A 72,089-nucleotide genomic window follows, 5' to 3' on the forward strand; every position below is an offset into this window, starting at 1 on the left:
GCCACAGGAGCAAATGTTTCATCGAAGTCAATCCCTTCAACTTGAGTGTATCCTTGAGCAACGAGACGAGCTTTGTTTCTGACAACTTGACCATGCTCATCTTTCTTGTTGCGATATATCCATTTAGTGCCTATTATATTGTGCTTACGAGGATCAGGACGCTTAACCAGTTCCCATACATTATTCAGCTCAAACTGTTGAAGCTCTTCTTGCATAGCTTGAATCCATTCAGGTTCCATGAAGGCTTCATCAACTTCCTTGGGTTCAGATATTGAGATGAATGCGAAGTGCCCACAGAAATTTGCTAGCTGTGTTGCCCTTGAACGAGTGAGTGGACCTGGTCATTGATGCTATCAATTATTCTCTCAATTTGTACTTCATTTGCAACACGAGGATGTACAGGACGAAGATTTTGCTCTTGCTGATCATTATCATCGTTAGAAGGATTGTCTTCAGGCTGAGCATTGTCTTCAGGTTGATCAGGTGCGGAGATGATAAGTTCCTGTTCAGGCTGAGCTTCAGATGGTATGATTTCTCCAGTTCCCATAAGTTTGATTGATTCACTGGATGGAACTTCATCTAGCACATTTGGCAGGTGCTCTCTTTGCGAGCCGTTAGTCTCATCGAACCGCACATCCACAGTTTCAACCACTTTATAGTGAAAGAGGTTGAAGACTCTGTAGGAGTGCGAATCCTTTCCATATCCAAGCATAAAACCTTCATGTGCTTTCGATGCAAATTTTGAAGTGTGATGTGGATCCTTGATCCAGCACCTGGCACCAAATACTCTGAAGTAACTGACATTTGGCTTCTTGCCAGTAAGGAGCTCATAGGATGTCTTGTTGAGAAGCTTGTGAAGATAAACATGGTTGATGATATGGCATGCAGTATCAATGGCTTCAGGCCAGAATTTTCTTGGAGTCTTGTATTCATCAAGCATCGTCCGGGCCATCTCAATAAGTGTCCTGTTCTTGCGTTCCACGACGCTATTCTGCTGCGGCGTGTACAGAGCTAAGAATTCATGTGTGATGCTCAAAGTATCAAGATACGTATCTAGGCCAGTGTTCTTGAATTCAGTGCCATTGTCACTTCTAATGTGCTTTATCTTGACGCCATAGTTGTTCATGGCTCGATTGGCGAAGCGTTTGAAGACATCCTGCACTTCAGTCTTGTAGAGGATTATATGCACCCAAGTATATCTTGAATAATCATCAACAATGACAAAGCCATAGAGACACGCAGTAGTAGTAAGAGTTGAGTAATGAGTGGGACCGAAAAGGTCCATGTGGAGCAGTTCGAAGGGTTGAATCATTGTCATGATTGTCTTCAAGGGATGCTTGGCCCTCATCATCTTTCCTGCTTCACAAGCACCGCATAAGTGGTCCTTCTTGAACTTTACGCCCTCGATGCCTATGACATGCTTCTTTCTTGCAAGAGTGTGCAAGTTCCTCATGCCAGCATGCCCTAGCCTCCGATGCCAGAGCCAGCATTCTGAAGCTTTTGCTAGAAGACATACGGCAAGTTGTGGTCCTGCTGAGAAATCTACCACGTACAAATCATCTTTCCGATACCCTTCAAAAACTAGAGACTTGTCAGATTCCATTAGAACAAGGCAATGGTATTTTCCAAACATCACAATCATGTTCAAATCTCAAAGCATTGAGACAGACATTAAGTTGAAACCAAGGGATTCAACAAGCATGACTTTATCCATGTGTTGATCCCTTGAGATTGCAACTCTATCTAGACCCAATACCTTGCTTTTACCAGTGTCAGCAAATGTGATGTGACTTTTGTCAGATGGATGTAAGGTTGAGTCCATGAGAAGACTTCTCTTGCCAGTCATGTGATTAGTACACCCACTGTCAATAATCTATTCTGAAGCAGCTGGTGTCGTACCCTACAGTGCAGTTAGGGGGATAGGCTTCACGAATAGAATTGTGAAGCATAAACATTTGACGAGCAAGTGGATTATGAAAGCTTAGATTGAGGTCAGGACTGATAGGGCAAGTAGCAAGCGACTCGGGAACAAAATACATAATAAGACCATTTGGGCATTTGATCTTGCGCCCTACAAGATGTTTAAGGTCCCCAGCAATAACTTCACACGATTTTGGTTTTCGGCTGGAGACCTTTCCCTGCAAAAGAGAGTTAAGCTTTCTTAGCCACCCACATCTTCAAGGGTGGCTTCGAAGCAATGAGTCTAAGTGCAGCATCTGAGAACTTTGGCTTTGGAGCCCTAGCAAAAAGTCTTGTAGGTGGACAATAGTACTCATAAGAATAAGCAGAATAGTTCTTGGTCTTATGAACATGGCGGTTTGATAAAACGCGCTCATATTCATTGGCCTGAGTATGGCTTCCCTGCAAAACATTTGCATTAGTGCGACTCAGGTGAGTCCTTTGTCTATATGAAGCCTTTGGACCATATGAAGCATGTGGTCTGGGGTTTGTCTTCTTCACTTGTGGTGTCATGACAACATTCACAGGAAGATTCTCCAACAACCTTTTCGGCACCCAAACTTTCTTCATAGGTGGCCCGTTCCTGCAGTTAGTACCAATATACCTGGCAAACACTTCACCATTCTGGTTCTTAAACAGTTTATAGTTTGCATCAAAGGATTCATCAACAATAATGGGATTTGCACAATTGAAGCCTGACAGGGTGGATGGATCCACTGAGGGTTCCTTTACAGCAACCCATGTGGTTTTGGGGTACTGCTCAGGTTTCCAGTAAGAGCCATCGGCATTCATTTTCCTTTCGAACCCAAGACCCTCTTTCCTAGGGTTTTGGTTCAGGATCTGCCTTTTAAGAACATCGCATAGTGTCTGATGCCCTTTGAGACTTTTGTACATCCCTGTTTCAAGCAATGTCTTCAACCTAGCATTCTCATCAGCAATAGCAGTGGTATCCTCAGCAGAGGGGTTAGTTACCACATCAACAGTTGAAGATATTGCAATAGTAGCAGTAGTAGAACACCCAGCAACAGAAGTAGTGTTGTCACGCTCAATGCATTTAAGACATGGTGGTTCAAATCCTTCCTGTGCGGAACTGATCTGTTCGGCGTGAAGTGACTCGTTTTCCTTTTGAAGATCTTCATGAGCCGCTCTCAATTTCTCAAGATCTTGCTTCCTTTGAAGATAATCATAGGAGAACTTTTCATGAGTTGTTGAGAGCGCTTCATGACGACTTTCAAGTTCCTCATACTTAACGTGAAGATTTTTTATGTCTTCAATTAAGGACAGAGATCCAGTCATTTCAGCATCTAACAGGTCATCACTTTTGTCTAACAGTTTTTGAATATGTTCCATAGCTTTCTGTTGTTCAGTTGCAATTTTAGCAAGTGTTTTGTAGCTGGGTTTGGAACCACAATCAGAGTCATCTTCACTAGATATTTGATAGTGAGTAGTGTGTGTGTTTACCTTGGCACCGCGTGCCATGAAGCAGTAGGTAGGAGCGGAGTAGTCCTTGTCATTTGCATCGGTGTTGCTGATGAAGTCATTGTCTTCAGTGTTGAAGATGGACTTGGCAACGTATGTTGTAGCCAGACTCGCAACGCCAGAATCGGACTCCTCCTCAGACTCCACCTCCGCCTCCTCAAAAGCGGACTCCTCCTCTGAATCCATTTCCTTGCCAACAAACGCACGTGCCTTGCCAGATGAGCTCTTCTTGTGTGATGAAGACTTTGAGGAAGACTTGGAAGAAGACTTTGAGTATTTCTTCTTCTTCTTGTCGTCAGAGTCATACTCCTTGCTCTTCTTCTTGTTGTTGTTCTCATTGTCCCACTACGGACACTCAGAGATGTAGTGGCCAGGTTTCTTGCACTTGTGGCATGTTCTCTTCTTATAGTCATGAGCAGAAGCTTCATCATTCCTTGAGCTTGATCGTGAAGACTTTCTGAAGCCTTTCTTCTTGGTGAATTTTTGGAACTTCTTCACAAGCGTAGCAAGCTCCTTTCCAATGTCTTCAGGATCATCAGAACTGCTATCAAATTCTTCTTCAGATGAGGAGACAGCTTTTGCCTTCAAGGCACGAGTTCGCCCATAGTTGGGACCGTAGATGTCTCTTTTCTCAGAAAGCTGAAACTCGTGTGTGTTGAGCCTCTCAAGTATGTCAGGCGGATCGAGTGTCTTGAAGTCAGGACGTTCTTGAATCATCAGGGCTAGGGTGTCAAACGAGCTGTCAAGTGATCTCAGGAGTGTCTTGACGACTTCATGCTTGGTGATCTCAATGGCGCCGAGGGCTTGAAGCTCATTTGTGATGTTAGTGAGTCGATCAAACGTGAGCTGGACATTCTCATTGTCATTTCTCTTGAAGCGGTTGAAGAGGTTGCGAAGGACACTGATTCTCTGATCTCTCTGGGTTGAGACGCCTTCGTTGACCTTGGAGAGCCAGTCCCAGACTAGATTTGATGTTTCCAAAGCACTCACATGGCCATACTGTCCTTTGGTCAGATGACCACAGATGATGTTCTTGGCAGTGGAGTCTAGTTGGACGAACTTCTTGACATCAACAGCGGTGACACCTTCACCAGCCTTGGGAACGCCATTCTTGACGACATACCATAGGTCGACAACAATGGCTTCAAGATGCATGCGCATCTTATTCTTCCAGTAGGGATATCCAGTTCCATCGAAGACTGGGCACGCAGCGGAGACTTTGATTATCCCTGCATTCGACATAGCTAAAACTCCAGGTGGTTAAACCGAATCACACAGAACAAGGGAGTACCTTGCTCTCATACCAATTGAATCACTCCAGGTGGTTAATAAGTCTTCAGATCACACAGACAGGAAGACTTCAGTGATGCCTAACACTCTTTGGCTCTGGGTGGTTAGGGCTTTATCCTCGCAAGGAATTCTCTCTCAAAGGCTTCGAGGCGGGTTGCTCTCGAACGACAAAAGCCGTACACTAACTCTGAGCAGCCAACCGTTTATGGTTGTAGGGGTGGGCTATTTATAGCCACTAGGCAACCCGACCTGATTTGTCCGAAATGACCCTGGGTCACTAAGGAACTGACACGTGTTCCAACGATCAGATTTCAAACACACGTGGCAACTTTACTTGGGCTACAAGCAAAGCTGACTCATCCAGCTCTGGATAAGATTTGCTCTCGTTGTCTTCGCTCGAAGACATAGGATTTTGGTTGAGCATCACTTCAGTCACTCTGACTTTGTTCACTTGGACCCCACTTAATAGTACGGTGGTTCCTATGACTCAACAAAGAAGAAAAGGAGACAACGAAACAACTAAGTCTTTGCGCCCATAGTCTTCACGCAATGTCTTCTCTTGTCATAGTCTTCAATGTGAATATCTTCACATACCACCATTGTCTTCAATGTCTTCATACATTTTTAGGGGTCATCTCCGGTAGATAAACCGAATCAATGAGGGACTACTACCTGTGTTATCCTGTAATTCTCACAAACACATTAGTCCCTCAACCAGGTTTGTCGTCAATACTCCAAAACCAACTAGGGGTGGCACTAGATGCACTTACAACAGGTGGGAAGCAGGGAATGGACTCCATGTTAACATGAGGAATTTGACGGTGTTCAAATACCTTATCCTTGTCAAACAGGAGTGATGAATAGAAGTTCATCTGGCTTGCAGTCCAGAACCGCTCGCCTTGAAGTCTTACTGAGTCATATGGATTGAAATCCGTGAAGAAATGGTGCTCAGCAAAGAAATCATCAGCCTTGAACTTTGGCCTTTTAGCATGAGGATTTTGCTGCTTAGGCTGGAGATTTGCAGTTGATGGTTTCACATCCTCTTGCTTTAAAATCTCTGGAGCTGCTGACTGAGGAATTGAAGGTTTAGGTTCTTCAGCAGTGTGTTGGTTTTCAATTTCTTAAGTTGTTGCAGCTAGAACTTCTTCATGAGTGGAAAGAAGAGAAGTTTGACATCCTTCAGATCCCATTTGAATTTCTTCAGTTTGCACAGGGGACTGAGGAATTGGATGCAGTGTGGTTAATGGTGAATTGGGGTGAAGTCTTTTCCAATAGTCATCATTTAGCACTGGAGTTGTTGAACCAATATCCACATCTTCTTCTTCCATTTATTCAACGCCTACCACTTCTGCTGTGAACTAAGGCATGGGCGATGATACAAGTGGGGTTGAAGGGATATCTTCCACTTCAATTTCTTCATCCAACTACTCTGAAGAAGCGGCAGAAGGATTTTCCTCATCAATGTCATCTGGAATGACATAGTCTTCGCCAAATGGGACAGTTTCCTTTGATGGCACTACCGAAATTGGAACATCATCAAGTGTATTGTTGAAAGAGCTCATCAAAGTCCTCACTTTCTTGGGAGCTGAGGACTCTGCATAGGTTGATGCTTTCCTCTTCTTCACAGCTGCCTTCTCCATAGCCTTGGTTTTCTTCACTTTTGATGCAGAAGGAAGGTTGATATTCTTCATCTTTGATGATTTTGCAGGAGGAGCAGATGAAGTTGGTTCAGTTTCATCAGGCACGACTGATGCAGTCACCCTGGTATGCTCAGTTTCTTCAGGCGTAGAAAAGGTTCAGCTAGCTTGGGTTGTTCTTCAAGTGCAACATTGGAGGTTGCCCTGGCAGTTTCTTTAGGAGCTGGAATTTCTTCAGTAGCCCTGGTGCTTTCAGTTTCTTCAGCAACATGATTTTCATCAGTTGCGCTTGCATTTTCTTCAGTGGGCTGAGCAGATGCTTCAGCCTAAGGAATTTCGTGTTGCAATGGAGGTGCAACACTGAGCTTGAGGAAGTTGGAGAGTTTGATGAATCTGACTTTGGCACCGAGCTAATCTGCATGATATGTGTCAAATTCATCACTGAGGCCTTTGATCTCCTTTTGCATGTTTACAAGTTCTTCAGGAGACATGTTCAGAACATTTTTCTTTAGAAATCGCTCCTTCTTGTACTGGACCTTCTTGACTTGCCTGGCCTTCTCATATTTCCATTTTTCTTTACCTATGAAGGCGGTCAACATGTGACTTTGACTAGGAGTCAGATTCAGGTCAGGCAGTGGAGTGTTTGGATCTTTGTGCCATAGATCAATGAAGTCGAAGATCTTCTTCGGATCCAGCATGAGAGACATAGAACTAGCTTTGGCTCCAGCGGCCCTTTATTGTCTGCCTCTCATGATTTCAGCAAGTTCTTCATCATCAGCTTCATCATCATCAGACGGAACTTTGAAAGCAACTTGTTTCTTATGAGTACTTGGCCTTGAGCCATGTCCATCAGTGGCCTTTTTCTTCAACAGAGTTGGACCAGTTGAGGACAGTGGTGGTGCCGAGGAACTTGCAGATGCTCCTGAAGCAATGGGAAAACCTGATGTCCTTTGGCACGTGGCAAGATGCACGGGTGTTGAGGATTTGAAGACGGAACTTGCCTGTATCTCTCTCTAAGCATGTGGAAATGTTTTCGATTTTGGTTTTTGCTTGAGGACAAGCGAGGTCCAAGCTTGCGGGAGTTGATACGTCCATTTTGCATCAAGTTTTCCTACTGTTAAATATTTTTATGCATAATAATGCTTTATGGAGTAATTTTAATGCCTTTTCTCTCATAATATGCAAGGTTACACAAAGAGGGAGAATGCCAGCAGCTGGAATTCTGGACCTGAAAAAGCTACGTCAGAGTCACCTATTCTGCACATCTCCAAATGAGCTAAAAATTTACGGAGAATTGTTTTGGAATATATGAAGAATACTGGAGCAAATAACTACCAGAGGGGGCCCACCAGGTGGGCACAACCCACCTGGGCGCCCCAGGTAGCCCAGGTGTGCCCTGGTGAGTTCTGCCCTCCTCAGCCCACCTCTAGTGCCCATCTTCTGGTATGTAAGTCATTTTGATCTAGAAAAAATAAAGGGGGAACTTTTAGGACGGAGTGCCGCCGTCTCGAGGGGAACTTGGGCAGGAGCACTTTTGCCCTTTGGCGGAGCAATTTCATCGGGGAGGGGGAAATCATCGTGATCGTCATCACCAACAACCCTCTCATCTTTGGGAGGCCAATCTTCATCAACATCTTCAACAGCACCATCTCCTCTCAAACCCTAGTTCATCTCTTGTGTTCAATCTTTGTACCGAAATCTCAGATTGGTACCTGTGGATGACTAGTAGTGTTGATTACATCTTGTAGTTGATTACTATATGGTTTATTTGGTGGAAGATTATATGTTCAGATCCATTATGCTATTTAATACCCCTCTAATCTTGAGCATGATTATCATTTGTGAGTAGTTACTTTTGTTCTTGAGGTCACGGGAGAAATCTTGTTGCAAGTAATCATGTGAACTTGATATGTGTTCGATATTTTGATGATATGTATGTTGTGGTTCCCTTAGTGGTGTCATGTGAACGTCGACTACATGACTCTTCACCATATTTGGGCCTAAGGGAATGCATTGTGGAGTGGTTATTAGATGATGGGTTGCTAGAGTGACAGAGGCTTAAACCCTAGTTTATGCGCTATTTCGTAAGGGGCTGGTTTGGATCCAAAAGTTTAATGCTATGGTTAGATTTTATCTTAATACTTTTCTCGTAGTTGCGGATGCTTGCGAGAGGGTTAATCATAAGTAGGAGGTTTGTTCAAGTAAGAACATCACCTAAGCACAGGTCCACACACATATCAAATTATCAAAGTAGCAAACACGAATCAAACCAACATGATGAAAGTGACTAGATGAAATTCCCATGTACCCTCAAGAACGATTTGCCTATTATAAGAAACCGTTTTGGCCTGTCCTTTGCCACAAAAGTATTGGGCTACCTTGCTTCACTTTATTTACCGTTACTGTTACTTGCTCGTTACAAATTATCTTGCTATCAAACTATTTGTTACCGACAATTTCAGTGCTTGAAGAAATTACCTTGCTGAAAACCCCTTGTCATTTCCTTCTGCTCCTCGTTGGGTTCAACACTCTTACTTATAGAAAGGACTAAGATTGATCCTCTATACTTGTGGGTCATCATCCATACAGAGCCTAACGTACAAATGATGGGGCGTCACAAGTAGATAGGAAGTGCAGACTGTCAGGTGCCAGCCAACCCGATAGTACAACACATATTTCAGACATAAGATATGGCACATGTATATAAACAACTAAACCATCATCCAAATTTTTGAAAGGAAGATGTAGGAGGTTGCTTGTAATAGTAATGATTCAGTTATTGTAGAGGAATCAGATGGTGTGTCCTTCCAAATGTTGATGTCACAGAAATGGTAACACAATTTACCAAAATCAAGTCTTGTGCTTGTGAAGAGAACGCTATATATTATTTGCCTATGACATATCTTGATAGTAGTGTATCCTTGATAACCCACAAGTATAGGGGATCACAACAGTTTTCGAGGGTAGAGTATTCAACCCAAATTTATAGATTCGACACAAGGGGAGCCAAAGAATATTTGAAGGTATTAGCAGCTGAGTTGTTAATTCAACCACACCTCGAGATTAATTATCTGCAGTAATATGATCAGTAGCAAAGTAGTTTGATAGTTTTGATAGTAGTAACAGTAACAATGGTAGCAGTAACTTGTAGCAAGTGTAACAGTGATGATAGCAATAGTAATGCAGCAATATCAATAAGGACAAATTCGTAAGCATTGGATCGGTGACTTGTTGGATGATATTCATCATGAGACAGTTATAACCTAGGGCAATATAGAACTAGCTCCAGTTCATCGATATAATGTAGGCATGTATTCCGTAAATAGTCATACGTGCTTTATTAAAAGAACTTGCATGGCATCTTTTGTCCTACCCTCCCGTGGCAGCGGGGTCCATATTGGAAACTAAGGGATATTAAGGCCTCCTTTTAATAGAGAACCGAAACAAAGCATTAACACATAGTGAATACATGAACTCCTCAAACTACGGTCATCACCGGGAGTGGGCCCGGTTGTTGTCACTCCGGGGTTGCCGGATCATAACCATAGTAGGTGACTATAACTTGCAAGATCGGATCTAAAACATGGATATAATGATGAATTCATAAACGGTGCAGATCTGAAATCATCGCACCCGGGCCCAAAGTGACAAGCATTAACATGGCAAAGTCATAGCAACATCAATCTAAGAACATAGTGGATACTAGGGATCAAGCCCTAATAAAACTAACTCGATTACATGATGAATCTCATCCAACTCCTCACCAACCAGCGATCCTACGAAGGAATTACTCACTCCCGGTGGGGAGAATCATGGAATTGGGGATGGAGATAGGTTGGTGATGACGAAGATCGAAGATCCCCCTCTCTGGAGCCTCAAACGGACTCCAGATCTGCCCTCCCGAGGAAGAACAGGGCTTGGCGGTGGCTTCATCTCGTGGATCGTGATAATTCTTTCTCCCTGATTTTTTCTGGAAATATGTGATTTTATAGTATCAGGGGGTCGTCAGCGGGGCCACCAGGTGGGTACAACCCACCTTGGCGCGCCAGGAGAGGGGGTGCGCCCTGGTGGGTTGTGCCCCTAGGGGCCCCTCTCCGGTTGATCTTGGCTCCAGAAATTCTCTTTATTGATATAAAAAATCCTCAAAAAGTTTGGTTCCATTCCAAGAACTTTTATTTCTACACAAAAACAACACCATGGTAGTCTGCTGAAAACAGCGTCAGTCCGGGGTTAGTTTCATTCAAATCATGCAAATTAGAGTCCAAAACAAGAGGAAAAGCGTGAGAAAAAGTAGATACATTGGAGACGTATCAACTCCCCCAATCTTAAAGCTTTGCTTGTCCTCAAGAAATTCAGTTGATAAACTGAAAGTGAGAAAGAAAAACTTTTATGAACTCTTTTGCTCTTGTTTGCATAAATAAGCTTAAACAACACCCAGGTTTTCAGCCAGCATTATAACTAACCATGTCGACAATAACTCTTAAAGATTATAATGATTCGTATCAATGACGTAATCAGCTAGTGAGCAATAATAAGATATCTCAAACAGCAACACGTTGTCAAAACAATCATGATATAATATGACAATAATGGTATCTCGCTAGCCCTTTCTGAGACCGCAAAACATAAATGCACAGCACCTCCGAAGTTCAAGCAGCGACTAAACATTGTAATTCATGGTAGAAAAGATCCAGTCATGATGCACCCAACATTAGCTATACACAATGCATAAATAATGACCGTTGTGCTCTACTCAGTTTCTGGCGCTTGTTTATAGAAGGTGATGACACAACATAAAAGTAAATAGAAAGTCCCTTCGTAGAGGGAAGTAGTGATTTGCAGAGGTGCTAGAGCTCAGTTTTTAAAACAAAGATGATAAATGATATTTTGAGACATGCACCCTTCTTATTCACTTCACGACCATCATTTATCAACATCTTCCATGCTAAGCACGCTAGTGGCGGTCCCCAAGTGGAAAGTAAAGGTTTTGACTCCATTGGGAGTTTTTGTTTGATTATGTAAGAGAAGAACTCTTTTTGTATTTTGCAGTTTGGGACCGGGCATCCCTATTACCGCCCATCCCTATTACCGCCCATTTCCTCGTGCGATGGCGAGTGAATAAACACTCGACCTGACGATAACATGCTTAGCACGGAAGATATCGACCATCTCCTGTCGTTCCATGGACGATCCAGGCACACAAAACGGATAATTTTTTTAGAAGTTTTTAGAGGTGGCACATGCAAAGTTACTTAGGACGGCAGGGTAATACCGTATATAGGTAGGTATGGTGGGCTCATCTGGAATAACTTTGGCTTCAAGGTTTTTGATGTACAAGCCGAATCCCCACTTAGTACAGGTGAAGGCTAGCAATTTTAAGATTGGGAAGCGGCCAGCTAGAGAGCAACAACGATCATAACAAGGCATTATGCATAAGTAACATTGGACACTAGCATGAGTAGGATATGAACACCATGAACGTAAACATTATAGAGGATATGTTGGTTTTGATTCAACTACATGCATGAACATGTACCAAGTCAAGCCACTCAAACATTCAGAGGAGGATACCATATCATCATACTACATCACAATCATTTTAACGCTATGTTGATATCCAAGATAAATCATTATCCACTCCGAGCTACTTATGCATGGCATGAGAAACTATAATCTCTAATTATCATTGCAAACATGTTTAATCATAACGGGCTGAATCATGGGCGCTAGGTTAAACATATTTACACAAACAGGACAAGTCGAGTTCATACCGGTTTCTCTTTGCCACGGGCAGCTCATCGAATATCGTCATTATTGTCTTTCACTTGCACGACCGAATGATATGAAAATAATAATAGTGCAAGAGTGCCATGGACTAAGATGGAATCTACAAAACATTTTATTCAACAGGAAAAGACAAGGTAAAATGGGCTCTTATTAGTTCAACAATTATTCATATGAGAGCCACTCAACATTTCCATCGTGGTCTTCTCCTCGGTAAGACTCGAATAAAAGAAAAGAAATTCAGAGAAACACATTGAAATATTTTTGAAGTTTTTGGTTTTCTTTCTTTTTGGGTTTTCTTTTTAGTACTACTACTAAGCATGCATAGAAAGTAAATTAACACTAATTGTTTTGGTTTTTCTAAAGTTTTTTAAACACACAAGAAGAAAGCAAGAAAATAAATCTAAGCATGGATGATACAATGAAAAAGTGTGAACACCGACAAATAGAATGATGAGTGAACATGAATATAATGTCGGTGAGAAACACGTACTCCCCCAAGCTTAGGCTTTTGGCCTAACTTGGTAGTGAATCAGTAATCTGGAGGGTAGTAGTCGGCGTGGTAGCTCACGGAGGCTCTCGGTGCGGAGGCCTCAGCACGCCGTGCCGCCAACACTACTGCGTTGTGAGCTCGGGCCTCGCTCTCAAGAACAAAATATCTTTCCTTGTTGTGATAATCAAAGAGAGAAGGCGCAGGCAAATATGTGTCCACAACATGTGATTGGTTAAACAACAAATTATAAGTGAAGTTATCAGCCCTTCCCTTGAGAATCTTATGCTCCTTTAAGGCATCAAAATCTAAATATCGAGTGGGTAGGATAGGGTCAAAGGGAAAAGGTGAAACATCCAGTCCTCGTGCTAAACGTGTGGCATATCCACCATAGAACCAACCACTTTTGGCGTTATACTAAAGTCTATGTGCAACAATCACTCCAAGGTTATAATTCCTTTCACTAGTGAGAGTGGTGTGAATGAGGCTCAAGTCTGGCGAACAAAGTATGCTACAGTCTTGCTTGCCAACTATGCATTTCCTGTTAAATAATGCAAGGCACTGAATTGCGAGAAAGTGAACACTTTTTATTCTTCCTTGTCTCACTCCTCTATTTTCACAGTAACAAAGGCTACTCAAGAAGGTCTCTGCTACCTCTTGAGCACTGCGTTGGTTTTCTCTTGAAGAGGAAAGGGTGATGCAGCAAAGTAGCGTAAGTATTTCCCTCAGTTTTTGAGAACCAAGGTATCAATCCAGTAGGAGGCTACGCGCGAGTCCCTCGCACCTACACAAAACAAATAAATCCTCGCAACCAACGTGATAAGGGGTTGTCAATCCCTACACGGTCACTTACGAGAGTGAGATCTGATAGACATGATAAGATAATATTTTTGGTATTTTTATGATAAAGATGCAAAGTAAAATAAAAGGCAATGTAAAAAAGCAAAGGAAATAACTAAGTGTTGGAAGATTAATATGATGAAGATAGACTCGGGGGCCATAGGTTTCACTAGTGGCTTCTCTCAAGAGCATAAGTATTTTACGGTGGGTGAACAAATTACTGTTGAGCAATTGACAGAATTGAGCATAGTTATGAGAATATCTAGGTATGATCATGTATATAGGCATCACGTCCGAGACAAGTAGACCGACTCCTGCCTGCATCTACTACTATTACTCCACACATCGGCCGCTATCCAGCATGCATCTAGAGTATTAAGTTCATAAGAACAGAGTAATGCTTTAAGCAAGATGACATGATGTAGAGGGATAAATTCATGCAATATGATAAAAAAACATCTTGTTATCCTCGATGGCAACAATACAATACGTGCCTTGCTGCCCCTACTGTCACTGGGAAAGGACACCGCAAGATTGAACCCAAAGCTAAGCACTTCTCCCATTGCAAGAAAGATCAATCTAGTAGGCCAAACCAAACTGATAATTCGAAGAGACTTGCAAAGATAACCAATCATACATAAAAGAATTCAGAGAAGATTCAAATATTGTTCATAGATAAACTTGATCATAATCCCACAATTCATCGGTCTCGACAAACACACCGCAAAATAAGATTACATCGAATAGATCTCCACGAGAGAGGGGGAGAACATTGTATCGGGATCCAAAAAGAAAGAAGAAGCCATCTAGCTAATAACTATGGACCCGTAGGTCTGAAGTAAACTACTCACACTTCATCGGAGAGGCTATGGTGTTGATGTAGAAGCCCTCCGTGATCGATGCCCCCTCCGGCGGAGCTCCGGAACAGGCCCCAAGATGGGATCTCGTGGATACAGAAAGTTACGGCGGTGGAATTAGGGTTTTGGCTCCGTATTTGATCGTTTGGGGGTACGTAGGTATATATAGGAGGAAGGAGTATGTTAGTGGAGCAACAGGGGCCCACGAGGGTGGAGGGCGCGCCTGGGGGGTAGGCGCGCCCCCCTACCTCGTGGCTTCCCTCTTGGTTGCTTGACGTAGGGTCCAAGTCTCCTGGATCTTGTTCGTTCCAAAAATCACGTTCCCGAAGGTTTCATTCTGTTTGGACTCCGTTTGATATTCCTTTTCTTCGAAACCCTAAAATAGGCAAAAAAACAGCAATTCTGGGCTGGGCCTCCGGTTAGTAGGTTAGTCCCAAAAATAATATAAAAGTGTATAATAAAGCCCAATAATGTCCAAAACAGAATATAATATAGCATGGAACAATCAAAAATTATAGCTACGTTGGAGACGTATCAGTCTCATACTCAGCCTTTGCTGGCTCATCAAGCGAACCCCAAAATGGAAGTTTGCAATGGTAAGCAAAATTTTCTAGTGGAATAGTGAAAAGTTCATCATAAAGCATAAACGACACCCTAGACTCGCGTGGAAAATATTTAAATCCTTTGATAAATGATTCAATGAGAAGATGGCACTGTTCACACTTATCTAAGAGGTAGGGACCGAGAGCGGCATTGTTAACATATTGCTAAAATTCCTCTTTGATGCCCACCTGCATCATATACTCATCGCAAGGACATAAGCATATTTTGGTGGCTGCATCTCGCGTGGAACTTTCACTTGGTTCAATGTAAGACCGGCGGGCAAAACTATCACTAGAGGATGCCCTCGAGAATCGTCTCCTCGAAGAACTCCTACCAAATAGGTTCATCATGTCCGCGTACAATTTTCTAAAAATAAAAATTTTGGAGTGACAAAAATTTGTCAAAGAAACTTTAAGATTGATAGCAACTACTCATAGGGATACATAGAGGCCATAACAAGCATTCAAACAACTTAGAAAACTAAGAATTCAACAGGCAAGCACATCTACAGCAGCACCAAGAGTAGCTAATTATTCAAAGTATAAACCACTAAAACAAAAACGAATTGGACAAATGGTGGAGTCACATACCAAGCAACAATCCCCCGGAATAGTTCCGGAAACGGAGCTTCGAGCAAAGAGATCGAAAATGGCAGCAAGATGAGTAAGAACATGGGAGAAAGAGCAAGAGTGATTTTTTTTCTAGAGGTAGGTGACAATGTGGGCTAAAGAGATAAGTGAGGGGGCCCACGTGGGGACCACAACTCCCTAGGGCGCGCCAGGGGGTGCTGGCGCGCCCAGGTGGGTTGTGCCCACCTGGTGCACCTCCCTATGGTTATTTTTGAACCAAAAATTCTTAAATATTCAGGAAAAAATCATATAAAATTTTCACGGCATTCTGAGAACTTTTATTTTTGGGTCATTTTTTTATTGCACGGGAAATTCAGAAAACAGACAGAACATGGTATTTTATTTTATTTAACTAATAAAAACATAAAACTAAAAGTAGGGACATAAAGTAGTGCTTACTAGATTCATCAACTTCATACCGTTCAAAAATGATTCATTAATAAGGTTGATCAAGTCTTATTAACAACCACTTTCGATTAGCATGAAACCGAAGAACTTTCATAAATCACTAAGTTACCTCAATGGGGATATGCATTTCCCCAAAAATAAGCATTTCATATTTCTTTTTGACAGTAGGCAGAGGTATTTGAAAACTTCTAATAGTAATTGTTGGAGATTTTTCAATAACATTAATACCATTCACTTGGAATTGTTTCTCCGAAAAGTGCATCGTATGCTTATTACCATTGATATGAAAAGTGACGTTGCTTTTATTGCAATCAATAACAGCCCCTGCAGTATTCAAGAAAGGTCTACCAAGGATAATCGACATGTTGTCGTCCTCGGGCATCTCAAGTATAACAAAGTCAATCAAAATAATAACATTAGCAACAACAACGGGCACATCCTCACAGATACCGATAGGTATGGCAGTTTATTTATCAACCATTTGCAAAGATATTTCAGTAGGTGTGAGTTTATTCAAGTCAAGTCTTTTATATAAAGAGAAAGGCATAACACTAACACCAGCTCCTAAATCACACAAAGCAGTTTTCACATAATTCTTTTGGTAGAGCAAGGTATAGTTGGTATTCCCGGATCTCCAAGTTTTTTAGGCACTCCATCTTTAAAAGTATAAGGAGGCATTTTCAAGATATCAGACAAGCGAGTACGCAAAAAGACTGGCCTCGGCATTTCAGCAAAGCGTTCAAATTCTTCTTCATCATTCTTTTTAGTTGACTTAGGTGGAAAAGGCATAGGTTTTTGAACCCACGGTTCTCTTTCTTTACCGTGTTTCCTAGCCACAACGTCTCTTTTGTCATATCTTTTATTTTTAGCTTGTGGGTTATCAAGATCAACAGGTAGTTCTATCTCAACATCATTATCTGGTTCTTTATCATTGGTTAGTTGAGAGTCTTCATGAACCTCATCATTATCTTTTTCATTATGATTAGGTGAGTGTTCATTACCAGACTGAGTTTCAGCATCCGAGATAGAAGTTTCATTTGTATTATCATGAGGTTTCTCTATTTCAGGTTCACTAGAAGTGTGCAAAGCCCTATCATTTTTCTTTTTCTTCCTCTTTCTAGAAGGACTAGGTGCACTAGTGTTGGTTCTTTGTGAATCTTGTTCAATTCTTTTAGGGTGTCCCTCGGGATAAAGTGGTTCCTGAGTCATTTTACCTCCTCTAGTTGCAACTCTAACAGCAAAGTCATGCATATTATAATTCATTTCATCAAGTAATTCTTTTTGAGATTTAGCAACTTGTTTTAATTGAGTTTGAACCACAGAATCATATTTTCCAACACCTCTAACATCATTTGATATTCTAAATAACAAGTCACTCAAGCGAGCAATCATATCAGAATTATATTTCAATTGTTTCATAACATTTGCATTTAAGTGGTCTTGTTTTCTAATGTAGTTTTCAAACTCATAAAGGCATCGACTAGGATGCATATTGTGAGGATTGGCATTATCATTAAACTTCATAAGAGAATTTACCTCTACCACCTTAGGCATTGGTGGTGTATTAAGCCCATGTATTTCTTCGATAGGAGGTAAATTTTTAACATCCTCGGCTTTAATACCTTTTTTCTTCATAGATTTCTTTGCCTCTTGCGTATCTTCAGGACTGAGATATAATATACCCCTCTTCTTTGGAGTGGGTTTAGGCGGTGGTTCAGGTAGAGTCCAATCATCATAATTTTTCAATATGTTATTCAATAATTCTTCAGCTTGAGCAATAGTTCGTTCCCTGAAAACACAATCAGCACAACTATCTAGGAAGTCCCTAGAAGCATCGGTTAGTCCATTATAGAAGATATCAAGTATTTTATTTTTCTTAAGAGGATGATCAGGCAAAGCCTCCCCAAGCTTGTGGGAGACTCTCTTCTTTAGTTTGCACAAAGTTAAATATTTCCTGTAAGGCAGCTTGCTTCGTATGAGCAGGAAAATATTTTTCAGAGAAGTAATAAACCATATCATGGGGACTACACACACAACCAGGAGCAAGAGTATTGTACCAAGCTTTAGCATCACCCTTTAATGAGAAAGGAAATAATTTGAGAATAAAGTAATAGCGAGTTTTCTCATCATGTGTAAAAAGGGTGGCTATGTCATTCAACTTAGTAGGATGTGCTACAGCAGTTTCAGTTATATAACCATAGAAAGGATCAGATTCAACCAAAGTTATTAACTCTGGGTCGACAGAGAATTCATAATCCTTATCATCAATAAGGATAGGTGAAGTAGCAAACTTAGGATCACATTTCATTCTAGCATTTAGATATTTTTATTTATAATTGCATAGTAATTTCTCTAGATCATCTCTATCATTGCAAGCAAGAATATCTCTAGTTGCTTCTTCACTCATAATATAACCTTCCGGTACCTTAGGCAATTCATATCTAGGAAGGCTAGTTCTAGCAGGTGTTTCAGGAGTTTCAGTTTCAAGCTCATCATCAGATTCAACAACATCATGTTGTATAACTCTAGCAATTGGTCTATCAAGAAATTCACCAAGTGGCACATCATCATTATCAAGCAAGGTACTAGCATCATCATAAGCATCATTCATAGTAGAAGTAGCATCATCAATAACTTGCGACATATCAGGATTAATAGCATGTGGTGGTGTTGCAAGTTTACTCATAGCAGAAGGTGAATCTAAAGCAGAATTGGATGGCGGTTCCTTACCTCCCCTCCTCCTTGAGGGAAATATCTTAGTCTTTGGATCCTTCAGATTATTCATAGTGATAATATGATAATAATCCCAAGTGACTCAACAAATATAGCTATGCTCCCCGGCAACGGCACTAGAAAAAGGTCTTGATAACCCACAAGTATAGGGAATCGCAACAGTTTTCGAGGGTAGAGTATTCAACCCAAATTTATAGATTCGACACAAGGGGAGCCAAAGAATATTTGAAGATATTAGCAGTTGAGTTGTCAATTCAACCACACCTGGAGATTAATTATCTGCAGCAATATGATCAGTAGCAAAGTAGTTTGATAGTTTTGATAGTAGTGATAGTAACAATAGTAATAGTAAAAGTGGTAGCAGTAACTTGTAGCAAGTGTAATAGTGATGATAGCAATAGTAATGCAGCAATATCAATAAGGAAAAATTCGTAGGCATTGGATCGGTGACTTGTTGGATGATATTCATCATGAGACAGTTATAACCTAGGGCGATACGGCACTAGCTCCAGTTCATCGATATAATGTAGGCATGTATTCCGTAAATAGTCATACGTGATTTATTAAAAGAACTTGCATGACATCTTTTGTCCTACCCTCCCATGGCAGTGGGGTCCATATTGGAAACTAAGGGATATTAAGGCCTCCTTTTAATAAAGAACCGGAACAAAGAATTAACACATAGTGAATACATGAACTCCTCAAACTACGGTCATCACCGGGAGTGGGCCCGGTTGTTGTCACTCCGGGGTTGCCGAATCATAACTGTAGTAGGTGACTATAACTTGCAAGATCGGGTCTAAAACATGGATATAATGATGAATTTATAAACGGTTCGGATCTGAAATCATGGCACCCGGGCCCAAAGTGACAAGCATTAAGCATGGCATAGTCATAGCAACATCAATCTAAGAACATAGTGGATACTAGGGATCAAGCCCTAACAAAACTAACTCGATTACATGATGGATCTCATCCAACTCCTCACCGACCAGCGAGCCTACGAAGGAATTACTCACTCCCGATGGGGAGCATCATGGAATTGGCGATGGAGATAGGTTGATGATGTCAAAGATCGAAGATCCCCCTCTCCGGAGCCCCAAACGGACTCCAGATCTGCCCTCCCGAAGAAGAACAGGGCTTGGTGGCGGCTCCGTCTCGTGGATCGCGATAATTCTTTCTTCCTGATTTTTTTCTGGAAATATGTGATTTTATAGTATAGGGGGGTCGTTAGTGGGGCCACCAGGTGGGTACAACCCACCTGGGCGCGCCAGGAGAGGGAGGCGCGCCCTGGTGGGTTGTGCCCCCAGGGGCCCCTCTCCGGTGGACCTTGGCTCCAGAAATTCTCTTTATTGATATAAAAAATCCTCAAAAGTTTTGTTCTATTCCGAGAACTTTTATTTCTGCACAAAAACAATACCATGGTAGTTCTGTTGAAAACAGTGTCAGTCCGGGGTTAGTTTCATTCAAATCATGCAAATTAGAGTCCAAAACAAGAGGGAAAACGTGAGAAAAAGTAGATACGTTGGAGACGTATCAATCCTATATCTTTGTCTGAACATCTCGCTCGCTAGGGTGTTGTGACGAAGGACCTGCTAATGGTGATCACGTGCTCGCCCCGTCTCGCTGACGTTATAGGCCATGGCGAGCAAGCCTTGCCAGACTCGCTCGGGTGTTGTGATGTGAGGTCCTACCGACAAACATATCATGTTAGCAAAATAATTCAGTGTGTTTTATTTATAGTGAGAATATAATTCATGCACCAACCTTCTCATAGCTTATTAGTATAGCTCCACATGCCAGGCTAATTACTCGCCATCATAAATAAGTGGATCTCACCATTGCACTATGTCCCACATCATGGATCTTTTTTTAAACACCTTAATGTACACCTAGCATCAATTGGCCCAACAGTAGTACTACAAATAAAAGGTGGCACTGTTAGATCATACTCCCCCCCCCCTATTTTTTTACTGTAGCCAACAAATGAGAAAATGTGGTAGTTCATATAGTCTTAGAGCTTAGATTAGAGTAGATTTTATTTAGTACAGAACCACAATATGGTAGTTCATGCCAAGAATCCAATTCAATCACACAATGAGAGTTGATATCTATAGGGAACCACAATATTTCAATAATATAAGTAATTTGACTAACAATGAAAATTACAGTTGCAGCCATAATAGTCTGAACAACACAAGTGGACAAGTGGCAAAAACATTGGAATGAAATGGCTACATAGTACTCCAATTTTTTTAGTAGTGAATAGAAAATGCCAGCAAGAAGCGGAAGGCAACTCATAAAACATATGAATGGAATTACCATGCACATCATTAGCCATTAGCCAAATAGGGACAACCAATATATATTCAGAATATCAAGGTAAGACCAGGAAACACAAACCTACCGGCTACATGTTGGTTGTCTCTGCAATTTATCATATGAGGCATGAAGCATCACTTAAAATAAATGGTTGCACACATGAAGCAACAGATGGTTCAGTGAGCAAGTAGATTGTGATTGTTCTGCAGATGAAACTGAGGGATATATGTTCAACCAAATGAATCATGAGCCTACATACTATATATCAAGAACAATATTTTTAAGCACTGTGACTGCGTAAGAAACAGTTTATCAGAAAGATGATTTCTTCCTCTAAATTTTGGCCAAAGAAAATACACATAATATAAGCACATCTATATATTTGTTAGAAATTAACCTAATCGGAGCAAAGATTGGAGGAAGCTAAAAGTACAAGCTAAACAAAACTACTATGCAAATTAATACCAGTTGAAAAAGTGGGTCTGGCTAAGGAGAAAGACAAATAGATTCTGGCAGTCGCAAGGCTCGCCAGATTGGGTGGCATGCCTGGTGCAAGGTCTCCTGCTGGAGAATGTAATGATCATATGTAATTAACATGACATAAAAAGCCAAAAGGGTGATACTACTCATTGTTGTCGCATTTGCCATACCCACGCAGTCAATACTAAATCGTAACTGCAATCATAACACATCCTATCTATTTTGAAGTTGTAATGCAAAGAGAGGTTGTAGGAAACAAATTGGTTTGCAGTTATATATATATATATATATATATATATATATATATATATATATATATATATATAGGATCATGCTATTCGCCACCCTGGGTGAGGAATAATTATTCTTCACCCCCTCTCTATTTTGACATCAATTCGCCGTATTTTTACGTTTCGTAAATTTTGTCTTATTTCATACATAAAAAGAGAACGTAAGAAAATATGTACTCGCCGTACAAAATATTTTATGTTACGTAAAATTACGAATGTAAAACACAGTGTAAAACATACATAAAATGTGATTTTTCTGGTCTTATAACCTATATTTTTATTTTTTTATACCAACTTTTACATATTGAATCAATATGCATGTAACTATTTATATTCTAAACATAATTTATTTAGAAAGCGATCGTAAGATTACCTCGAATGAAGAATAACTTATTATGCACCCTGGACGATGAATAGTAACACTATATATATGTGCATACCAAATATCTACGGAGTTTCATCATGGACGAATGTAAAGTGAATATACATCATAGAGGTGAACACACATGATAGTGTAAACAAGATGATGAAATACCTGGCTGAACTCTTTTTTATATCCATTGGTCTAATCTTTATGGTTTAACACACTTGACTTTCGTGAACTATCTTTAGTACTGCGAACGAATGCAAATATATCTAGAAAGTAGAAACCACAATCACCAAGAAAAATTAGAAATCTTGAGCCCAAATATCAAAATGATCAAGAAATTTTACATAGGTACCTTGGATATAACTGCCTATTAACAAAAGGAGGCACTGAGAGTAACCTGCTTATAATATGTGCCTTCAACCTGGAGAGACCAGTTTACAAATGAATAGGCAAATAAGGTTAACATGAATGTTTTACGGTTGAAAATTTGGAAGAACTCATTGGGTCCAAAAAAATTGGGGCGAGTAGGCAGGAGGTACATATTTTGTGCCAAGACATATCACTTCATGCTAAGTCTAGTAATCTAGAAAAATGAACTTTGATAGCAAGAAATGGACTCAAGGCAGAGGATCCCTACAATAATTTTACCAGGCAAAATGATGACAAGCAGAAACAATCCAACTTGCGTTGAAATGAAAGATTGGCAATGCCTTAATACTTAAATTACAACATTCTACTTGTCACCTCCTAGTCTTGAAGCCATTGAAGCTAATCCATAGTACAACCAAAGAAGGGGGAAATGGGCATGGATACTACTTGAAACGCGGTGTGAAGGACATTTACAACTTATCTACTGAAGCAAAACTTGGGCTTGCTAATCACACTGGTGCAAACATAACCTCGCATATCTGGTTCTGCGGCGTCAACACTTCTGATCGGCTCAGCATGAGCAGTTTCCTTGGTCCTGTTTTTAGTTTCTGCATGATTTCATTTTAAGATGAATAAATATTACTCCCTTTCATTCTGGTAATAAATATGTCATTACCTAGTCAGTTTATACTTGTGTACAAAATTAAGGAAACATGTTAACATGCAGTGCAAAATGATATTTTTAGCAGGGCCTACTGGAAGTGTGTGCTATGTAACACAGTTGTATCTCTGTGGAGCATACCTCAATTTGGTCCACTTTGATGTAGTCTACAACAATGTTGACCATGTCTGAAGTATTTGTTTGCTGCATATTCAAGAACAAACTTAGTAATATGTATGTACTACGTTGACTTCTCCCAGAGATTAGGTGCAGAAATTTAATTCTAAAATATGAAGTAACTGGGTCCAACTCATCGACAGCTACCGAGGTTCTGAATTTTTTGTCAGACAGTGTAATACTTTTAGTTTAGGTTAGAAACTTAGAATCATTAAGTGTAATTACTTTGGTGGTGAGTAAGAGCTTCTTTTGTAATTCTAGGTGAAAATTGCATCCCTATCCGTTGAAAGAATTGACAGGAATTGGCAAAAGAAAATAAAAAGAGGCAGAATTAACAGTGCCGATTACTGACAACAACAGAATAATTCAACCGATTTAGTCACCTTATCCATGTTGGGCACGAGGTATTGCAACCTTCTAAGCCTCTTGATAATCCTTTTTCTTCTTTCCTATATAAGCATCACAAGCAAGAAAATGATTCGGTTTAAACATCCGATCGATAGCGAGCATGCAAGGAGTAATGGTAATGTTAAGTCACGTTGGAGTCGATAATGTCGCGGAGAAAGCTAACTTACCCTCTCAGCGATGCTTCGCGAGTGAGTGGCGCAGCCACACTTGGCGCGGACTCTATAGGCAACGGAGTCCTACTGCAGCTGCAGGTAGTCGTCCATGCCGGGCATGTCCAGAGACAAGCCAAATTGAATTTGGAGCAAGGTGTTAGAAGCATAAACAATGGCAGCACAGAGTATGGATGAGGTATGTCAAAAACGTACTACCTGGGAGTCGATGTTGCTGAAGATGGTGACCATGTTGTCGTCGCCGTCGGCCATCACCTTGGCCTTCTTGTCATCTTGTGACACCACCATCGCACGCAAAAGAGATCAACACATGCAAAAAAAGGATGGGTGGACCTAACCATCTGACGCCTTTCTTTCTTTGATTACCCATGACGTGTGTTGACCTCAAAAAGACCCTTTGGTGGTGTAATCCACATCTCTCTACTCTCTGTATCAATATCCGGCACAATATCTTTAGCAAATGGAATCCACACGTGCTGGCGAGATGGAGTTGAATCCTGATTTTCTAAACGTTCTCACTACAGGTTGAGAAACCACCATAAGATCCAGTCTAGGGTCCTAGCAAGCGTCGTTGAGGTCCAGTACCGTGATGGTCACATCAGGGGGAATGAACACATTTAGAGGGCAGATCACGAAGGCATACTTTCTCCTTCCCCTGTCCATCTCCATCCCCCTGCCTCCCCCCTCCCTCCCCGCTCTCACTAAAAACAACACATCAACGGTGGATCTCAGGGTAGTGATTGGAGGAGGAGGCTAAATGAATCCATGAGCCGGGGGTGACGAGGGCCTTCCGCATTACCTGGGTGAAGAGGAGGGAGGCGAACAAGCCGACGAGGAAGAAGAGGCAGCTGTAGCAGGCCATCGCCGCCGCTCCCGATGGCTCAACCACCCTTCATGGCCACAAGGGGCTGGCACAAGGAAGGATCGGTCGTGATCCAGTGGGGAGGAGGAGGGGCGAATGAGTGGCGGCGCCGACGACCCGATCTGCCTGGCCTCCTCCCGTCGAAGGCGCGCTCCGCCGGGAACAACGGCGTGGGCTTCCTCTTCTCCCGAGGCGTGACGCGCGAGCTCGATGGTGAAGCGGCGGCGCGAGTGGCAGGCCATTGACGGCAACCGCGGCGCGAGCGGAAAAGGCGACTAGGGTTTTCGTGGGAGGGGGTGGGGAAGAGAGGAGTGGCTAGGAGGGGGAGACTAGGGTTTGGAAGGAGAGAGAGAGAGAGAGGTGGGGCGGGAGGAAGAGGAGAGGGGCGGCGCGAGTGCGGGAGGATCAGGGCTAGATTTTCTCCATGGGAGCCACTGCCTTTTATACGTCTATGCATGAAATGACGAAAATACCCTCGGCGGGGCAAAGGAATTACGCGCGGTGGCATGCCTAGGGTTCGATCCAACGGCCGGGCTCTCCCGTGACTTATCCGACGGCCCGGATCGCATCAACCAAACGAAACGGACGGCCGGATCTCCCTGAGCTCCGTGGGCGTCCGGAGGCCGGCTCGGTTCTTGTTTTAGGATGCTTCCTGTGTGCTGCCTGAATTTCCCGCCCGCAAAAAGGAAAGTAAAAAAACGCAGCAACGCTAGGGGAGCATGATCCGCTGGAGATAGAATGTCAAAGGATCATCACCGGAGATTTCCTACCCGTGCGTATACGGGATCGCTGGGAAACCAGTGGCGCCACTTGCCTCCTTTCCCAAGCAATCGCCGCGCGCAGAAACAGGAAGAAACCTGAGGTACGGCGAGATCCCAACCGACGCCCGGATGCTGTTTCCGCAGTCGTCGGAGGACCCCTGTTCGCGCTCTGTGGGCCCAGTCCACCCGCAGCACTCCAGCGCGCGCGCGGCGTCGGCGTCGCTCGCTCCCGTCCCCGCGCCATCTCTATAAAGATAGATCGACACAGCCGCCCACTGCCACCCACAAGCAAACGCAACGCCAGCCGACTCGACTCGCCTCCCGCGAAGCGGAGCGAGATCAGATCGATCGATCTCCGCCCCTCCCCATCCCCCTCACCCACACCGGCCGCCGCAACCAAAACCCTAGCGCCGCCACTAAGGCTCGTCGTCGCTCGATCGATCGACGGATGGGGACCGATCCCGCCCGCCGCCGCCGCCCCCGCCCCGACCTCGAGGAGGGCGAGTTCGTCGCGGACGACGACGACGGCGGCCGCCCGGAGATCAAGGTGCGCCGCCTCCAGGACATCGTCGACGGGGACGCCCTGCCGTCGCCCACGCCCTCGCGCGAGCGCGACTCGGACGGCACCGTCAGCAACATGGACGCCGACGACGACGAGGGCCCCGCGCGGGAGCCGGGCTTCCCCTGCCCCATCTGCCGGAGGGAGTTCGCGAGCGGCCGGGCGGTGCACGGCCACATGCGCGTCCACCATCCGCACGGCGGCGGCCGCCAGGGAATCCTCGTCGGCGGTGGATGGGCCGTCACCGGCAAGCGGGGCTACGTCGGCGGCAGGTCCGTCTCCGCTCCCCCCCAGGACGAGGAGGAGGAGGAAGGAGTGGGCGACTCCACGTCCATGACTACCGCGGTCGCGGAGCCCGTGATCGACGCCGCGCCCATCGCGTTCGCGAGCAGGACCAGCAGCGCCGATCCGAATCCTCCATCCACGGCCATCGTTCTTGCAGCGGACAATCGTCCCAACCAGGTCGCCGTGCGCCCATCCTGTTCACCGCAATGCGGCGCCGGGCACCAGCCCGCCGCGCCTCAGGCCGTCGTCGCCCAACCTCAGCCAGCCGTCGCCCAAGGCCACCTCGCAGCGGCGTCGCCTACTACGCAATTCTTCGCCTCGCCCCCTCAGGCCGTCGCGCGTCACGTTCGGCGCGCGGCGCCGTCGCCGACGTCACGGGACGAGCAAGGCCGGTGGGTCTGCAAGGAGGAAGGGTGCTACCAGCGGTTCGACTCGCACCAGGGGCTCGGCGGCCACATGGCCGCCCACAAGATGAGGAAGAACAACGAGGCCGCGGCGGCGGCAGCGGCCGCGGGGCTGAACCCGTGCCTGGCGAGCGCCAGGCCGGCGAAGCCGCACCCGTGCAAGCACTGCCCCAAGGTGTTCAACTCGGGCGTGCAGCTCGGCGGGCACATGAGGATGCACTACGAGGGCAAGGTGATCGCGAGGAGGCGCCGCGTCAGCGCTCCCCTGTCGGCGCGGGAGCTCGCGGCAGCGCTCTTCTCCGCCCAGGCGTCCCCCGAGACGTCGACCAGCGCGTCCCCGCCCGACGGGCTCGCGCTGTCCCTGTCCCCGCCCGCGGACGGGCCCGACGAGCTCGCGCTGTCCCTGTCCCTGTCCCCGCCCGGGGACGCGCCCGATGAGCTCGCGCTGTCCCTGTCGCTGTCCCCGCCCGCGCCCGCCGCCACGCAAGTAGCGCGGCCTGGCATCATCTCGCCGGCATTGTCGGGAGGATCCGAGCCGGCGCCAGCGCCGGTCTCGCCGGGCGTCTTGAGGATTTTCGGCGTCAACATCGCGGTGGCGGCTCCCGCGGCGGCCGGGCAGGAAGCTTCCTCCGGCGTGAGCGAGACGGACCAGAGCTCGGCGGCGTCTACCAACATCCAGGAGTAGATTGAGGTGCCAATAAGGAAAGGCTAGATTCGATAGGGATACGACAGATACTTGATAGTAATAGTAGCATTGCATACTGCATGCCGCGGACTTCACGCAGATTTTATGCCATTTTGTATCACAGGTTTAGCTCATACGGTGAAAGATACGTGGATCGTGGGGCATAAGCACCATATGCACGATCGAGTAGTGTCAGAAGTTAGAGTAGGAAATAAAAGCTGTTATCTGGACAGCAGAAGTGAACTGCGTCCCCTTGGGATGCAGTGTGTATATACATTGTCTTCACTCTTCACCCAGAGTCTGTCTCATTTGCATAGCAGCTGCATACCGGGAAAGCTATGTGGCGATCGAGTTTTGTCAAGATTTCAGAAACAAAAGTTGTCGTGTGGTCAGCTGAAACTACTTCTGCCTTCTTGAGATCTAATGAACATTGTATACATTGTTTCTCAGTTCGCGAATGATCGCGCTACAAGAAAGCATACCTATTTTTCTGGATATATACGGGGTAACAGTTAGAGCATCTCTAGCAAACCCCGTATAATGCCTCCCCACCCCAACCCGTGAAAATGCGGGTCCCCCCTTCGCCCCGTCGGTGCCCTGTATATAGCGGTTGGTGGGGGGCATTTCAGCCGAGCTTTTTCCCACCCACCGCCGCCGCATACAATTCCTGCCATACCACTTGTCAGGATCACGCCTGCGGGCCGCCGCACGCCCGAGGTTGTCGTTCACCACTTTCCTCCTACCGCGGCCGGCCGAAAAGTTGCAGATCGGTGACTGGTTGTTGCGGCCGTCGGATTTGGCGGTTCCGGCCACCGGTGACTGCGCACCTCAGAGCCGCATGCAGGTACTGGTACGTCCTCTAGCTGTCGTCGTCGGTTTACAGGCAAGGTGTCGGTCAGCCATGGCCCGGGCTCGGCGCTCGCGCAACGGCTCGCCGATGCCGCTCATATCGTGCGACGACTGCATGTAGACTGTACTGCGGCTAACATCCAGCACTCCGAAACACCACGGATAGGTATTCTCAAATGCAAAAACGACGGGGTATGCTCTTATTTTCATTCAGCTTTGTCAACCTATTCCGTTCAATTTTGATAGTTTATCTAGATGGTCATGTGTGTAAGAAGATGGATGCTCATTTTGGTTTCGGGAAGAAGAATACATCGACTTATTGATAGAAAGAAACTTAATAGATGTTTGTGCACTTGTTGCTAGAATTGAGGCTAATGATGCGGCTGCATGCACAATTAGAAAAGAAACTAGAGGGAAAGCAACGTCTACTTCTTTAGAATTAAAAAAGAAGAATGAAGAATGCAAGATCAAGAATCCGCAGATCAACTATGAATGCATGAAGAAGATGTTGGTCCAGCTAGTGGAAGTAGTTATGGAAGTTCGATATCTTCTAAAATGCCTAATTGTGATTCTTGTTTTCTTTGATCTTACTATTCTAGCAAAGATTTGGTGAACTATGATGTATTCAATGCCCTTGTAGAAATAAAGAAGTAAAGAAGTGTGTTTTCATGGCCAGAAATGTAATGCAAATTACGGATTTACGGGTCGGCGAGGGCGATGGCCGAGCAGGCCCCGCAAAGCGGACCCATAAAAAAGATATTCTGACTTATGGGCCTGCTAGAGATGCTGTTAGGCAGGCCGGCAGATCAGCCTGGCTCGCTCGCTGACCATGTGGTCCCACATGGCAGCCCAACCAACCAATCACCCAGCCGGCCGGCCAGGAGGATAAACACCGTCAGTCTCCTTTCGTTTCGCTGCGGACTTCACACATCGACAAGTCCGGCAGAGGCGCGCGACCGGATCGGATCCTCTGCGCCGCTCACGTCACCTGCTCCGGCGCGGCTCACGTCTCGAGTGCACACGTGTCCTCTGCGAAGCCGTGTGTCTCTGCAGCCCGTCGCCCGTCGTCTTTCCTGGAGCGGCCGTCTCACCCGATCCTCCCGCTAACCTTCTCCCGCCTCGCTCGGTGCACCGGCTCCTCGGTCCACGGGTCGCTGGCACGTGGGCCCGCGCTGCCTACTGTAAAAATGTTTCACCAGCTTTCCCTCCTGAACGTCTCAAAGCAAGCATCAGCAGCAGCATCGAGAAGAAGAACGGCTGCTGCAGCTCGAGGGAGCGAGGCTGCGAGGGGCGACGGCCGTTTCTCCAGAGAGGAAGAGCTCGAGCTCGAGCTCGACCTCCTGTCCCTTCCGGCAGTAGGTACGTATGCGCGCCTCCGAGCTAGGGATTTTGAGGATTGTGCTCTGGGAGCTGCGAGTTCCGCTTGCTCGATTTCTTGGCCACCTGCCCTGCGAGCTCACTGTAGGCCGAATAGGAGGAATCCATGGGGTGCAGAGAAGAGGAGCTAGCTAGATGATATCCCCGTGCTCCGTAGAGCCACCGCGTCTTGCGCTTGCCGTCGCAACCAGTCAATTCTTCTGGTTCTTGCTTTGCTTGCCTGCTTCTGATTAGCAGTTTGCTAGGTCAGCGCTTGAGGATTTTTTTTCCCCATCCTCTCTGCCTGACCTGCCTCCAATTTTCTCAGTTCTCTGCCCGGGGAACGGCTTGTTCCTGTGATTCTGGGTAACCCTTGGCCGCACCTGTGAATCTGGGGCTTTGCTCGTCTGCATTTCTGTAGCCAGAATTCTAGCTGTGTGGTACAGTGTAGGGAGAACAGAGCCCTGGCAGCAGAGCACTGAAGTTGAGGGTCAGTCAGTAGAGCAAATGGTGCTCTCTGCAAAAAGTTGTTGCTTATGGTCACACTGAGCAAATCCACATGTTTTTATCACAGGGGGAAAGCAGAAAATGGACGCGGCAGGTACCTCCAAGAGAGGTCGTCGTCCTCCTACCAAGGTGGGTTCTAGGATTCTTTGTTCTTTCTAATGGCTAATACTGAGTTGGACACGATTAGTATTTTACTGATAGGTGTTTTCTTGTTGTTAAATTTATTAAATAGCCACAGAAGCTTAAGTTCAAGCCGAAAGTGCCGTCGCGCAAGCCAAAGAAACCACCTGCACAAAAGTACGCTTCTCTTCTCCTTGATTTGAGCTGCTACTGCTAGTAATAATATCTCTCAAATTTTGTTCACCTGGCATGTTACAGTTTACTACTACATTACCAAGCACATTCCTGCTCTTTCAGGCCACAACTGGAAGAGACAAAACCAATTGATGAAGAGTTAATGAAGACACTGAGGGTGAGTGATTAGGCTAGTCATAGTGGGAGTAACTTAGCTAGTAACATAGCACACTTTGAGAAAATTCTGCTTATGTGGCAAATAATTAATGAGAGGTGGTAACATAATATGTTACTGTAACATAGCGCTTTCCAAGACAAGATGAATCTATGAGCTAATAAATGAAGTCATCTATGATACTACTATTATGTTACTTTGCATTATGAAGGTAGTAACTTAGACTAGTGTCATATGCATGACACTAGTCTAAGTTATTCCCCACTATGACCAGCCTTAGTCATATATTATGTATTGGGATTGGGGTTGGATAGTACTACTACATAGTGGTTGTTTACTCAGGACACAATTGTTCCTTTCTGTCTGGGGCTGACTGTCTGTTTCGGTTTTTTTTCCTTTTTATCAGACGGGACGAGGAGATGCAAAAACTTTGCGAGTTATAAAAGGTTGGTCAATCAAATCAGCGAAGTACACATAAAATGAGCTTTCAATCAGCAATCTTTCTTAAACATGGCAAAGCCTTGCTGTAATGCTATTTGTATTCGCTTTGCAGATGAGCAATCGGCACAGAATTCCGACTCGAAGACGCTTTCTTCTGCAGCTGGAGTTAGCTTCCAAGCGGCGCAGTCAGGAAAGCACAAGCAACCAAAAAATTCTCAGGTTTCAACCTTACTCTGTTAGAAAATAGTATACTGTTCCCTTGTCATGAGAGGCACATGACTTAAGTTTGTTCTTGGGTCTGTGTACTTGCCTTGGCAAAAGAAGGCACTTCAAATCCCTAGGGCCTTCCCTGCCAATCCAGGTGAATATGAGACTTCGGTTCATTCGTTCCAAACGTTTGGCCAAAACATTCCACTAGGAATAATCATGGGAATGTTCATTTGTTGACAGAAAGGTTCTACGGTGATGAAGATGACGAGGACGAAGATGATGATAATGTTGTTCGAGAAGATGACAATGATGTTGAGTTACCGGAGTCTCTCCCAAGCTCAACCGAATGTGAATCTTCCATCCATCCAGCGAAAGAGCTCAATCTGCTCGTAGGTTTCTCTGAACCCTACACCAATTACCTTGATACTGTCAGGCACTTATATAACTCGTTCACAAATTTGGGACGACAGGAACACGAAGACAAGACAAGGATGTTCTTGTTCCAGTTGCCGAAATCTCTTCCTGTGCTCAGAACACCATCCACTGTAGTTCATAGGAATGGAAGGGCCATTGTCAAGGAGGTGAAAGAAGGGTACAACCTGAATGATCTGCCAGGGGGGTACATGGGCAAGATGCTGGTGTACAAGAGCGGCAAGGTCAAGATGAAGCTGGGAGATGCCGTGTTCGATGTTAGTTCATGCCTTTGGTGATATGTTCTCTTGAAGATCTAGCACGATATCGGTATGTGTGGTGTTTACTGTTTAGGTTCTTCCGTTGCAGGTGAGCCCAGGCACGGAATGCGGGATGCAGCAGCACGCAGTAGCGGTGAACACTAGAAGGAAACATTGCTGCCAGCTTGGGGAGATCGAGAGGCAGCATGTCGTGGTGACCCCGGATGTCAACTCCCTGCTGAATGACAATAGGGACTAGCTGCAACCCGCGAACCGATCAATTCTAATAGCTTGGCAAATATGGTGTGCATATATGCTAGAATAACTTATGCGTTTTAACTGCATTATGATAAATGTAAATTTGTAGCTGTAGCCTGTAGCTGTTGGTAGCACTCGTGTCACAGCAGTAGTCTAGAAATGCTGCTTGCAGCTGATGAGTGCTGTATCTTGAGTACCCTTGTATCTTACTAGCAGGCAGAAGGCGCAGGCTGCGCCCGTGTTTAAACACGTTGTTGTTTGAGTTATATCGAGGTTTTTCTTAATACCAATGAATTCTATTAATGCTAGAGGAAAACGATAGCTCCAATAATTTCTTTGTTCTCAGCACCTCCTATTTAGAGGAATCAGCTACTTCAACGACCTTTGATGTTGTCGGATGGTCATCACATTTTATCGTTGATCTTTTTTATTTATTGAATATGGTTACATAGCAAAAACGAAATAGTTACCATATGGTGGTACAAACAATACTGGTAGTTGGCGAAGCTAGCATTGGTAATAACAGCATTGGTATGGCCGTACTGGTTAGGACGGTAGGCTCCTGTCTTGTTTTAGATCATTTGGGTTCGTTGTCGTGAATAGCAAGCACATGGACGCGGATGAATCCATTGTTAAAATTGTTTTTCCATGGCAGCGAAATGAAAATTGTTCATAGCAACATACCAGAACAATTGAGGTGCCATGGCAAAACTTTTTCTAGTTGTAGTACTGAGCGTCTCCAGAATTTGTCCTTGACATTCATGGCCTTTCTTCTCTGAATCCTTTCTTGTATTCATCTTTAGAATGATACTAATAGGCCTGCTTGGCTTATAGTCCAATGCATAAAGAAAAATATGTCGTTGCGTATTCACACCACATATGGTATATTTTTGTAGTAGCTGCTGACAGCGGCGGAGCCAACGTACAAGCGTTGGGTTCAACTGAACCCAACGGATTATGCTTCATACGTGCATGCAGTGCATATTTACTTGGCGTGAACCCATTAAAAAATTGTGACTGAACCCATCAACGAAAGGTTGTCACGTGAGCGACTAAACAAAAGGCCCACAAGTGAACAGCCCACTAGGAGTCCTGGACTCCTGGCCGTAATTAATCACCGTGATTAGTCACGTACGTGGCCGCACGCCTCATCGTTTTTTCCTTTTCCAATTCGCGCCTCTCCTCTCGTCTGTTCGTGTTCCTGTTGCCTCGCCGCGCCGCCGCCTCTCGGCCGGTCACAGCCAGATCGACAGCAACAACAGTGTACCCTAAAATTTAAGGTAATTAGATTACATTGCCTCATCTCCTCTCTTTGATGTATGTTTTATCTAGCCTAATAGCCTAGTGCGATGGTGTTTTTTTGCCCTAGTTTTTGATTTGTTTTTCATGGACTTTGATTGACCTAGGCTATGGAGCGGTATTTTTCGAAGAAAACTTGGTCACCAGATCGAGAGAATGATACAGGCACATCAAGGTCACCCGTTAAACGTAGGCTAAGTCCCTGAAATGTCTAGTCTTTCGAAGGCTACTATTCATACAGAAATTAACTTAGATGAGTTGCCTTATGATTCGGCTGATCGGAAGAGAATTTCAGAGTACACAAAAAATCCAAAGAAGCAAGTCGAGATTAGGCGTAATTTAGTGTGGGGACCTTACAAGACAACGTCTAATTTTGATTACCCCCAGAGGGAGATTGGAGATACTCAACGGAGATTTAATCCAAAGTTTAATTTGCAATGTGGAGAAAGATATATTTTCTACCATCACTAATGATGCAATGTTTAATCTTTTTAAGGCGATGAAAGATCGAAAGGGGACACTCTAAAATGTGAGTGCTTTTACAAGATTCTTACACTTTATAGTACTTATTCTAAATTTTTCAAACTAACTTGTCATTTTTTAAATGTGCCAGGAAGATGAGAAGCTACAACTAGAGCTATAAAGTTATTTGATACTACGCTATTTACAATTTGTTAGCAAGTGCTTTTATAATTTTATTGAACCGGTATGTCTTACATTCTTTAGTTTTTAATGCAACACAACGTGTTCTTTCATTATGCTGTTTTTGGGTGCTATAATTTTGTTGTAAGATAGTTTAAAATTAGACTTTACACTTCACATATTAGTACTAAGTTCTCACAATGAGCCATTGAGTGAACCCAATGGTCAAAATTTCTGGCTCCGCCCCTGGCTGCTGATTAGTCTTTTTTTAACTGAAGATACTCAAAACAAAGCAAGCACGGAAGCAGAACAAAACTAATGATAAAGGAAAAAACTGCTACATTGAGGCATCGGATTTGTTACATAAAGTAATTCTTTGTGAGCAAAATAGGAAAAGAAATGACCGTGCATGGGCACTACATCTGGTATTTTATAAGATGATCATTTACACGGTACCAAAATATGCGACTTTGAATAGGGTACATATGCATCAGGTAGAAGTTTGTCGGTTGAGCAGAAACAAAGGAAACTAAATAAGGTGAAACCATCGAAGTCCTCCAAGTCTAATGATCAGCGATCATGATCCATTGCATAAACCTAGTGACCGATTCATATTTCTATAGGTACCTGACGATAGAACCGTGGGCATTTTGAAGCAAGAATATTCAGAGTGGACAAAGACCAATGTAAGTTTTTCCTTTTTTTTCCATCTAGCTATTATAAAATGCAATCTGAAGGGCAGAAATATTAGGGGAGTACTGTTCATGAAAAAAAATCCATGGAGAAGCATATTCGCATAAAATGCAATCTGCTGCCTGTTGCGTATCCGTCGATCTGGCCAGCCATAGGGAAGGTGTACGACAGCGGCAACATCATCAACCCTCCTCTCACAAGCAAACACAAAAGGCAGGAGGAGAGCGGGGATGGAGTGGCTGTAGACGGAGCAGGGCAGACGTTAACGATGCGACATGGTCACGACCATGGGCAACCATGTCAGATCACGGTGGGCAAGGCCACCATGGAGAAGAACCAAAACGGCCAGAGGACGTGAGGCCGCGTGAGTCTCCCGTCGGTGCAGGAGTCGCTAGAACCCCAACAGCCACGGACTGAGGTAGAGGCCGGTTGCAGGGGAGGCCAGATCGGAGACAGCATTGCGCCTCTGCCACTAGATCAATGCCGAGCGGAGGAGTGAGCGCCCATAGAATTGCAAAGTTAATATAGCATGTAAAGAATGGAATTTCAACCAGACAAGTCAGACAGCGTTAACAAAATTTGCAACGGTCTAGAATCTCAAGCCACCATAAACATGATTCTAAAAGCACGGCACAGGGCAATCCAATGCAGATAACACAAAAATTCCAAGTCAAGGTACTAAAATGGACAGTGTCCTTTGTATACTGTTAATTTGTGACATGACAACTTTGCCGCCTAAGACCTCGACTTTTTCTTCCGGGACTTGTTGGAGCCCTTTGGTGGTTCTGGAGCCTTGGCCGAGGTGGTGGGTTTTGAAGAGGTGGCGCCGGCATTGGCAGCAGATGCATCATGCTTCTCTCTACTCACAGAGCCTTGAGCACCTCTGACCTGAGCCCTCTTATCCTTCCTCTTCGGACGGTAGGTCGACCTCTCCCTCTTGGGCAGCCATCTCTCGGGATCTGGGGGTGGCCCTGGGTTCGCTGGATCATATCCTTTCGGATATTTAGGCTTCCTCTTCCTCTTCTTAGCCTTTTGCTTCTTCACTTCCTCGGGAGCATCAACCTTCATGGCTTGCTCTACATGCCTTGCACCAGATGTCTTCTCCAGGCTCTTTACGTCAATTCCCTGAAGACCCGGCAACGGTTTCAGCTGCTTCTCATATTGCTCAGCTTTCGCAAGGTCAGTCCGTGCGGACGTTGCTACTAGCCCAGCCAACGCTTCGGTGCTTCCATAGCTCTTCACAAGTTCCTCGTACAGCTGACAGGCCTCTTTATCACGCCCATGGTTGAGCTTAAATGTAGCAGCCTCCCGCATGAACATATCCAACTTGTTATCTTCAGTCATGGCGTTTTTCCACCACTTGATAGCAGAATCAAGCACAGAAGCAGCACCATTAGAGTCATTTAGACGCTCTTTTAGAGCTACCAGTGTAGCAACAGTTGCAGGCATGTGCTGGATGTCAGATATCTTTGATAGCGAATCAGCAGCAATCTGAAAATGGTTGGCATTGGCAGCAATCTGGGCGAGTGCAAGGAGGACTCCTGTAGAATTATCAGGATGCTTCTCAGCATACCGACTTAGAACTTCTTCAGCTTTCGGGACCTTCTTTTCTCTCACATGAACTGCAGCTTGAAGTAAAACAGGGAACACATTGTCTCGAAACGTAGCAAGCAGCCCACTTACCAACTCTTGTGCCTGAAATATACAACACATTCACTATATGTCAGTATGTACAACGAAACAAAAAATAAATACGTAATAGGTCACTAGGCTAGGCTCAGAAATATAATGAAATTAGCCACAATATAATGTCAAATGGATGTATGAGTCCAAATACGCATGAATGAACGGAGCCTGCCATAAGATGAGAATTTTCATATTAAATGGTTTCATTATGTTACTTGTGAACCTCTGTAAGGCTAGTCATAGTGGGAGTAACATAAGTAGTAACATAGATGCCACATAAGCAAAAAAGATGATATGTCATGTAATTAAAGAGGAGAGAGACAAACAGAGTAACATAATATGTTACCATCACATAGCGGTTCCCAATACAAAATGAGTCTACAAAGCCATAACTGAAGATATGTATGTTACTACACCTATGACACTTCCCACTATGAAGGTAGTAATATGGACTAGTAACATATGTATGTTACTAGTCTAAGTTACTCCCCGCTATGACTAGCCTAAGCCAATCACGCGAATAGATGCAAACATGTGCATTTACTAAGCAGAATGAAACATTGTAAGAATATCCTTAGTAAAAGGTTAGTGAGGCCAATGATGTTGACTTAACCAATCAAGCAGACCTTCCACCAGTTCTCAGTGAAAAAATTATTTCTCACTGGTTCCCCAACTACAATCGATGTGACTCATGCCACTATAGCTAAAATTCAACATGAGCTCACTGAAAGAAAATATAAATGTCTCACAAGTACAGCAAATAAGGCTGTGTTCGGTACGGCTCCTGCACTCAGATTTTGTATGATCGAGGGAGCAGAGCCGAACGCCCGGGGCTCCGAGAAAATACGATCGTACGAGGAACAGAGAGAGGCGACTGGCGGGAGCCACAGCCATCACCGAGGCCACGACCGACGGCAGCCACGGCCGTCACCGGAGACCGACAAAGGCGACCTGCTACACCGCTGACTCACTTCTTCCATTTATTGTGTTAAGGTATGGTGCCCATCCCCAAACCCTAGGCTATAGATTGGTTCATGTTCACCTGTCCCCATTGCTTGTATCGAGATTTTCCCATCCCCTCTCAAATTCCAACACGACATGTGCCAAGATTGATTGAGGAACTCGGTTTCATAGAAAATCATATATATTCAAGATAGATATCAGATTGGCTGTAGATAACTGGTAGAAGTGCAGATGTACGCCTCTCACTAGCTGATTACTGAATGTGAGTGCGTTCTGTTCCTTTTTATATATATATATGCTGCCAATGAGTCGCTTCCCTAAATAATAGATTAGACGTACTATCAGATTTCTTAGTAGTAGTACTAGCTAATTTATTTATTGTGAGGTACTTATGCCTTCATATATGTATTAGTATTTAGTAATAATACAAGCAGACTTGTTCCGTGCATCTCCAACTTCATTTAATTTTTATTAGCAGCTGCTACCGTTGCTTACGTGAATTTATGCCGAAAACAGTAGCAATGGAAGCAACTGCTGAGTGGAATGAAGAACACACTCGCTTGGTTTATGAGTTGTTCAAGTAACAAGTTGAGGCTGGAAATCGCCCAAATACACATATGAATAATACTGGGTATATGACAGTGACTGATAAATTTTACCAGAAGACTGGAATACAGTACAACAAAAGACAGTTTAAGAACAAATGGGATAAACTAAAAAGTGTGTACTACATTTGGAAGAGTTTGAAAAAGGAGACAGGTATAGGCTGGGATTCTGTGAAGCAAACGGTTACAGCTTCTGCTGAGCGTTGGAAAAATCTTTAAAAAGTGAGGTACTAGTCATTTATTTTCTGCACATACAAAAAATGCTTCACTATCCGTGGATGCCTAACGTTTAGTACTTGGCGTTGACAGAAATACCAAGGTTGTAGTAGGTTTCAGAAGGCTGGACTTCAAAATGAGGACCTTTTGGCCAAGATCTTTGAAGACTTGCGCAACACTGGTGAACACCATTGGCCTGCTAATTGTAGGTTGCCTCAAAGTCCTCAGAATGTTGATGCTGAAGACCATGGAGATGAGAGCGATGACAAAGAAAGTGAGGAGGAAGATGAGTTGCCAATTATTAATAATAAAGGAAAAAGAGCAGGTGGTCCTATAGACGGAAAAGGAAAAAAGTCAAGGAGTGTTCTATGATCATGCAAGACCATTTGAAAGAAATTGTTGAGCTGAGCAAGAAGTCGCAAGCAGCCATTGAATCCATTGGTCAAAAGAGAGAGGATGCCTCTGTTTGTACCATCGAAGATGTCATGTCTCTGGTTACAGAATGTGGTGGTGTCATTGGCACTAATGAGCACTTCATTGCTTCTGAAACTTTCATAAAGAAGAAGCAAAGGGAAATGTCTATGACCATACCTGATGCTCGTGCACGATTTGACTGGCTTAAAAGGAAATATAATGCCATGAATGGCAAATAGATTATGATATTTCGGTTGTAATTGTTAAGGCATTCCTATTAGTATGCCTTCAACACTCCTATCTTTCAAGTTGCATTTAGTAATTTATTTGGCTTGTAAGACCCTGTCCGGTTTGTCACAAATTATCTATATGAATACAGTCATTTGAATCTTATTCCTATTTACGTATGTCATTATTGCCATCGACTCGTTTCTCAATGTGAATTGTCTCATGTATGTTATATGCATAGATGTCCTCAAGTGAAAGTGATAGTGGAGGGAGTAATTACTCAAATGAAGAGCATGACAAAGATGTACAGCTGATGCACCTACACGAAATGATGATAAGCAATCTTGCTTCTGCTGTAACTGTTGTTGAAAAGTATCACACGACCTACTTGGATAAGAATGAACATAGGACTTCAATTCTCAGTGGAATGGCTGGGTGAAAGACACCTTGAGCACTCCAGGGGAGAGCCACCGCATGTTCTGTATGAATTCTACAATGTTTCACAATCTGCATCATCTTTTGGTGAGTACGTATGGTCCAAAATCAACTACGCATATGAGTACTTTTGAAGCTCTAGCACTGTTCTTGTACATCTGTGGTGGATGTCACTCAAATCGGGGAGCGCAAAATCGATTCAAGCATTCCGGTGACACAATCAGTAGAAAGTTTGATCTTGTTCTGCGCTGCTTGGTAAAGATGTCTAAAGATTTTGTGCGACCAAAAGATCCAAACTTCTCTGCTGTTCATGGTAGAATCAGAAATGATAGGAGCATGTGGCCACATTTCAAAGACTGCATTGGAGCTATTGATGGAACTCACATACTTGCAACTGTTAAGCCTAAGGATGTCATTAGATATATTGGCAGATCAGGTAGTACAACTCAAAATGTGATGGCTGTATGTGATTTTGACATGCACTTCACATATGCGTCTATTGGCCAACCAGGTGCTATGCATGATACAAGTGTGCTTTATCATGCATTAGACGCAGATAAAGATGTCTTTCTGCATCCTCCGGAAGGTATTTTTCTACTTTATGTTCATATCAGATTGTATATTATTGCATCTATTTCATGTTTTTTGACTTACACATCTATATTTCAGGAAAATATTATCTAGTTGATGCTGGCTATCCAAATCGTCCAGGCTATTTGTCACCATTTAAGGGCCAAAGATATCACGTTCCTGAGTTCCGAAGAGGTGTTGCTCCTAGTGGCGAGAAAGAAAAATTTAACCATCTGCACTCAAGTATTCGGAATGTCATTGAGAGAACTTTTGGTGTATGGAAGATGAAATGGCGAATTCTTCTCAAGATGCCAAGCTACTCATTGTACAAGCAAAAGATGATTGTTGCAGCAACCATGGTTTTGCACAATTTCATAAGGGAGCATGGTATGACTGATAAGCATTTTCATAGATTTGATCGGAATCCTAACTATGTTCCGACAATACCGACGAGGTATAGGAAATATATTACTCCCTCCGTTCCTAAATATAAGTCTTTGTAGAGATTCCACTATAAACTACATACGGATGTATATAGATGCATTTTAGGTGTGGATTCATTCATTTTGCTCCGTATGTAGTCCATCTAGTAGAATCTCTACAAAGACTTACATTTAGGAACGGAGGGAGTATTTCTAAAGATGCATCAGACTCATCAACATCAAGCACGAGTGATAGGTCAATGGATAAGTTCCGTGATGACCTTGCAAAGGCAATTGCTGAATCTACAGGCTAGATGTTGTGAATTACTCCCTCCGTTCCTAAATATAAGTCTTTTTAGAAACTTCACTACAAACTACATACGGATGTATGTAGACATATTTTAGAGTGTAGATTCACTCATTTTGCTCCGTATGTAGTCCATAGTGAAATCTCTAAAAAGACTTATATTTAGGAACGGAGGGAGTATTTTGATGTCATACTATTTTTTGTTCCCACACAACTATGGGTAGAACATTTTATTTCATCTATTTAGATTGATCATGTTCATTATATACACTTGGAAAAGTTGCTACAGATACAATACATACACCACTCTGTTGTTGTGTGATAATCATGAGACCACTCGTAGCACACACATGTGATGGTTCATAATTGCAATCAACGTGAGATGATGCTTCAGAAAAGCTCAAAATGAATTGTTGAACTAACACTCCACACAATATTCCTATTCCTATTCCTATATGATATGTTAATGTTCATAACATGTCATGGTATGCCGGACGTATATGCATAGAGGGGTAACAAAAGTATCACAATCAAGGGCAGTATGGTCTATTTATTCCTAAACCCACAAATCAATGTTTTAGGAGCCAACTGATAGCCAAACAATTTTGTAAAGCTGATCCTGATCCTCATAGGAGTGGACTCTAAGAGGATCAGGAGCAGGGAGCTGTAAAATGAGGATCTGGAGCTCTAATGAACAGGCTCTAAAAGTTCAGGGGCAGAATAGATGAAAACAAACATTAACTTTAATACAGAAATAGGTAAACAGGAAATGGATCAAATATGCAAACCTGATCAATTTTATTTGCATGGAGGAGCAAAAGAACACGAGCAGAGTACAGGGCTTCTTTTTGCCTTGAAGATAACTTGAATTCAAGGCTCTCGATCAGTTGCAACTGGTTCGGCGCTGTCGACTTCTCGACAAGCCGGTCAAGCTTCCTCAGGCCATCAGCAACATCCTTTGTACCTTTTACTGAAATAAGGTTGGCTGTTGCCACGGCAAGTGATGAGGGGTCTCCTGATTTCTTGTTTATCATATTGGCATAGGTTTCCATGGCTTCTTGAGTCTGTCCTTGTAGCTGAAAATACAAACAGGAAAGTTAAGTACTTGTAGATCAAAATACAGATAGGACGTTAATACGATTCAATAAAGTTTGGAATAGAGAGAACTGAACCAGATTTAGGTACCTGCTGTACATAAGCAAGTTGAACAGATACAGGAGCTAATTCATATTCAATCTCATCTTCTGCGTAATCTTCCACCATAAGCTCCTCTTTCCCGATTCTGCAAATAAAATAAGAAATTAAAGTATAGCTAACTGTAGGAGCTTAATAGACTGGCCAATGGCATTGCATAACTTTCTTAGTTGAGTGGCCTATCCATAAATAGAAACCTAAGTTTATGGGAAAGAGTGAAACAACTTGGAACTATGACCTAATAAGATATTTAATGATTGCCAAGCCTCTAATATTACAGGAGAATTGATGTTCACTGGATTATCATTTCAATGAGCGAATTGTTCACCAGAAAAATTACCTTTTCGCCAAGTCCAGCTGCTCTTTAGCTTCTGAATACTTCTTATTTTCTATCAAGGTACAAGCTGAATTATATGCAAGCTCGAAGCTCCTAGTATCTCTGAGTGCTCTAGTGGTAAGATCAACCTTTTGCGCCTTCATGGCTGCCTGAACTTCAGGAGCCCTTCCACCAGCAACTAGAGCAGCGATGATATTTATCTTTAGATCTATTGAGTCAACCTTGAACTTCTGGAGCTTCTCATAGCTACTCATGCAATCATTCATTCTTCCTAATCGGTAATAGATCTGGGATTCCAGCTGGAGAACAGCAGCTGTTTCTTCTTGACCATTCAATATATCCAGAGCTTCTTGCAATTTGTTTTGCCTGTAGTAGCAGTATGCCTGAACATAGATATAGAAGTAGTACTTAGCACATTTGCACATATTATTATTTTATAGCCAGTGAATATAATGTCCTCAGTCTTCGAAATGTATAGAACAATTCAAATAAGAAAAAAAATAGGAAAGTAAGGATCCCAATGTCAAAGATCAGCACTTCATTGAGAATCGAATACAATCTTAGTTCATCGACAATTCTACTTCTATCTACTCTAAAAAATTGGTGAATAAAACACTTTGCCAAACTAGCTATCAACTAGGCTGCATTGATTGGTGAATAAAACATCGTCACCTAATGCTTCACACACAGTATGGTAGATCATAAAGCCATACAAGAAATCAAAAGAGGTGACCGTGTCAAGATTCGAAAAGTGGATGGCAATTATTATCAATTAAGGTGCCAAAGACCGTGTTTACCACACCAGTCTGACCTAAGAAATAGTTACAGCTGCTCAGTATCAGAACAGACAAAGAAAAGAGAATTGTATAAAGGCTCATGCAATTATGGACATTGTGTACTCATTAGAATCTCACATTCTAAACTGAAGTTAAGAGAAGCGTAATGGAAAAAATGCTTCAGCACACATATTTAGCTTGCAGTGCCACAGGTTCTTGCCATACCCCAATCAACCTTTCACAAACTTTCCCTTCCCTCCCCTGGAATAGTATGCATTGCAAGTGAACAAGTGCACGTGGATTTTATCAGTAGCATGAAACAATTTTCTCTAAGAAAAAGTAGTACGAAGCAAGCCAATAATCATGCCATGTTACGAATCTCGATGGCACACTTTTGCTATGCAATGTTGTTCTCCAAGAAAATACTTCGTATGCTCAGCATAAGGTTGAACTAAATTTGACATTGGAAGCTTCAAAGATGATTTGCTTCACAAACTTTCCGTTTCCTCGCCCAGATCGCCAGATTTTACCTTCGGGCATAAGCACAAACAGATCTGGCTACTACTAGTACTACTAGATCCTAAAACCGCAGCCTACTACTGATCCACGCAGTCACGAAACCAAGTCCACACACACGGATCCAGCGCAACTACCACGGGAGAGAGAGGATCAGCTCGCGTCACCTTGTAGTAACTGAGATCGATGGGGAGGCGCTCGGCGGCGCGGATGGCCGCGAGCGCCTTGTCCGTCGCGTCGGACTTGATGTGCGCCACAACCTTGCATCGCACCGCGTCCTCGTCGCCCGGAGACGCCGCGAGAACTGCAGAATTACAGGCGTGTATGTATCAGTGCTGGGTAGGGCAGGGCACCGGGGGGCGCGTCGGGGAGAGGCGATGGAGGAGATTTAGTGCCTGACCTTGGTCGGCGACCTTGACGGCCTGGGGGAACTCGCCGGCCTCGATGTGGCGGTGGAGCGCCGCGAAGAGGTCCTCCACGGAGACCGGCTCCGCGGCGGCGGCGGCGGCGGCGGCCTTGGATTTGGGCGGCATCGGGAGGTCGGGGGGAGATGGCTCACGAGGAGGGCGGAGGCTGCGAGAAAACCCCCAGTGCGACAAGTTGTTTCTTTTTCACAAATCCATCCCCCTTTTTGTTCCTATTTAGTATAAACCGCTCCTTTTGCTTCGGGAGTGTCTAACTTTCGGCCGTCTGATTTTGTATTTGGTTTAGGCTGTATTTTTTGTCCAGTCCTATGTCGACACGTGTTTTGTTGTTTTTACCCAGTGCAGAATTAGCAGCAAAAACGACTGTTTTTATGCTGATTTCAGGTCGAATTCCCCACCAGCTCCCCACTGCCTCTCTTGCACATTCTAACGGGCCTGGCTTGAAAATACGTGTAGCGGGTTTCGATTCCCTAAGCCACTGCGTATTTACGCTCACCACTGGACACACCACACGCTCGTGTTTTCCTTCTTATTTTTGGGCTGGGAGACTGAACCAGACTTGGACAACTTATTTGTCTAAAAAAACGAAAGGAAAAAATTTTAAAAAAAATATTAGGGCGGTCATCTTGAATAATTTGTAAGTGTATTTGGAAGTGCATATCCTGCAAAGAAATCCTGAAGAAAAATATTATGCTTGCAAGATATCCGCAACCATCTGAGGGAGTACATAATTTTGAGAATGGAAGACCAGAAGACAATTTTTTTGCGTAGTGGAATGGTTGTCCAAATGGATGAATTCAACATTTTTTTGGATTTGAGGACAAGATACTAATGGGAACTCAGAGAGCTAGCAAGTCTCCAATAAGCGACAAGAATGAGACCTTCATCAATGGCTTGGAGATTTCTAATACCCATCCCCTTCTTGCTTAGAGGTGCAAATATCCTTCATGCCCTAAAACAAAAAGACTTATGGTCGAATTGCTTTTCCTGATTTCTGTCCGCCGAAAGTTCTTAATAATAGAAGTGAGCTTGGCAAGAACTTTCTTAGTGGACAAAATGTTTGACATATAGTAGACAGGGATGGAGGGAAAAACAAACAAATTTGATGAGTTCCATATTAGCTACATGTGAAAGCATGTTGCCATTTAAGCAGAAAACTTTGCCAAAAAAATCAATAACAAAGTTATATGCATGAACTCTGTTTTTAGCAGGGAGAAGGAATAGGGTGCCCCAGATGAGTAAAGTTTTTATTAATATCAAGAACTATGAAAATGCTCTTAATCTCAATAATAACAACTTGATTGACACGGGCACTAAAAATAATTGCAAATTTGGACCAGTTTGGAATTTGACTTGAAATGGCATAAAAATGTTGATTAATTTGGGCCATAATGTTAGCCTCCTGAGTAGTGGCTTACCCACAAACTAGAAGATCATCTGCAAAGAGGAGAGAGTGGACATGGGGCAATTTGGTCCAAGCAAAATTGCCCTAAAGATGGTTAGCAACCATGGCATCATTGGGAGCAAGAGACCGGACCAGTGAAAGGAGACCCTCCACGGTTATGGGTGATGCACAAGCCTACTCCGGCTCGCATGAAATCCAAGCGAGGTCGACTCCATTTGATAGTTGATGAGGCACCGTATTGATTGACCCTAAAGCGAGAGCAATCCCAAACCAAGAATTGGTAGCAAAAGCAACTATTGACGGGGTAAATTTATATTCCGTTGGCAAATATAATGTTCCAAATAATTGAATTGCCATATACTTCTTTACTGTTGTTTTTTGATTTGGTTGGTTGGTATCGAGTTTTTACATGTATTCTTCCTTTAGGCATTTATAAAAATATATAAAAGCTTTTTATCATAATACTAAGAAAGATGTAAGTGATTTGGGTAACTCGAATGTGCATTAAGATGAAAAGTAAATTATAATTGCATATAACATTAATACATTTAAATTATCGAGGTCTTCACATAGTTGTTATTTTCCACGAAAATCATTACATTTGTGTGTCTATGCAATAACAGTTTTGGCAATGTCAAACAGATATTTACATTGTTTGGTTTGTTTTCTTTAAATGTTAAAGTGGTCATTTTCCATGATATATTTGCAAGTTTATTTTTAAAAACAATGTGTTTTATTCGTCATTCACAAAAAAACATTTTCTATTGTTCATTGCAAAAGCATGAGCTTTGTTGAGAAGCTATGTTGCTTTCCTCAAAGCAGCCATGTAGTGATATGTAGGGTCTTCAGTGGTACAAGCAATATTCAAGAAATCGTTAACTGGTAGCTGCTCGATCAGTTTAGGAGTAGCGATTAATCAGTGAATCGACCTATTAACTAGATTAATTGATCGACCATTAACCGATAGATTGAATAGAAACTTGCCAACATATATCTAGATTTTTTTAATGTATTATACCATACTCTCATGCTCCCAGCTATGTAGTATACCAAAATATGCTGCCATACACATATGAAAAGCATAGAGAGGAGGAAAAATTATTAATCCTATTTATTAAGGAGCGGCATGGGGCCGGAAGGGGTTATGTGCCAAAAATTTGGGCTTTGTTTGCCCACCCGTTAATGAGCCAGCATGGATTAATCGGCATGAAAACCAATTAATCGGTCTAACTGGCCAATTAATTGGCATGACAAGTTAACGCGACGAATTGGTGTTATTCGATTCGGCCATGCTATGAGTAGCGATTAACTGGCCCGTTAACTGATTAATCGGGTGCATTCTTAAACAGTGAGTACAAGACACCAAGAAGAAGGGAATTTGAGTGTGGTCAACTTAATAAGGTTTTAATGAGTTCTAGACATTGATTGCGCGTGCAATCATCACCTTGTGCTTTTTTAACCAAAGTGTGGGCTTAAGTGTAATTATGGTTTTGTTGTCGCCTAGAGCTTAGGCTTAAGCGCCGTCCTAAGAGCGTCTTTTTAAGTACGGAGTTTAGTCTGTGAATCATGTTTGCTCCCAATGTCCAAACATCCCATAAATAAGTTTTTTTTTCATATTTCTTATATATCTTTGGTGTAGGATGTATAGTTCGAGTGGAAGGATTTGACAAAAGAATGGAGTTCGGTGTCATTTTCATATAGAACTTTTAATTGATTGCACTCAAATGTTCATCGCGGTGAGCATATGGACATTAGTTGATCTTATATCCTGATGGAAGTGTCGGTGAAGCTTCATGTTTGAGCGGTGATCTCATGAACCACCGCGGTAGCTATAGTTTCCCCCACTTCCTTCATGAATATGGTCACCACCTTCAACCAATTCTTTTGGAGACACCTCCAAGCAATCTGACAAGATGACAAAATTGTTAAAAACTCAAAATATGCATTGAACGAGGTTGGACGCTTCAAGGAAAACTAAAGCCTTCAAGATGTTGGGTCAATATGTTATCTTTAAACACCATTGTTGATGCCCGGGTGAAGATGCCATGCTTGTTGCGACACATCGACGTCACTGGCCCAGAGGATGACTGCCATCTAGATGAACTCATAATGGCAAAGCGGGTTGATGAGGAATAAGATGAACTCCTTGGTGTCGTGGCACTGAGTATAACACTTAGGTATCATGTTAGCTCCTCGTAGATCAAATTAGATGGGATCTAGCCACACGTGAGATGAAGTAATCTCTAGGTGAACTATACATACTAGATGATGCCCCGCGCGTTGCTGCGGGACTTCGAAGTTATATACTTTTCATAAACTATTTGAAGAAAAACATAAATTACTTGAAACGGAAAAGGCAAAGTTAACACGAAATAAAATGGATGGAATAGTAGCATTTTCATTCTAAATGTGAACACATGAATACATTGTATAGACTTAGTCATGTATATTTTAGTCCTGGGTTGTCAGCATGTATGACTGAAAGGATTGTCGTGCACAAAGCGAATTGTTAGCTTAGGCCGAGTTCAAATGACATTGAAATTCACTTGTGCTGAAATGTTGAATATTTTAGATGTTGAATTGAAGAGTAAAGGAGGGCCATTGGATAGTGCAGATTGCTTTTCGCTCATATGCTCTCAAGTAAAAAGGGGTTCAAATCACAAAAATGAGATCATAGTTCACTCATAGTATATTGTAGTGCAGTGTTTAAGTGCAAATTGTAGTGATAACGCATGGGCACTGCTATGGTATATAGCTCACTCTCTTTTTTTCGCAGATCACAAAAGAATGCATATACTTGATGAAAACGGGAAACATGGTTTCTTTTGCTTAAAAAGTGTACTGTGCAGGCAATACTCCTGTGACACCCAGATAATCAAGCTACAGTAACCCTCTGGTAATGATGCCACGTCACCATGATTACTGTTGCTAATCTCGTGTTAGTTCAGATCCGAGCCAAATTCAAATTTCAATTAAAATCAAACAATAAAAGTTTTCAATTGTCAAATAAAAAATATTCAAATTGTAGCAAATAAATCATAATCAATTATGGTGGAGGAATCACACTTTTATGAAATGATTAAATACTCTAAAGTGAATAAAACCGTAGCAAAACAATTATTCAAATGATTTTGAATAATAAACAAATGTTAAACTAGTTTAATTGATCACCAAACTTTTTATGGTAGAGGGATGTTCTGAAACCTTATTTTAGGAGCTATGGTCATATTTTATAAAAACTAAAACAAAGTGTGACTAAACTAAAACAGAAAAGAATAAAATAAAAAGAAAAGACAAAAGGTAAAACGAAACAAAAAAAGAGGGAAGGACCCCCCCCCCCAATCTGGGCCTCGGCCCAGTAGGCCGATGGGCCGCCAGACCGGCCCACCCCGGCCCCCCCTTAACCCCCCACTCCCCCTTGACCTAGAGCGCCTCCCACTCCACGCACTCCCTTCCCCACTCGCTCTCCCCCACTCCCCCGATCCAGATCGGGATCAGGGCGACCACGCCCCCGTCCCCGTTGACTCCTCGCCCCTCCTCTCCCTCGCGCGACGCCCGCCGGAAGCTGCGGCCACGCCTCGCGCCGACCGCGCCATCGACTGGATCGACCCCGCCGCCGTCGCCTGGGACCACGTCGTCGGAGCCGCCCCGCCGTCCGGAGCTGCGTCGCCGCCCTCGCCGGACACGCCGCCTCGTCCTCGCCCTCGCCGGACCTTCCCGAACCTCCCCGCGCCCACTGTCCCGTACCCTGCCACTCACCCTTGCTACCTCTTGAGCACTGTGTTGGATTTTCTCGAAGAGGAAGGGATGATGCAGCAAAGTAGCGTAAGTATTTCCCTCAATTTTTGAGAACCAAGGTATCAATCCAGTAGGAGGCTACGCTCGAGTCCCTCGTACCTACACAAAAACAATAGCTCAACGCAACCAACGCGCTTAGGGGTTGTCAATCCCTTCACGGTCACTTACGAAAGTGAGATCTGATAGAGATGATAAATAATATTTTTGGTATTTTTGGTATAGAGATGCAAAGTAAATAAAGTAAAAGCAAAGCAATAATAAAGTGATGGAGATTGATATGATGAGAAAGAGACCCGGGGCCATAGGTTTCACTAGTGGCTTCTCTCAAGAGCATAAGTATTCTACGGTGGGTGAACAAATTACTGTTGAGCAATTGACAGAATTGAGCATAGTTATGAGAATATCTAGGTATGATCATGTATATAGGCATCACGTCCGAGATAAGTAGACCGAAACGATTCTACATCTACTACTATTACTCCACTCATCGACCGCTATCCAGCATGCATCTAGAGTATTAAGTTAAAAACAGAGTAACGCCTTAAGCAAGATGACATGATGTAGAGGGATAGTTTCATGCAATATGATAAAAAAAACCATCTTGTTATCCTCGATGGCAACGATACAATACGTGCCTTGTTGCCCCTTCTGTCACTGGGAAAGGACACCGCAAGATCGAACCCAAAGCTAAGCACTTCTCCCATGGCAAGAAAAACCAATCTAGTAGGCCAAACCAAATTGATAATTCGAAGAGACTTGCAAAGATAACCAATTATACATAAAAGAATTCAGAGAAGATTCAAATATTATTCATAGATAGACTTGATCATAAACCCACAATTCATCGGTCTCAACAAACACACCGCAAAAAGAAGATTACATCGAATAGATCTCCACGAGAGAGGGGGAGAACATTGTATTGAGATCCAATAAGAGAGAAGAAGCCATCTAGCTACTAACTATGGACCCGTAGGTCTGAAGTAAACTACTCACACTTCATCGGAGGGGCTTGGATGATGATGTAGAAGCCCTCCGTGATCGATGCCCCCTCCGGCGGAGCTCCGGAACAGGCCCCAAGATGGGATCTCGTGGATACAGAAAGTTGCGGCGGTGGAATTAGGTTTTTGGCTCCGTCCCTGATCGTTTGGGGGTACGTGGATATATATAGGAGGAAGAAGTACGTCGGTGGAGCTTCGAGGGGCCCACGAGGCAGGGGGGCGCGCCCTCCACCCTCGTGACCACCTCGTGGCTTTCTTGATGGAGGGTCCAAGTCTCCTGGATCTTATCTGATGAGAAAATCACGTTTCCGAAGGTTTCATTCCGTTTGGACTCCGCTTGATATTCCTTTTCTTCGAAACCCTAAAACATGCAAAAAAAACAACAATTCTGAGCTGGGCCTCCGGTTAATAGGTTAGTCCCAAAAATAATATAAAAGTGGAAAATAAAGCCCAATATAGTCCAAAACAGTAGATAATATAGCATGGAGCAATAAAAAATTATAGATACGTTGGAGACGTATCAAGCATCCCCAAGCTTAATTCCTGCTCGTCCTCGAGTAGTTAAATGATAAAAACAAAATTTTTGATGCGGAGTGCTACTTGGTATAATTTTAATGTAATTCTTCTTAATTGTGATATGAATATTCAGATCCGAAAGATTCAAGACAAAAGTTCATATTGGCATAAAAATGATAATACTTCAAGCATACTAACTAAGCAATTATGTCTTCTCAAAATAACATGGCCAAAGAAAGTTCATCCCTACAAAATCATATAGTTTAGTCATGTTTCATTTTCGTCACACAAGAATGCTATCATCATGCACACCCCCAATGACAAGTCAAGCAATTGTTTCATACTTTAGTAATCCCAAACCTATAAACTTTCACGCAATATATGAGCGCGAGCCATGGACATAGCACTATGGGTGGAGTAGAGTATAATGGAGGGGGGTTATGTGGAGAAGACAAAAAAGGAGAAAGTCTCACATCAACGAGGCTAATCAATGGGCTATGGAGATGCCCACTGATTGATGTTAATGCAAGGAGTAGGGATTTCCATGCAACGGATGCACTAGAGCTGTAAATGTATGAAAGCTCAACAAAAGAAACTAGTGGGTGTGCATCCAACTTGCTTGCTCATGAAGACCTAGGGCACTTGAGGAGGCCCATTGTTGGAATATACAAGCCAAGTTCTATAATGAAAAATTCCCACTAGTATATGAAAGTGATAACATGAGAGACTCTCTACTATGAAGATCATGGTGCTACTTTGAAGCACAAGTGTGGTAAAAGGATAGTAACATTGTCCCTTCTCTCTTTTTCTCTCATTTTTTGGGCCTTCTCTTTTTTATGGCCTTTCTCTTTTTTTGGGGGGGGGGGGCTTTTTTTATGGCCTTTCTTTTTTATACATCACTTGGGACAATGCTCTAATAATGATGATCATCACACTTCTATTTATTTACAACTCAATGATTACAACTCGATACTAGAACAAAGATGACTCTATATGAATGCCTCCGGCGGTGTACCGGGATATGCAATGAACCAAGAGTGACATGTATGAAAGAATTATGAACGGTGGCTTTGCCACAAATACTATGTCAACTACATGATCATGCTAAGCAATATGACAATGATAAATGTGCCATGATGAACGGAATGGTGGAAAGTTGCATGGCAATAAATCTCGGAATGACTATGGAAATGCCATAATAGGTAGGTATGGTGGCTGTTTTGAGGAAGATATAAGGAGGTTTATGTGTGAAAGAGTGTATCATATCACGGGGTTTGGATGCACCGGCGAAGTTTGCGCCAACTCTCAATGTGAGAAAGGGCAATGCACGGTACCGAAGAGGCTAGCAAGGATGGAAGGTGAGAGTGCGTATAATCCATGGACTCAACATTAGTCATAAAGAACTCACATACTTATTGCAAAAATCTACAAGTCATCAAAAACCTCGGCACTACGCGCATGCTCCTAGGGGGATAGATTGGTAGGAAAAGACCATCGCTCGTCCCCGACCGCCACTCATAAGGAAGATAATCAAATAACACCTCATGTTTCAAATTTGTTGTATAACGTTTACCATACGTGCATGCTACGGGACTTGCAAACCTCAACACAAGTATTTCTCAATTTCACAACTACTCAACTAGCATGACTTTGATATTATTACCTCCATATCTCAAAACAATCATCAAGCATCAAACTTTTCTTAGTATTCAACACACTCATACGAAAGTTTTATTATTAATCTTGCATACCAAGCATATTAGGATTTTAAGAAAATTACCATGCTATTAAGACTCTCAAAATAATCTAAGTGAATCATGAGAGATCAATAGTTTCTATAAAACAAATCCACCACCGTGCTCTAAAAGATATAAGTGAAGCACTAGAGCAAAATTATAAAGCTCAAAAGATATAAGTGAAGCACATAGAGTATTCTATCAAATTCCAAATCATGTATGGCTCTCTCAAAAGGTGTGTACATCAAGGATGATTGTGTTAGACTAACAATCAAATACTCAAATCATAAAAGACGCTCCAAGCAAAACACATATCATGTGGTGAATAAAAATATAGCTCCAAGTAAAGTTACCGATAGAAGTAGACGAAAGAGGGGATGCCTTCCGGGCATCCCCAAGCTTTGGCTTTTAGGGGTCCTTAGGTTATCTTGGGGGTGCCATGGGCATCCCCAATCTTAGGCTCTTGCCACTCCTTGTTCCATAATCCATCAAATCTTTACCCAAAACTTGAAAACTTCACAACACAAAATTTAAAGTAGAAAACTCGTGAGCTCCGTTAGCGAAAGAAAACAAAAGACCACTTCAAGGTACTGTAATTAACTCATTCTTTATTTATATTGGTGTTAAACCTACTGCATTCCAACTTCTCTATGGATTATAAACTATTTTACTAGCCATAGATTCATCAAAATAAGCAATCAACACACGAAAAACAGAATCTGTCAAAAACAGAACTGTCTGTAGTAATCTGTAGCTAGCGCAAGATCTGGAACCCCAAAAATTCTAAAATAAATTTCTGGACGTGAGGAATTTATCTATTAATCATCTGCAAAAAGAATTAACTAAATAGAACTTTCCAAATAAAAATGACAGCAGTTCTCGTGAGCGCTAAAGTTTCTGTTTTTTACAGCAAGTTCAACAAGACTTTCCCCAAGTCTTCCCAACGGTTCTACTTGGCACAAACACTAATTAAACACAAAAAACACAACAAAAAAAGAGGCTAAATAATTTATTTATTACTAAGCATGAGCAAAAATCAAAGAATAAAAATAAAATTGGGTTGCCTCCCAACAGGTGCTATCGTTTAACGGCATAACAAGCAAGATAGATCTAGGTATTGCCATCTTTGGTAGGCAATCCATAAGTGGATCTCATGATAGATTCATATGGTAATTTTATTTTCTTTCTAGGGAAGTGTTCCATGCCCTTTTTTAGTGGAAATTGAAATCTAATATTCCCTTCCTTCATATCAATAATTGCACCAACTGTTCTAAGGAAAGGTCTACCAAGAATAATAGGGCAAGAAGGATTGCAATCTATATCAAGAACTATAAAATCTACGGGCACATAATTCCTATTTGCAACAATAAGAACATCATTAATTCTTCCCATAGGTTTCTTAATAGTGGAATCCGCAAGATGCAAGTTTAGAGAGCAATCATCAAAATCACAGAAATCTAGCAAATCACACAAAGTTTTGGGAATAGTAAAGACACTAGCACCCAAATCACACAAAGCATAAAACTCATGATCTTTAATTTTAATTTTAATAGTTGGTTCCCACTCATCATAAAGTTTTCTAGGGATAGAAACTTCCAATTCAAGTTTTTCTTCATAAGATTGCATCAAGGCATCGACGATATGTTTAGTAAACGCTTTTGACTATAAGCGTGAGGAGATTTTAGCATGGATTGCAACAAGGAAATACAATCAATCAAAGAGCAATTTTCATAATTAAATTCCTTGAAATACAATATAGTGGGTTTAGCAACATCTAGGGTTTTAATTTCTTCAATCCCACTTTTATCAAATTTAGCATCAGGACCAATAAATTCTGAATTCTTAGAACGCCTTCTAGGTAAAGATGGATCATATTCAGTCCCATAATTATCAAGATTCATATTGAAAAACAAAGATTTAATAGGGGATACATCAATAACTTTTAGATCTTCATCATTATTTTCATAGGAACTAGAAGAACACGCTTTCATAAAGGCATCTTTCTTAGCACGCATCCTAGCGGTTCTTTCTTTGCACTTGTCAATGGAAATTCTCATGGCTTTGAGAGACTCGTTGATATCATGCTTAGGTGGAATATATCTAAGTTTCAAAGAATCAACATCAAGAGCAATTCTATCAACGTTCCTAGCCAAATCATCAATCTTAAGCAATTTTTCTTCAATCATAGCATTAAAATTCTTTTGCGAAGAAATAAATTCTTTAATATTAGATTCAAAATCAGAGGGCATATTATTATAATTTCCATAAGAATTGTTGTAGGAATTACCATAAATATTAGAGGGATTACTAGGATAAGGCCTAGGATTGAAATTTCCTCTATACGCGTTGTTACCAAAATTGTTCCTAGCAACAAAATTCACATCCATAGATTCATTATTATTCTCAATCAAAGTAGATAAGGGCACATCCTTAGGATCAGAAGAAACACTCTTATTAGCAAATAATTTCATAAGTTCATCCATCTTTCCACTCAAAACATTAATTTCTTCTATCGCATGCACCTTTTTAGTAGATCTTTCAGTATGCCATTGAGAATAATTAACCATAATATTATCTAGGAGTTTAGTAGCATCTCCTAAAGTGATTTCCATAAAAGTGCCTCCCGCGGTCGAATCTAAAAGATTTCTAGAAGCAAAATTCAATCCGGCATAAAATTTTTGTATAATCATCCACAAATTCAAACCATGAGTAGGGCAATTACGTATCATTAATTTCATTCTCTCCCAAGCTTGTGCAAAATGTTCATGATCAAGTTGTTTAAAATTCATAATATCGTTTCTAAGAGAGATGATCTTAGCGGGAGGGAAATACTTAGAGATAAAAGCATCTTTGCACTTGTTCCATGAATCAATACTATTTTTAGGCAAAGACGAAAACCAAGCTTTAGCACGATCTCTAAGCGAAAAAGGAAATAGCTTAAATTTAACAATATCATTATCGACATCTTTCTTCTTTTGCATGTCACACAAATCAATGAAGCTATTAAGATGGGTAGCGACATCTTCACTAGGAAGGCCGGAGAATGGATCTTTCATAACAAGATTCAACAAAGCAATATTAATTTCACAAGATTCAGCACCGGTAAGAGGAGCAATCGGAGTGCTAAGGAAATCATTATTATTGGTATTGGTGAAGTCACACAATTTAGTATTATCTTGAGCCATAGCGACAAACAAGCAATCCAACACACGAGCAAACAAAAAGCAAACGGGCAAAAAGAGGCAAATAGAGAGAGAGAGGGAGGATAGAGAGAGAGGGCGAATAAAACGGCAAGGGTTAAGTGGGGGAGAGGAAAACGGGAGGCAAATGGCAAATAATGTAATGCGGGAGATAGGGTGTCACACCCACGATGTGGCTATATCTCCCACGTGTCGGAGCACGACTTAGAGGCATAACCGCATTGTAGGCATGTCGTAAGAGGGGTAATCTTTACACATCCCATGTACTGAATAAGAAGGGGATAAAGAGTTGGCTTACAATCGCCGCTTCACACAATACATAAATATAGCATTACATCATCCAGATACAAACAAAGTCCGACTACGGAACCAAAATAAAGACAACCCCTAATGCAATAGATCCCCGATCGCCCCGACTGGGCTCACTACTGATCAACTGGAAACAAAACAACACAAACACGATCTTCATCAAGCTCCCACTTGAGCTCAGCTGCGTCATCTGCACTGGTAACAGCGGCACCTGCAACTGGTTTTGGAAGTAATCTGTGAGCCACGGGGACTCAGCAATCTCACACCCTCGCGATCAAGACTATTTACGCTTATGGGTAGGAAAAGGTAGTGAGGTGGAGCTGCAGCAAGCACTAGCATATATGGTGGCTAACTTACGCAAATAAGAGCGAGAAGAGAAGCAAAGCACGGTCGTGAACTAGAAGTGATCAAGAAGTGATCCTGAAACTACTTACGTTCAAACATAACTCCAAAGCCGTGTTCACTTCCCGGGCCCCGTCGAGAAGAGACCATCACGGCTACACACGTGGTTGATGCATTTTAATTAAGTTAAGTGTCAAGTTTTCTACAACCGGACATTAACAAATTCCCATCTGCCCATAACCGCGGGCACGGCTTTCGAAAGTTCAAAACCCTGCAGGGGTGTCCCAACTTAGCCCATCACAAGCTCTCACGGTCAACGAAGGATATTCCATCTAGCGGGAAGACCCAATCAGTCTCGGAATCCCGATTACAAGACATTTCGACAATGGTAAAACAAGACCAGCAAAGCCGCCCGATGCGCCGACATCCCGATAGGAGCTGCACATATCTCGTTCTCAGGGCAACACCGGATAGGGTCAAGCTACGAGTAAAACCAGCCCTCGAGTCTCCCCGAGGTGGCCCCGCAGGCTGCCCGGTTCGGACCAACACTTAGACAAGCACTGGCCCGGGGGGGGGGGGGGTTAAAATAAAGATGACCCTCGGGAGAGCGACTCCCAAGGGAAAAGTAGGTGGTGGTGAGGCAAAAGGTAAATCCAAGGTTGGGCCTTGCTAGAGGAGTTTTATTCAAAGCGAAGTGTCAAGGGGTCCCCATAACACCCAACCGTGTAAGGAACACAAAATCAATGAACATAACACCGGTATGACGGAAACTAGGGCGGCAAGAGTGGAACAAAACACCGGGCATAAGGCCGAGCCTTCCACCCTTTACCAAGTATATAGATGCATTAGTTAAATAAGAGATATTGTGATATCCCAACAATAATACATGTTCCAACATGGAACAAACTTCATCTTCACCTGCAACTAGCAACGCTATAAGAGGGGCTGAGCAAAGCGGTAACATAGCCAAACAACGGTTTGCTAGGAAAGGTGGGTTAGAGGCTTGACATGGCAATATGGGAGGCATGATAAAGCAAGTGGTAGGTATCGCGGCATAGCAAAAGAGCGAACAACTAGCAAGCAAAGATAGAAGTGATTTCGAGGGTATGGTCATCTTGCCTGAGATCCCACAAGGAAGAAGAACGAGTCCATGAAGAAGACAAGCGGACGAAGTCGAACGAATCCTCACAAACGCGACATTATCGGAACCAACCCGAAGAAGCAACACCGGAAAGAAGCACACAACATAGTAAACAACCAACACATGAACATGGCATGATGCACAACCAAGTATGATGCATGTCCGGTTTAAAGAGGCATGGCATGGCAAAGTGCACAAACAATACCACAAGTTAAGTGGAGCTCAATATGCAACGAGTTGCATATTGACGGAACACCACATTCAAGTTATTTAATTCGATCTCGTTTATGTACCCAACAATATTAAATGTTGATTAACCGGCAAGAGGGTGAAGCATAATAAAACTACCTAACTAGGCAAGTTTAAATGAGGCCGGAACAACAAAACAACAAGTCCGGAAACTCCTCATAAGCATAATTATGGATTTGGTACTGTTCTGCCCTAAACCATATTTTAGAGTTATTGAACATGCAAAGTAAGGCCACCATGTTAAACTAGGCATTATTCTACCCCATTTACATATAAAGTTTATCTAAATCGTAGCTACGGTTATTTAGTTATGAAATAAACCATTTAACATGTTATTTGAGCAAAAAATTAATCAAACAATAAGTTTAACATTTTAAACATGGATAAAAGCTGGAAATATAGAAACTACATGAAAAACTGAGAAAGATGCATATATGACATGTTTCATTTGGATGTATGTATTTTTAGTTATTAACAAACCAAAATAATGGCATTTCTGTGAAAATGCAAGAGAAAATTAAACGACAGGGAACACGAGCTGGGCCAGCCACTGTCAATGACGAGGGGGGCCATGGTGCTGAGGTGGCGGTGTGTGGGTGTGGAGAGGGTATGTATGCAGAGAGGGTGACAAATGGGGTCCACTGTCATAGAAGCAGCAGAGGCAAAAATTGCGGTTCCACTGTCATAGAACGAGTCCATGAAGAAGACAAGCGGACGAAGTCGAACGAATCCTCACAAACGCGACGTTATCGAAACCAAACCGAAGAAGCAACACCGGAAATAAGCACACAACATAGTAAACAACCAACACATGAACATGGCATGATGCACAACCAAGTATGATGCATGTCCGGTTTAAAGAGGCATGGCATGGCAAAGTGCACAAACAATACCACAAGTTAAGTGGAGCTCAATATGCAACGAGTTGCATATTGACGGAACACCACATTCAAGTTATTTAATTCAATCTCGTTTATGTACCCAACAATATTAAATGTTGATTAACATGGCAAGAGGGTGAAGCATAATAAAACTACCTAACTAGGCAAGTTTAAATGAGGCCGGAACAACAAAACAACAAGTCCGGAAACTCCTCATAAGCATAATTATGGATTTGGTACTGTTTTGCCCTAAACCATATTTTAGAGTTATTAAACATGCAAAGTAAGGCCACCATGTTAAACTAGGCATTATTCTACCCCATTTACATATAAAGTTTATCTAAATCAGAGCTACGGTTATTTAGTTATGAAATAAACCATTTAACATGTTATTTGAGCAAAAAATTAATCAAACAATAAGTTTAACATTTTAAACATGGATAAAAGCTGGAAATATAGAAACTACATGAAAAACTGAGAAAGATGCATATATGACATGTTTCATTTGGATGTATGTACTTTTAGTTATTAACAAACCAAAATAATGGCATTTCTGTGAAAATGCAAGAGAAAATTAAACGACAGGGAACACGAGCTGGGCCAGCCACTGTCAATGACGAGGGGGGCCGTGGTGCTGAGGTGGCGGTGTGTGGGTGTGGGGAGGGTATGTGTGCAGAGAGGGTGACAAATGGGGTACACTGTCATAGAAGCGGGGCCGTGGTGCTGAGGTGGCGGTGTGTGGGTGTGGGGAGGGTATGTGTGCAGAGAGGGTGACAAATGGGGTACACTGTCATAGAAGCGGGGCCGTGGTGCTGAGGTGGCGGTGTGTGGGTGTGGGGAGGGTATGTGTGCAGAGAGGGTGACAAATGGGGTACACTGTCATAGAAGCAGCAGAGGCAAAAATTGCGGTTCTAAATATGTTCCCAAGGGGATTCGAACCGGGGTCTCCCTGGTAGAACTCCAATGATCGATCCACTGCGCTGCTGCAACTGTTGCTGCAGGTATTGGGCACGGCTTCTTTTGAACTAGCCCCACAACGGATGGGGTTTCTTCTCCTCTACAACAGAGAAGACACCGACCTACACCGGCGGGCAACGGTGAAACGGTGGGGTCTAGGAGGCAACGGTGGGTGTGTGGGATAGGCTGCTGCGAGGCTCAGCCACGAGGAGGGGTGCAGAGGCGCTCGAGCTCGAGCGTTGCTCGGCTCGGGGCCATGACATGGCGCGGCAAGGCGGGGAAGAAGCCACACGCAAGGCGAGGCAAGGCAGGAAGCGCGGGCGAGGACCTGGGGGTGTGCGCGTGAGTGATATGGTGCAAGAAACAGGGAGACGCGGGCGTCGCGTTGGTGTCTCGCGGGAGGCAGCGTGCATGTGTGGAGGAGCTGAGTATAGGTTCTCGCGTGCGCAAAAATTCAGAGATCAAAGGCCATGGTGGCGAAGCACGGCGAGGCAAGCTGCGGGGCCCTGCCTCTAAGCAAGGGCGAAGAGGAGCGTGGTGTGCGTGCAAGGACATGAGCGGTGTGCAGCGGGGCGCACGAGCACAAGCTCGAACTCGAACCCGTCCGTGGTGGAACGACTCGAGGTCGCGCGGATCAGTGACTGCGATGATGGAAATGACGGCGGAAAGAGGTGAGGAGGTGCGGCCGCTCACAGAGGGGGTGCTGCTGGAGTCGATCGAGCTTGGGGACGAGGGGTCGCGATGAAGTTGACCAGCGACGAGCACCTGCCGTAGATGAAGAAGATGAAGACGACGACGAGGAACTTGGCGTTCCTCTGAATCGTGAAGAAGATGAAGCAGAGGAAGAGGACGTCGAGGAACTTGGCGTCTCCGGCCTTGGATCCTTCCGGCTCCTGGCCTTGATTGAAGACGAAGAAGACTACGCAGGCGGCGTGGGTAGGCGCTGATCGGCGATGGTGTGCGTTGTCCGTGAAGACGAAGAAGCAGGGGAGGTAGTCGCCATGGAGGAGGCCGATCCAGGGCTCCAGGGACTTGCTGCAGGGTCGAGGAAGAAGACAAAGACGTCTACGGCAAGGATTAAGCCGGAGAAGAGCTTGAGCTCTCCTCGGTCATGGAGTCGGGTGTCTCGGGAGGAGCCGCGTGGGGCTGCCCTCCTGGCTGGCGGCGGCGGAGGAGGAAAAAGGGGGTCTGAGGGAACCCTAGGGGGGTCGCCGCGAGGCTTTATAGGAGGGGAGACGCGGTGCCGTGGCCACGGTGGCCATGTGCCCTGCTCTCCCAGAGTTACCGTGAGATAGATATGTGATGGAGGTGGAAGAAAAGGTGCAAAGTGAGGGGATGACAGGTGGGGGCAACTGGGTGCATATGGGAAATTTTACCAGGGAGAGAGAGTTGGGATGGATCGGCTGGGCTGCTAGGTTGCTGAAGCTACTAGTCGCTGGGCTGCGCTGCTGCTCTTTTTCTATTTCTTCAAATAGAAATAAAAGAGCAAAAACACAGAGGAATTGGAGATGGTTGTGAGAGATATGAACATATAAATGGAGTCCAGGATTTGTGAAGAAATTGAATAAATTTCATTGGGCATTTTTAAGGACAGAAAAATAATTCAAGTGTGAATTTAATTCACACTTGAGCCATTTTTGAACCCTACCAAAACAACTCCAAAATGAATGAAATTTGACAGAGAGGTATAAGGCAAGGAGTATGATCATCAGGAAATAAATGAACATTAATGAATGAGGGAATAATGTCACTTGCAATAAATGTGTGAGAATTGAAAGGAAGAAGCTAGTGATTGGGTGTTGCACTTGATGATGATTAAGATGGGAGGGCAAGATGGAACAACGAAGAAGATGAGGAGAAGGAGTTCACAAAGATAACAAGCACATGAGAAATATGTACACTACAATGATGATCATGATGCAAATGCAACAAAAACGGCAAAGGCCATATCACATCATGAAGCATGAATCAAAGCAAGTGAGATGGCCATGGCAAACAAACAAGGATGGCATAATGCAATATAATAAAAGATGAACATGATGCAAGAAGAAAAAATGACAAGGCACTCAACATGATCATGGCATAAACATATATGAATGAAATATGCAAAACAATTATGATAATGCAACAAACATAATAAACACACGTCAACAACTAAAATAAATGGAAGGGCAACTGAAGCGTCGGTCTCGGGGCGTTACAACACTCCACCACTACGAGAGGATCTCGTCCCGAGATCTAGGATGCCACCGAAGAGAAACGGAAGAGGAAGAGAAGATGTAAAACTAAGTTGCTTCTTCGTCAAACGAGTGAAACCAAAGAACCTTGAGAGGTTGAACAAATTGAAAGAAAGAATGCAATGAAGATGAACAAAGTTGAAAACACTCTGTTAGAAAAGAGGAACAAGGAACATCACGAGAACCCTGTAGGTTGAAAGACATAAGAAAAAGGGATTGCAATGGACAAGAAGTACATGCAAGCACTCCGGTTGAAACGAGATGTACAAGGAACGATAAAGATCAATTACGACAACACTACGGTTGGAAATGGAAGGCAATCATATGAACTTGGCAAAATGAAAGCACTTGGATGAGACTCCGGTTAGAAGAGGAATGATAGACACAACACTCTGTTAAACAAGATAGAGAAGGAATAAGAATGATATAATTTAGGTAGCACTCCGACTGTAAATGGAAGGAATTGAACATGATCTTGACAAAACAAGATGATGGATCGAAGAGAGCAACATCACAATGCCTCCGGAAGAAAGAAATAGAAGATAGATAATTGAAAAAAAAAGAATGGAGAAGAAAATGCCAGCTTCTGCCACAAAAGAGCTTGAAAAGGCATCCTTAGGAGAAGGATTGCATGGTGTTGTTGGAAAAACAACAACGAAGATATGATCCTCGTGGGCTTATTGAGACATCTCAAAACTTGAGGTGAACTTCTGCCACTAACGAAAACAATTGCTTGCTTGAGATCAATGAAGAGATGAAAACTTGAGGATAAAGAGCAAGCATGGGTCATTGAGAAGCACCACAATAGCAACATCCTTAGGGAAAGCTTTAGGTGAAATCTATACCAAGATAACTCTAATGAAGAGATTGATGGATTTAAATATGTCACTCTGACAACTTGTGAATCATGAAACACCAAGCAATTGTCAAAAATGACGTAACACCACCTCAAAATATAAGGTAGAACGAATTGCACTTCTGTATGCAAGATGAAGGATACTTGAGCTACTTTGAAAAGAATCTCGATGAACACTTCGATAAGGAATTAAATCCTTGATGAGCCGTCATGTAGAGCCTCCATGAACAACTCCGGTAACAAAATGATGATAAAAAGAAAAAGAAGTTGACAACACAAGGTGAAGCCTTATAATGATTTAGATGGATCTCCGTGGTGATATAATTGCGAGAGCTTGGAACTCCGGGAAAGAAAAGATGAAACAATTGAAAACCGAGAACTTGATGAGCCTCCGGAATAAGGAATTAAACATTTGGAAGAAACAAGAATAAGAATTATGTTATGTGTATCCTTCACCAATTTAAATTGATGACAAGCAGCGGATTTGGCATACTACTTATTCTTGTAGAAAGGATGAAGAGAGATATAGCGCAAACTTGAGAAGGACTTCAGCGAACCGCCGATATGATTGGAAAGAACAAATGAATTAATATGAGAACATAGGAAGAGGAATCTTGAACAAACCACCGTAAGAATTGAAAATGAACGAAGTAAATAAAGAAACACCGGGAAGGATTAATGAACGAATGAAGATACTTGAGGGAATTTAGATACATGAGAATGAAAAGATCATGAGCTGATAGAGAACACTTGAACGATGCACCGGTATGATTTGGAGGATGAGAGTTGAAAGTTGAAATGAATAATTCTGAGATGATGGGCTCCATAGAATCAAACTGAAAAGACTCATGAATTGCTCTGGAAGGGTGAAAAGGATTCTCGCAATCGAAAACAATTATGAGAGGATGGCAACAAGCTAGAATCACAATACTTCAAGAGAACGGACCAAGATTTAAGAGAAACTCTTCTTCGGTCTTCAAGATCTGAGAATTACGACGAGAAACACCACCATGAATTATTGATGGTACTCCGGAATGAAAAAGAAAAAAATAAAAATTAGCAAGGTTGAACCAACGATGAAAAGACTTTGAAATATCTTGGAGAAAGGCATTTGACTGATGAAAATTCATTCTTACGTCAAATTTTGAAAGAATTTGAGGATAGCTCCGAGAAAATTAGAAGAGTCAGGTAAGATCCTGGGAAAAGACCTGTGGGTTAGGGCCCACTCAAAAGAAAAGCACCGTTGAACGATTACTTGAAAAGGAGATTGCACCGGTTAAATTAAATGGCTTGAATGAGATAACATCCTCGAAAAGAGCTTGAATGGATCTTGAATGACAAGACGAGCCTTCCGAGATATCTTCAACACTCCGGAACAAATGAATAGCGAGAGGTGAAAAATTAAGAGGTTCAACGGCATGGAAAAGCATTTGAAACGAGGAAACGAATACGATCAAACCTGAAAGGCTTGAGTTGGAACCACCGGAGAAGGAAAAGAACGAAGAATGATGAACTTGAAGCTCCATTAGAATCTTCATGAGAATCACCGGATACGAACATTGAAAAAGACTGAAGAGACTTCACAAGAATAAAATGGATACTTGATTAAGAAATCTGAGTCCTTGAAGAGAAAGGGTGGGAGGGCGGGAAAACAAAGGCAACTTGGGACGAATGAAACAAACACCGTTGAGAAACTTAGACTTGATCTTGCGGATGTTGAAATGATCGGATCCACTTGAAGAGAAGCACACCGGTTAAAAAGAAATGACATGACAATCTCGATGATGACGAAGGATTAGCATCACATAGAAATATGAGAACACCGCTTAGGGAAGGTAGGGAATCAACATTTGACATTGAAGAAACTCAAATACCACAAACAAAAACAAAAACAAAGGATTGGCTTGCAGAATAAGCCGGAAACAAACATATGATAGACCCCATATCATATCATGTGTCTGTTGGAAAGATATCCTACGTGCTAGTTGAATTCCCACTTATAAACTCCCGAAACTTTCTGGTTATGCAATCGGGTGTTGGGGATACAGGGGAAGCATAATATCTCACCCAAACTAACAATTCCTACATCCAGTTGTATCCATCCTTCAACACATAACCAAGAAACCTTCGGAGATCATTTACCTCAACCTCCGAAAAGCATCCGTTATACAAGTTATGGCAATACTCCCGACCTACCGCCCTGATACGTCTCCGACGTATCTATAAATTTTGATTGCTCCATCCTATATTATCTACTGTTTTGGACTATGTTGGGCTTTATTTTCCACTTTTATATTATTTTTGGGACTAACCTATTAACTGGAGGCCTAGCCCAGAATTGCTGTTTTTTGCCTATTTCAGTGTTTCGAAGAAACGGAATATCAAATGAAGTCCAAACGGAATAAAATCTTCGGGAACGTGATTTTCTCACCGAACGTGGTCCAGGAGACTTGGACCCTGCTCCAAGAAACAAAAGAGGCGGTCATGAGGGTGGGGGGCGCGCCCCCCTAGGGCGCGCCCCCTGCCTCGTGGGCCCCTCGTTGCTCCTCCAGCGTACTTCTTCCTCCTATATATACACACGTACCCCCAAACGATCAGAACAGGAGCCAAAAACCTAATTCCACCGCCGCAACTTTCTATATCCACGAGATACCATCTTGGGGCCTGTTCCGAAGCTCCGCCGGAAGAGGGTCGTCATCACGGAGGGCTTCTACATCATCCTAGCCCCTCCGATTAAGTGTGAGTAATATACCTCAGACCTTCGGGTCCATAGTTAGTAGCTAGATGGCTTCTTCTCTCTCTTTGAATCTCAATACAAAGTTCTCCCCCTCTCTTGTGGAGATCTATTCGATGTAATCTTCTTTTTTGCGGTGTGTTTGTTGAGACCGATGAATTGTGGGTTTATGATCAAGTCTATCTATAAATAATATTTGAATCTTCTCGGAATTCTTTTATGTATGATTGGTTGTCTTTGCAAGTCTCTTCGAATTATCCGTTTGGTTTGGCCAACTAGATTGGTAGTTCTTGCCATGGGAGAAGTGCTTAGCTTTGGGTTCGATCTTGCGGTGTCCTTACCCAGTGACAGAAGGGGAAGCAAGGCACGCATTGTATCGTTGCCATCGAGGATAACAAGATGGGGTTTATTTCATATTGCATCAATTTATCTCTCTACATCATGTCATCTTGCTTAAGGCGTTACTCTGTTTTTAACTTAATACTCTAGATGCATGCTGGATAGCGGTCGATGAGTGGAGTAATAGTAGTAGATGCAGAATCGTTTCGATCTACTTGTCACGGGCGTGATGCCTATATACATGATCATGCCTAGATATTCTCATAATTATGCTCAATTCTATCAATTGCTCAACAGTAATTTGTTCACCCACCGTAGAATACTTATGCTCTTGAGAGAAGCCACTAGTGAAACCTATGGCCCCCAGGTCTATTCTCATCATATCAATCTCCATCACTTTAATATTGTTTTGCTTTTTTACTTTGCCTTTACTTTTTACTTTGCATCTTTATATCAAAAATACCAAAAATATTATATCTATCAGATCTCACTCTCGTAAGTGACTGTGAAGGGCTTGACAACCCCTAATCGCGTTGGTTGCGAGTAGCTATCGCTTTGCGCAGGTACGAGGGACTTGAGCGTGGGCTCCTACTGGATTGATACCTTGGTTCTCAAAAACTGAGGGAAATACTTACGCTACTCTGCTGCATCATCCCTTCCTCTTCGGGGAAAACCAACACAAGCTCAAGACGTAGCAAGAAGGATTTCTGGCGCCGTTGCCGGGGAGTCTATGCAAAAAGTCAACATACGAAGTACCCATCGCAATCCCTATCTCTCGCATTACATTATTTGCCATTTGCCTCTCGTTTTCCTCTCCCCCCAATTCACCCTTGCCATTTTATTCGCCCTCTCTCTCCCTATCCTCCCTCTCTATTTGCCTCTTTTTGCCCGTTTGCTTTTGTTTGCTCGTGTGTTAGATTGCTTGCTTGTCGTGATGGCTCAAGATACTACTAAATTGTGTGACTTCACCAATACCAATAATAATGATTTCCTTAGCACTCTGATTGCTCCTCTTATCAATGCTGAATCTTGTGAAATTAATACTGCTTTGTTGAATCTTGTTATGAAAGATCAATTCGCCGGCCTTCCTAGTGAAGATGCCGCTACTCATCTGAATAGCTTCGTTGATTCATGTGATATGCAAAAGAAAAAAGATGTCAATAATGATGTCATTAAATTGAAGCTATTTCCTTTTTCGCTTAGAGATCGTGCTAAAGCTTGGTTTTCGTCTTTGCCTAAGAATAGTATTGATTCATGGAACAAGTGCAAAGATGCTTTTTATCTCTAAGTATTTTCCTCCCGCTAAGATCATCTCTCTTAGAAACGATATTATGAACTTTAAACAACTTGATCATGAACATGTTGCACAAGCTTGGGAGAGAATGAAATTAATGATACGTAATTGCCCTACTCATGGTTTGAATTTGTGGATGATTATACAAAAATTTTATGCCGGATTGAATTTTGCTTCTAGAAATCTTTTAGATTCGGCCATGGGAGGCACTTTTATGGAAATCACTTTAGGAGATGCTACTAAACTCCTAGATAATATTATGGTTAATTATTCTCAATGGCATACTGAAAGATCTTCTAATAAAAAAGTGCATGCGATAGAAGAAATTAATGTGTTGAGTGGAAAGATGGATGAACTTATGAAATTATTTGCTACTAAGAGTGTTTCTTCTGATCCTAATGATATGCCTTTGTCTACTTTGATTGAGAATAACAATGAATCTATGGATGTGAATTTTGTTGGTAGGAATAATTTTGGTAACAACGCTTATAGAGGGAATCTTAATCCTAGGCCATATCCTAGTAATCCTTCTAATAATTATGGGAAATCCTACAATAACTCTTATGGAAATTATAATAAGATGCCCTCTGATTTTGAATCTAATATTAAAGAATTTATTTCTTCGCAAAAGAATTTTAATGCTATGATTGAAGAAAAATTGCTTAAGATTGATGATTTGGCTAGGAACGTTGATAGAATTGCTCTTGATGTTGATTATTTGAAATTTAGATCTATTCCACCTAAGCATGATATCAATGAGTCTCTAAAAGCCATGAGAATTTCAATTGATGAGTGTAAGGAAAGAACCGCTAGGATGCGTGCTTCCAAAGATGCCTTTATTAAAGCATGTTCCTCCAATTCCTATGAAAATCAAGATGAAGATCTAAAAGTTATCGATGTGTCCCCTATTAAATCTTTATTTTTCAATATTAATCTTGATGAAACTGAATATGATCTTCCTTTACCTAGAAGGCGTTCTAAAAATTCGGAGTATTTAGATCTTAATGATGAAATTGATGAAAGTGGGATTGAAAGAAATAAAAATCTAGATGTTGCTAAACCCACTATATTGGATTTCAAGGAATTTAATTATGAAAGTTGCTCTTTAATTGATTGTATTTCCTTGTTGCAATCCGTGCTAAATTCTCCACATGCTTATAGTCAAAATAAAGCCTTCACCGAACATATTGTTGATGCCTTGATGCAATCTTATGAAGAAAAACTTGAGTTGAAAGTTTCTATCCCTAGAAAACTCTATGATGTGTGGGAACCAACTATTAAAATTAAAATTAAAGATCATGAGTTTTATGCTTTGTGTGATTTGGGTGCTAGTGTCTCTACTATTCCCAAGACTTTGTGTGATTTACTAGATTTCCGTAACTTTGATGATTGCTCTCTAAACTTGCATCTTGCGGATTCCACTATTAAGAAACCTATGGGAAGGATTAATGATGTTCTTATTGTTGCAAATAGGAATTATGTGCCCGTAGATTTCATTGTTCTTGATATAGATTGCAATCCTTCTTGCCCTATTATTCTTGGTAGACCTTTCCTTAGAACGGTTGGTGCGATTATTGATATGAAGGAAGGGAATATTAGATTTAAAATTCCATTAAAAAAGGGCATGGAACACTTTCCAAGAAAGAAAATAAAATTACCATATGAAACTATCATGAGAGCCACTTATGGATTGCCTACCAAAGATGGCAATACCTAGATCTATCCTCGCTTTTATGCCTAGCTAGGGGCGTTAAACGATAGCGCTTGTTGGGAGGCAACCCAATTTTATTTTTATTCCTTGCTTTTTGTTCCTGCTTAGTAATAAATAAATTATTTATCCTCTGTTTTGGTTGTGTTTTTTGTGTTTAATTAGTGTTTGTGCCAAGTAGAACCGTTGGGAAGACTTGGGGAAAGTCTTGTTGAACTTGCTGTAAAAAACAGAAACTTTAGCGCTCATGAGAACTGCTGTCATTTTTATTTGAAGAGTGATATTTAGTTAATTCTTTTTGCAGATGATCAATAGATAAATTACTCACGTCCAGCAATTTATTTTAGAATTTTTGGGGTTCCAGATCTTGAGCTAGCTACAGATTACTATAGACTGTTCTGTTTTTGACAGATTCTGTTTTTCATGTGTTGTTTGCTTATTTTGATGAATCTATGGCTAGTAAAATAGTTTATACTCCATAGAGAAGTTGGAATACAGTAGGTTTAACACCAATATAAATAAAGAATGAGTTCATTACAGTACCTTGAAGTGGTCTTTTGTTTTCTTTCGCTAACGGAGCTCACGAGTTTTGAGTTTTGTGTTGTGAAGTTTTCAAGTTTTGGGTGAATTCTTTTGATGGATCATGGAACAAGGAGTGGCAAGAGCCTAAGATTGGGGATGCCCATGGCACCCCCAAGATAATCCAAGGACACCAAAAAGTCAAAGCTTGGGGATGCCCCGGAAGGCATCCCCTCTTCCGTCCACTTCCATCGGTAATTTACTTGGAGCTATATTTTTATTCACCAACATGATATGTGTTTTGCTTGGAGCGTCTTGTATTATTTGTGTATTTGTGTCTTAGTATGCAACAATCATCCTTGCTGTACACACCTTTTGAGAGATCCATACATGAATTAAAATTTGATAGAATACTCTATGTGCTTCACTTATATCTTTTGAGCTAAGTAGTTTTGCTCTATGTGCTTCACTTATATCTTTTGAGCGTTATAATTTTGCTCTATGTGCCTCACATAGATATTTTAGATAATGGTGGTGGATTTGTTTTAAAGAAACTATTGATCTCTCATACTTCACTTAAATTATTTTGAGAGTCTCTTAATATCATGGTAATTTGCTTAATAATAATATGCTTGGTATTCAAGATTTGTGAAACTTTCTTTTGAGTGTGTTGAATACTAAGAAAAGATTGAAGCATGATAATTGTTTTGAGATATGGAGGTGATAATATTAAAGTCATGCTAGTTGAGTAGTTGTGAATTTAAAGAATACTTGTGTTAAGGTTTGTGATTCCCGTAGCATGCACGTATGGTGAACCGTTATGTAACGAAGTCGGAGCATGATTTGTTTATTGATTGTCTTCCTTATGAGTGGCGGTCGGGGACGAGCGATGGTCTTTTCCTACCAATCTACCCCCCTAGGAGCATGCACGTAATACTTTGCTTTGATAACTTCTAGATTTTTGCAATAAGTATATGAGTTCTTTATGACTAATGTTGAGTCCATGGATTATACGCACTCTCACCCTTCCACCTTTGCTAGCCTCTCTAATACCGCGCACTTTTCGCCGGTATCATACACCTACCATATACCTTCCTCAAAACAGCCACCATACCTACCTATTATGGCATTTCCATAGCCATTCCAAGATATATTGCCATGCAACTTTCCACCATCTAGTTCATCATGACACATTCATCATTGTCATATTGCTTAGCATGATCATGTAGTTGACATACGTATTTGTGGCAAAGCCACCGTTCATAATTTCTTCATACTTGTCACTCTTGATTCATTGCATATCCCGGTACACCGCCGGAGGCATCCATATAGAGTCATACTTTGTTTTAGAATCGAGTTGTAATCATTGAGTTGTAAATAAATAAAAGTGTGATGATCATCATTCAATAGAGCATTGTCCCAATAAAAAAAAGAGAGAAAGGCCAAAGAAAAAAAAGAAGGCCCAAAAAAAGGGGCAATGCTACTATCCTTTTTTCCACACTTGTGCTTCAAAGTAGCACCATGATATAGCGAGTCTCATATATTATGCTTCAAAGTAGCACCATGTTCTTCATATAGAGAGTCTCATATGTTGTCACTTTCATATACTAGTGGGAATTTTACATTATAGAACTTGGCTTGTATATTCCGATAATGGGCTTCCTCAAATTGCCCTAGGTCTTCGTGAGCAAGCAAGTTGGATGCACACCCACTAGTTTCTTTTGTTGAGCTCTCATACATTTATAGCTCTAGTGCATCCGTTGCATGGCAATCCCTACTCACTCACATTGATATCTATTGATGGGCATCTCCATAGCCCGTTGATACGCCTAGTTGATGTGAGACTATCTTCCCCTCCTTTTTGTCTTCTCCACAACCACCATTCTATTCCACCTATAGCGCTATATCCATGGCTCACGCTCATGTATTGCGTGAATATTGAAAAAGTTTTGAAAAAGTTAGAGTATGAAACAATTGCTTGGCTTGTCATCGGGGTTGTGCATGATTTAAATACTTTGTGTGGTGAAATGGAGCATAGCCAGACTATATGATTTTGTAGGGATAACTTTCTTTGGCCATGTTATTTTGAGAAGACATAATTGCTTTGTTAGTATGCTTGAAGTATTATTATTTTTTATGTCAATATAAACTTTTGTCTTGAATCTGTCTAATCTGAATATTCATACCACAATTAAGAATATTTGCATTGAAATTATACCAAGTAGCACTCCGCATCAAAAATTCTCTTTTTATCATTTACCTACTCGAGGACGAGCAGGAATTAAGCTTGGGGATGCCTGATACGTCTCCAACGTATCTATAATTTTTGATTGCTCCATGCTATATTATCTACTATTTTGGACTATATTGGGCTTTATTTTCCACTTTTATATTATTTTTGGGACTAACCTATTAACCGGAGGCCCAACCCAGAATTGCTGTTTTTTGCCTATTTCAGTGTTTCGAAGAAACGGAATATCAAACGGAGTCCAAACGGAATAAAATCTTCGGGAACGTGATTTTCTCACCGAACGTGATCTAGGAGACTTGGACCCTGCTCCAAGGAACAAAAGAGGCGGTCACGAGGGTGGGGCACGCCCCCTGCCTTGTGGGCCCCTCGTTGCTCCTTCGGCGTACTTCTTCCTCCTATATATACACACGTACCCCCAAACGATCAGAACAGGAGCCAAAAACCTAATTCCACCGCCGCAACTTTCTGTATCCACGAGATCCCATCTTGGGGCCTGTTCCGGAGCTCCGCCGGAAGAGGGCCGTCATCACGGAGGGCTTCTACATCATCCTAGCCCCTCCGATGAAGTGTGAGTAATTTACGTCAGACCTTCGGGTCCATAGTTAGTAGCTAGATGGC

At 42.5% G+C, this 72,089-nt stretch overlaps 3 protein-coding genes, 1 long non-coding RNA gene and 1 pseudogene across 11 annotated transcripts; 3 read left to right on the plus strand and 2 right to left on the minus strand.

Moving 5' to 3' along the window:
* Positions 1–22,831: 22,831 nt before the first annotated feature.
* LOC147980907 (uncharacterized) lies at positions 22,832–25,213 on the minus strand. Its single transcript, XR_015599838.1, has 5 exons — positions 24,155–25,213; positions 23,954–24,031; positions 23,762–23,827; positions 23,343–23,405; positions 22,832–23,148 (listed from the first exon to the last, which is right to left on the minus strand). It is a non-coding gene; the product is annotated as an uncharacterized LOC147980907 (long non-coding RNA).
* Positions 25,214–25,552: 339 nt separating this feature from the next.
* LOC147980908 (uncharacterized) lies at positions 25,553–27,910 on the plus strand. Its single transcript, XM_087516988.1, has one exon. The coding sequence runs from the start codon at positions 26,028–26,030 to the stop codon at positions 27,510–27,512; it is 1,485 nt and encodes a 494-aa protein (XP_087373114.1). The 5' UTR covers positions 25,553–26,027; the 3' UTR covers positions 27,513–27,910.
* A 1,520-nt stretch (positions 27,911–29,430) lies between these two features.
* On the plus strand, positions 29,431–32,576 carry LOC125545556 (uncharacterized). Of its 8 annotated transcripts, none has more exons than XM_087513665.1 (10): positions 29,431–29,720; positions 30,292–30,353; positions 30,457–30,521; positions 30,603–30,696; positions 31,100–31,139; positions 31,247–31,353; positions 31,456–31,495; positions 31,585–31,733; positions 31,815–32,033; positions 32,125–32,576. In XM_087513665.1, exons 1-10 carry the CDS (start codon positions 29,549–29,551, stop codon positions 32,272–32,274), a joined length of 1,098 nt encoding a protein of 365 aa, XP_087369791.1. In that variant the 5' UTR covers positions 29,431–29,548; the 3' UTR covers positions 32,275–32,576. The 8 variants fall into 8 exon arrangements, with proteins under 8 accessions (XP_087369791.1, XP_087369792.1, XP_048565512.2 ...); XM_087513666.1 differs by having other exon boundaries at positions 31,459–31,495; XM_048709555.2 differs by having other exon boundaries at positions 30,642–30,696.
* A 2,856-nt stretch (positions 32,577–35,432) lies between these two features.
* LOC125545557 (SRP72 RNA-binding domain-containing protein) lies at positions 35,433–44,200 on the minus strand. The gene is made up of 6 exons (XM_048709556.2): positions 43,977–44,200; positions 43,744–43,880; positions 42,288–42,667; positions 41,939–42,035; positions 41,542–41,829; positions 35,433–36,602 (listed from the first exon to the last, which is right to left on the minus strand). Exons 1-6 carry the CDS (start codon positions 44,107–44,109, stop codon positions 35,643–35,645), a joined length of 1,995 nt encoding a protein of 664 aa, XP_048565513.2. The 5' UTR covers positions 44,110–44,200; the 3' UTR covers positions 35,433–35,642.
* LOC147980909 (uncharacterized) lies at positions 37,767–39,474 on the plus strand (annotated as a pseudogene).
* Positions 44,201–72,089: the final 27,889 nt, after the last annotated feature.

This window comes from Triticum urartu, chromosome 3A, assembly GCF_056163025.1.
Source record: "Triticum urartu cultivar PI428250 chromosome 3A, HENAU_Tu73, whole genome shotgun sequence".
Lineage (NCBI taxonomy): Eukaryota > Viridiplantae > Streptophyta > Magnoliopsida > Poales > Poaceae > Triticum > Triticum urartu.

Coding starts and splice junctions, on each gene's coding strand:
- LOC147980908 (XM_087516988.1), top strand. CDS start 26,028: ATGGGGACCGATCCCGCCCGCCGCCGCCGCCCCCGCCCCGACCTCGAG.
- LOC125545556 (XM_087513664.1), top strand. CDS start 29,549: ATGTTTCACCAGCTTTCCCTCCTGAACGTCTCAAAGCAAGCATCAGCA. Junction 31,496..31,584: donor GGCCTTCCCTGCCAATCCAG/GTGAATATGAGA, acceptor ATTTGTTGACAG/AAAGGTTCTACGGTGATGAA. Junction 32,034..32,124: donor TGGGAGATGCCGTGTTCGAT/GTTAGTTCATGC, acceptor CTTCCGTTGCAG/GTGAGCCCAGGCACGGAATG.
- LOC125545557 (XM_048709556.2), bottom strand. CDS start 44,109: ATGCCGCCCAAATCCAAGGCCGCCGCCGCCGCCGCCGCCGCGGAGCCG. Junction 42,668..43,743: donor TCGATCTCAGTTACTACAAG/GTGACGCGAGCT, acceptor ATCTATGTTCAG/GCATACTGCTACTACAGGCA. Junction 41,830..41,938: donor AACTTGCTTATGTACAGCAG/GTACCTAAATCT, acceptor TTGTATTTTCAG/CTACAAGGACAGACTCAAGA.